Below are 65,471 nucleotides of genomic sequence, written 5' to 3'. Positions count from 1 at the left end.
AAGGGAGGCAATTAAAATAAAAACAATAAAATGATGGTTCTATGGCTAGGAGGGGCAAAGCCAACACATACACTAGCCATGAACCTTGGGGGAAAGGGATAGCAATAATGTAACGACTGAAAATAAAAATCCTAAATTAAGAAAGAAAGGGTAGTCGGAAGAGGGAATGAGAGGGGGGAGAGAAGACTACTGAAGGAGCCTACTTACTTGAATCAATGCTTGAACTTGAAAAAAAAATTGCTCCACGGCTCGTGATCTTGTCACCTAGATCTAAGCCTAGAACTATAACTTAAAAAATTACAACTCAATTGCATAAATCATAAACATAAAAAGAACTGAATAAAAATAAAAGAGTACATGCATTAATTGAAATAAAAAAACTATTACAAAAGTGATTAAAGCAAAAATAGAGAAGAACTAAAACTAAAGAGAGAAAGAGGAAGAGAGAGAGCAACTAAAGAAAACTAGAAGAAGAATGAATTGTGTCTCCTCCTCTTACATGAGTTGTATTTATAGGGAATGGAGAGGTAGGGTAACAATTTTCTCTCTCCTAAAAGAGAGAAACCCACAATTGATTGTGAGATCTTTTGAGTCCAAAAGTGCTAAGATGGAGGAGAGAGAAGAGAGAAATAAATTTTGAGAAATTTCCTAAAATTTTTTGCTTATTTTCTTTCCTTTTTTTTTTCCTAATTTTTTTTCTTCTTTTTCTCTCTCCTAGGGACGATTTTCTTCTTCTTTGTGTGATTTGAACAATATTTGGTGATGATGTGGAGGAGAGAGAAGATTTGGACAATCTTTGGTTCTCCCCTTTTTTGTCTCTTTCCTTTTTTTTTTCTTCTCTTCTTGCTTCCACGATTTTGCTTTCCTTTTTTCTTTTTTCTTTTTCTTCTCTTCTTGCTTCCACGATTTTGCTTGCTTCTAAAGCAGAAAATCTTCAACAAAATCTTCTAAAAAAAACAACCATAAGATTCGAACTTGAGACCTCTTGGTGAGCAAGAGAATTTTGTACACCATAGCTCACCAACTAAGCTAGGTAGTTGTTGTTACCAAAAACAAATCTTTAATCACTTAAAGATGTGGTCCATCGATCCTTGTTGGCATTTGGAATATTCCTTGTACCTCTGGGACAATTACAAACGGGCTGGTTCTGCATCTCGGTTCAGTTCTGATCCATTATTCTTTTTCTGACCCGAAAAAGAATAATCATTTGTACGGGTGACCAAACGAATGTGTACTTTTAATTGAACACGTCCATCTTGCTCAGAATTTCGTCCTCTTCGCAACCATGGAAAGAAATAGGATCTCTTTACGTGTAAAATTGAAGATATAGCTCCCGACAGTCCTTAAGGCCTTGAAAATATAAAACCTGCAAAAAGAGAGTAAAACCCAAGGTAGCTCCATTCTAAATATGTAAAATGCATGTTTTACTACCCTAGATTTCACACATAAATGTGCTCATCAGATTACCTAATTCTAAGGGGAGGACAACTATCTTTGTTATTGTGGACCGGTTATCTAAATATACTCAATTGCTCCCTTTAATTCATCCTTATACTGCTACGGGAGTTTCTCAGTCTTCTTTGACAATGTGTTCAAATTACATAGCCTTCCAAAATCTATTGTTTGTGATAGAGACCCTATCTTCACCAGCAATTTTTGGACAGAATTATTCCATCTCAATGGCACTAATTTTAATATGAGTTATGCTTATCATCCTCAAATGGATGGGCAAAGTGAGGTGGTGAATAGAACCTTAGAGATGTACCTCTCTATTGTTTTTCAGGAAATTATCCAAAGAAGTGGAGTAAATGGATTTCTTGGGCTGAGTATTGCTACAATACTAGCTGACATTTTTCAATTAAGAGCACCCCTTTTGAAATAGTATATGGAAGACCACCAACAACATTACTCACTTATGTACCAGGGATGGCTAAGGTTGAAGCTGTGGAGAATCAATTGATGGAGAGAGACAAAAAACTCAAGGAATTAAGACTTGTCTTATCTGAGTCCCAGAATAGGATGAAACAAGTCTATGATCGCCGGCACAAGGAACGTGAGTTTGAAATTGGGGATTGGGTATATCTTAAACTCCATCCTTATCGGTAGCGATCCGTTGTCCTGAGGAAAAATCGAAAGCTTGCTCCACGGTTCTATGGTCCTTTCCAAGTTATTCAATAGATGGGGAAAGTTGCATATAAATTACAGTTGCCAGAAGGATCCCAAATTCATCCTATTTTTCATGTCTCTTTGCTCAAGAGGACATTGGGCGTTGATTATGCCGCACAGGGAGAATTACCAGATGTGGTGAGAGAAGGAGATGTGTTACACGTTAAACCCCAAGCTGTACTAAGTTCTCGAGTCCACAAGAAGATTCCGCAAGTGCTAATTCATTGGTAGGGAATGTCTCCTGCCGAGGCAACATGGGAGAATTTGAAGGAGTTTAAGCTGCAATTTCCTGGTCTTGAGGACAAGACCAATTTTAGTGGGGAGGATTTGTTACGTACCAGCTAGGGTTATTGAGTGTTTTATTGCGTGTTATGGCATGTGAGTAGGAGTTAGTTATTAATAGGGTTATTGTATGTTATCGCATGTGAGTAGGAGTCTTTGGTTATTATCACATGTGTGAGTTAAGTATGTAAGGGTGTTATATGATGTTATTATTACTTGTATGGGGTGGTTATGTTGAGTCGGTTATGTTGAGTTGTCATTAGGATTGAGTCCTACGTTAGTTATTGTTGAAGTTAGCATGTAATGGGGATAAGTAGTGGGGTAAGTTACAACTACCTATTGTACTTTTATTTACTATGGAATGAAGAGGTAGATGTATGATTTGAAACCCTAAAATTTCTCTTTGAGAATTGAGATTGGCTCGCAATTTCCATTGTTCTTGTTCTTGTTCTAATCGATTCCTACAAGATAGCGAAGAAAGGTGCAACTCTCTAGGTACTAGATACCTGCACTCTAAGAAAATATAAAAAATAAAGACGAAGGAAAATAATAATAAAACCCAAAATTATCAAGTAAAATATTTATCACTTCATGCTTTTATATATAATATTATAATATGATATATGTGATATATATGGGAGGTATAAGGGGATTGATTCGAATAGTAAAGGCGGTGTGCCTGCGAAGATTTCCTGTAAAAGGTTCTTATCCAATGGTTTACAGGTTACAGTTGCAAACCCAGTTCTCTGTTAGGCCTCGTCTGTTTTGGTGAGAAAAAAATCTTCTGCCGCGGGTGCGGCGGAGTGGTGAGGATCCAATGGCCAGCACAGCATCGGGGTGTGTGCTGATGTTGTCTTGACCTTCCTATGCTCACTGCACGACCGCACCTGCGGTAGAGGATCATCGCCCGTTTAGGTGGACTCCAACGTCACCCATTGACCATGGTCAAAGGCCGTCTTCGACCGGTTAAGTCTTAGGACTAGGGGTGTCAATTCGTGGCTCGATCGGAAGAAACTGATCGAAACCGACCGTTTATAGCCCGGCCCGGCCCGTTTATTAAACGTGTCGGGCTTGAGCCCGCACGTTTAATAAACGGTCGGTCTCAGTCCTACTACTTGGACCGTCAGGCACCCGACTGAGACCGGTCTATTTTGCACCGGCTTGGCCCGGCCCAGTTGTAAGATACCTATTTTACCCGACCGAGAGTATGTCATGTTGGCGGTCGACCGGCTAGAAGCCCTGGTCGATCGGAACTGTCAGAGACCATAGCCGGTCGACCGGTAGAAAGTCCCGATCGACCGGTGACTGCCTGGAAGTGCCCCAACGGCTATATTTTGCCTCAACGGCTCTTGGCGGTCGATCGATCGTCCCAGAATACGACCGTTAGAGCCTGATTTCCTGCTTAAAATGCTTCACTAAGTTCACCTATAAATACCCAAACCGCTCTTAATTAAATAGTCGTTAAGAAAGAGCTTTAGGAGCATGTTGGATCAATGCTTTGGATTTTTTATGATGTTTTTAAATATGTGACTTCGAAGAGAGTAGGTTCCTTGGATCAGTCAATACATTTATTGAGATTCATTTGTAGTTATGGGCAATCCCACATGAGGGCATTCTCATTGCATTTTCATCCAATCATCTCTTTCCTTAAAAATTTATTTTGCAAAATTAACCATGTTACTGTACATAACACGGATTATGAAATGTCCAACCAGTTTAAAACAAATAAAAGAACAACCACAATCAGATTTAGACAATGAAAAATAGGAAACCAAACCCCATCGTCCGTCACGGCGTCGTTGCTCAATAATATTAAAGAAGACCCGTTTAAAACCGGTTACGCCCGTTTAACATTAAACATGTTCGTGGCCCGATTAAGATCCGACTAAAACCCGATTAAGTCTTGATTTTAATAGCCCGATTATAGCCCCGAGACCAACCAACCGAATATAAAGTGTACCATGCCCTCACTAACTAAGCCCGATTAGTTAAATGGGCAGACACGGTGCAACCTTTAAAAGTCTTCAAGTCCGATTAAGCCCGATCAAAACCGGACCGGCCCGACCAGTTGACACCCATACGTAGGACCGCAACGGAATTGCGACTAGAGATTGAATCTGACAGTTGAAAAAGTGTTAGAGCACCATTACCACAGTAAGCCAATTATTTGGAATCATTTCCCGCTTCGATAACCGTTCCCAAATGACGCACGTCGGCGAATGGGAGTGATTGGGGAAAAACACACTACACACTACACACTACATACACCACACACTACACTACAGAGAGACGTTAAGCGATGTGTGAGGGGAGGAGTGGAGGACTGGAGAAGGCAGTTCAAAACTTCCAATAACCTCGACAACCAGAATCTTTCCTTCTCTTTTCCTGCTCCTTCATTCCTTCCTTCGACTCTCACTATCCTTCCTGGAGAAACAAAAGTAAAAGAGAATAATGCAAAGACGGCAACAAGAGAGAGAAGTAGTGATCAGTAGGAATGTCATCAGTGATCTTCTCGAGATCCGAAACTCCAGTGGAGATGGATCACCAACAACAAGAAGAAGAAGGCAATCAAAACGGCACGAGGAAATCGGATAGCGAAGGCAAGCACTCCTCGGATTACGCCCCGTACCCGAAACTCGATCCGAAAGATATTTCTCCTCCTCCTCCTCCTCCTCCTCCTCCTCCACCTCCCGCTGCTGCTACTAATCAGGAGAATTGGGATACCCTTGTGATGGGAACTCAATCGCAAGGCGATCCTTCGACAAATAGGTCGCAAAAACCTTCTGCTATTCCCGAAAATCTCTCCACCGCAATGCCTCCTGAATCCAATCCTTACGTCTCTTCTTCCTCCGGGCTGTCGTCTTCCTCGTCCATCAAGGGTGAGCATCTCTCCTTCCTTTTCAAAATGTTTCTATAGGTCTGAATTTCTAAATCGAAGGATGAATTGAATGCGGTCTTTGGAGATTCTTTACTGTTTGTTTTAATAAGTTCGTGTTCTGATCAGAGAAGATGGAAACTGTTCGCAATGTGCTTGGGAGGTGGGGAAAGAAGGTGGGAGAAACCACGAAGAGGGCGGAGGATCTGGCTGGAAACATGTGGCAACATTGTAAGTTTCTCTATTTCAAACGATATTTTTATTGGTGCCTGTCCGTTGTATTTCTGATGCATTCTATTCCAGACTTGCTTTTTTTTTTTTTGAGTTTCAAAATTTAGTATTGAACGGATCTTGGCTTCTGTGTTCATTGATTTGATCATGCGTACATTTGTGAGTGCTTGTGCCATTAGATGGTTCCGTTTGCGGCATCTGTGTAGCTTAAAGAAATGGATTTGAATTTTATGACGTGACTGTACAGAGGAAGGTTTAAATTATTGTAATTACGCCAACTATTATACCTCCAAAAATCTGATCTACTTGTGCTCGAACTACAACAATTTGGCAATGGAACACACTCTAAATGAGTTTTCACCACTTCACTTCATTCAGTGTGAAATTCTCTGAAGAATTTTATTTTATTTTTATTTAGTTATTTATTTATTTATTTTTTATTTTTAATTCATTCTTGCCTTTCCCTCTCAACACTCGACTACACCTTTTCTCAACAAATTGGATGGAATATGTGAGTCATTTTTTGCCTTTTCACTCTTGGAAGTCATGTCAACTGTTACCTATAATGGAAAACCTAGATTTTTGATTCAATGAAGCATAGAGACATGATTCTGTTGAGAATGGATCTCATTTTTTGGATGACACTGAGCCATGTGTTCCGCAATGTCAAGCAGAAGCTCTACTGAGGAAAGATCAGGCACTTGGTAGTTGGTATAGTGAGTATGATGTTAGAAATAGAGTGCTAAAGGAAAAATAAAAATCCAAGAAATAGTTTTCTGTATATGAAATCATTATGATATGGTTACTATGGATGACAAACTTATTTTGTGTAGCATCACAAGTTGAATAGTCTCTTACCATAAATTCTTCAAGAAAAAGCATCACTGCTTCCCGGTATCAAGTCTATGTACGACCTGTTTGTGCCACTTCTTGCCCATGAGCTCCTAATATCTCTCGTACCTCTTTAGTTTTCAATTGCTTAATATGGCTTCCTTAGAACCATCTATGCATCAAATGCATAATTTAAGGTTTAGTGTTTTGAGGAAACTTGATTTAGTCAACTAAGGATTAGGGTTCAGAAATTCCAGTAAATCAGAATCGCAGCGATTAGGACCTAAAACCCAGATTTAGGAAGTCTGAAAATTGCATTTGAATCAGGTCTGGTGGCCAGACAATTCTGGTTGAGTGGCCTAATGGGGAAGGGGAATATTCCCCTAAAGTTTCACAACATAGTGATAGTCAGATTAGAATTCAATGAAGAGTTTCACTTGAAGCATGAAACTGAGATTCTTATAAGGAACCAGAATTCGATAGCGAGTCCTTTAATTATGCAAACAGAAATATAAGAATGATCAGATTTTGTGAAAATATAGAACTGAAGCATTAATACTATTTCCCCATCAGATTTGGGAAATTAATTCAGTAAACAAAGATTAAGATTTGAAGAAAGCATACTTCAGATTTGATTCTTTAAAACGATTAAAATATCTCAGATATAAAAGGCAGTACTGAAAACAGAACTAGAACAGACATTCAGGATAGAAGACTGTAGAAGAATGGTTGAATATATCAACTAACAGATCAGTAATTAATTGATGCAAATGTTAACTAAAGAAAGAGGCAAACAGCACGTGCAAAAATGAAAATAAGATATAACTGGCCTGGTTTTGATAAGATGAGTGGAGAGGAAGATGGGAGAAGGGACTACGGGGAATCCACATGATTAGCAATTTGAAATCCACCAGATCCTTGCAAAATTGACAACAAAGCACTTTTGAATCCACAGAAGTAAACACTCCAGAAATCCACCAGTGATGGCCTTAGATACAGCCTGAGATACACAGAACCAAATTGATGCAAATCAAAGAAAGAAGAACAATTTTCTGATTTGAGTTTGCAGTTTTTGAGACAAATTGAGCCCTTGGTTCAATAAGTTAGGTCCAAATTGAGCCCGTGGTTCAATAAATATGTGTCATGGACTAAGTAATTTTGGGGGCTTTTTCTATTGTAACGGCCCCATTCTATAAGCCCAAATAGGAGGGACGTGAATCCTACACGAAAATAGGGTAGTTTCTATTTTATGAAGTTTCTATTCTCATTTTTAAGTAGATAGTACTTAGATCTTAAGATTTCTTTCCTTTTATTTAAGTTTCATCATTGACGATATTGTTTTATTGGATGAGACAAATATAGGGCTCAATGCTAAACTAGAGCGATAGAGATCTACCTTGGAATCAAGAGGATTTAAGATAAATAGAACAAAGACGGAATATGTGATGTGTACGTTTAATCATACTACGATGGGTAACGATGTGGTGCCTATTGAGGAGAAAGAGATACCCCCAAAGTGACTTTCTTAGATATTTGAGATCAATCATTAATAAAGAAGGCGATACTGATGATGATGTGTCACATAGAATTAAAGTAGGGTGGATGAAGTGCAGAGGTGCGTCAGGAGTCTTGTGTGACCGACATGTCATTGTGAAGCTCAAAGGAAAATTCTATAGGAGTCATACACCCAATTATGATGTAGGGGGTGGAACGTTGGGCAGTCAAGAAGTGGCAAATAGTCAAGCTAAGTGTTGTAGAGATGAGGATGTTAAGATGGATGTGCGAGAAAACAAGGAAGGATAAAATAAGGAATGAACGTATTAGAGCGGATTTGGGAGTTTCCCAATCCGTGGTAAGCTTCGAGAAGGTCGTTTGAGGTGGTATGGTATTGTTCAACGGAGGCCTACTGATACCCCAATAAGGAGAAGTGATCTGATCTAGATAGAGGGATCTAAAAGAGCTGGGAAGAGGGGCTAAAAATGACCATAGGGGAAGTTGTGAGGAAAGATATACTTAGATTAGACCTTGTCTCAAGTGTGGCATTGAATAGAGCAGATTAGAGGGCTAGGATGCATGTGACGGACCCCATCTAGCTGTGTTCTACTTCATTACTGTTTTCGTCTTTTGCTTCCCTTAACTTTTACCTTTTCTCTTCTTTGCCCTTGCTTGGATCCATGTAGCCGACCTCATTAAGTTGGGATAAGGCTTTGTTGTTGTACAAGGCTCCAACTATATGTGTGGCCTCTTTTATTTGCTTTCTATTTTCTGTTAGAGTGCTACAAGCACCTATATATTGTAAGGGTCATTGTGCCTATACCCATGATTGAAGTTGATTGTGAAATTGGTTTATGCCATGGACTGTATGAAACAGTGAGATACGTTGGTTAGTGAGAGGTTGACCAAGGCCATAGGTGAGAGGCCTTGGTCATAACCCCCCCTTCTTCTTCTTCTTCTCTTCCATCTTTCACTTTTAGTTTCTATTTTACTGCACCCTGAAGCAAAAATTATCTGAGGGTATCCTGGCCATCTTCTTCCACCATTATTGTGGCTGTTTGAAAGTGTGAAGAGGTTCCATTAAACCACCAACTAGGACTGGTGTTGGAGAGAGAATATTTTCCTGTGGCACTTGCTATACTGGTCTCTGGACAGCAATCTTCTATGGTGATTTTGTAACTTCCAACCAGTTGATTGAGTCCTACTTTTGGTATGTTATTCCTCTAGTCCTAAGCGACCTTCCACTATAATTCTTGGCCATCTTGAGGTATTAAGTTTCTATTTCTGAACTCTTACGTTCTAATTTTGAACTTCTTTCATATCTCATGATCTAGCCATTAGAATGGGCATTGACTAAAGCATTGAAGTGTTAGTGCTTCCTAAGTCTTCTACCTTTGACTGGAAGAGGTTTTACATCTGAGTTGGTGAAGTTGCTTTTTCGGTTCATTGTTTTTTTTTTTCCTGAGCTTTTAGAGCCCATTCTGTTCTGCTGACGGTAAGGATCTATCCTGCTATTTGTGTCCTGTGGCTGAGTGTTTAGTGACATTACCTCGTATCAGTCCTGTGGTTAACATGTGTAACAGTTGAAATAAAAATTAGAGTTGGCTTGTCTAATATGACAGAGGCCCCCTTTATTTATAATAAGAGATTAGGATCATAGCAAGCATAAAGATGAGTCACAGTCCTAGATACATTTGTACCTATACACCTTAACATTCCCCCTCAAGTTGGTGCATATATCTCACGCATACCTAACTTGCAGAGTAGAGGATGAAGGACCTTACAATATAAACCTTTGTGAACATTGTGAACACATCAGCTAACTGTTCTCTAAGGTGACAAATGGGACCTTTTTCCAGCTTCTCCTTAATAAAATGCCAGTCAATCTAATATGCTTCATCCAGTCAGGCTGAATTGGGTTATGAGTGATACTGATGGTAGCCTTATTGTCACAGTAGAGCACATAGGACCAGCAGTAGCTATCCCAAGATCACTGAGTAGAACCTTGAGCTAGACAAGCTCAAAAAATCCTTGAGCCATAGCACAGTATTCCGGCTCAATACTGGATCTTGAGACCACAAATTGTTTCTTACTTCTCCAGGTAACAAAGTTACCACCTAGGAAAGTTCAATAACTAGAAGTAGAGCGTCAATCATCAACAGAACCTTCCCAATAAGCATCGGTAAAGGCCTTGAGTCTGGTATTGCTGTTGTTCGAAAACGAGAGTCAATAAGCCTTGTCGGCATGCATGAACTAGTTAGGTGTCGACCAGCACCCCTTGCACTCTCTCTTAGGCTTCTCGCTCGGTATAGCTGTTGATTCGACTAGTATATAACTTTATAAGAGAACACATCCTTTCGGCCTAAATAAGAGTGTCTCCAATCGGTACTAGAGGGATCAAATGGGTCCTTTTTAAACTTTTCTTTGAATATCTAATTTTTTAAAGTAAAGAACTTATTAAATTGGCATACGTTGGTAAAATGTTGGAACCTCCTATGCCCCCCTCCTTCGGTGGGTTCCACCACCGGAATACCCTTCCCTCCTTTAACCCCCTCCTTTGAACCAACCTGTCCTCCCTCCTCCCTAGCCTCCCCTCCTCCTGCACCCAAACCCCTCGCCTCCCTTTTCATTCCTTCTCCTTCACCTTCTAAGGAAGGTATTCCTTCAAACTTTGTCCCTTCCTCTCTGGTCAATGACAGGAAAGTAGGCGTTTTCCTAGCGGGGCTGTTAGATTCTTAGATATCGAAATGGAAGCATTGCCTCATTGGCCATTTCTTAGGCAGCAGGCCTCCGTTCAATTTTGTCAAAGCATCACTCTCCAAGCAATGGAAGATCTGAGGCTGTTTGTTCACTTCTTTACTTGAGAATGGCTTATTCATTTTCAACTTCTCCAACTTGCTTGATAAGCTAACTGCCCTTGAAGGGGGCCCCTGGCAAGTAAGGAGAAAGCCAGGGTGTTTTTTTGCTAATGGAACCACCATATTCAACTCAGCAAGGTGGATCTAAGCTCCGTCCCTATTGGGTTTACCTTACCTAATCTCCCTTTGCACTTCTGGTGTGAGAAAGGATTAATGTATCGTCAGTTCTTGTTGTAGGCGACCCCCTTTTATCCAATGCTCACACTAAGAAAATAAACAGACTAGCTTTCGCGAGAATCTGTGTTGAAATCTCGGCGGACACTACTCCATTTTCCACCTCTATTTTAGACGAAGAAGGTCTCTATTTCTTGCAGGGTATCATCATCTATGAATGGCTTCCTCCCCATTGCCTCATTTGTCAGGTCTTCGGTCACCAAAATAAGCTTTGTGCTCTAAAAGCCTTGGGTACCAACAATGATCCTTCTTTAATTGCTCAGAAGATTATTTCTCGTGATGGAAACAAAGCTTTCTCAGCTACTAAGGGGCCTCTATACTCCCCTCCCTAGCCTCAGGCTGGTCCTTCCTATTGAGACTCCAGTCGTGGTAGACAAAGATATCGCTATACGTCATCGGTGACCAATCTCAAACCTGCCAGATTCTGGCCTCCTGCGAGATCCTTCGATGGCTTCCAGAGCCTCCAATGCTGGTTCATTGGATGTTAACTGGTTATTAACCGCTGGATCCAACAGATTCTCGGTCTTTTAAACTCTCTCTGACTCAGAAATGGAAGAGAAGGACCTCGACCTGCCGCCGCCTATTGCAAACACCTCCTGTTGCTTGACCAGTCCACATCACCTTCTTTACTTGCTGGCCTTTTGGCTTCTTCTCCTATTTCCCCTTCCATCTCCTACCTGCCTGATCCTCTTCCCCCATTTTCTTCTGAAATCCCTTCCACCAATGCCGCTGTCCGCATCAACTTTCCCTCTACTTCTCTACCTCCACTTTTACCCTTGCCCCTCTTCGAGAAGGATCTCCTTCCTTCCGGCTCAATCTTCTCTTAACCCTCCGAATCGCCTTGACCTTAACTTAATCCATCCTTAACCCACTCTCCCACCTTCCACTCATCCTTCCACCAACCCGGCCCATTACCTATACAATTATAATCTTTCCAACCCAACCACAACCTATTCTCTTAACCCGCTTCTTGGATGAATTCGTAACTATTCCTTAAACCTGTCCACCCACCCGACCATCTCTAACCACTCCATTAACCCTACATCTATCGAAACTTCATCCCGCTCACCTGACCTTCCTGTCAACCCTGACCCCTATCCTGGCATCACTTCTGCTTCGGTTATTCTTGCTAGATCTTGCTTGGCCCTTCCAGCTAGGCCTCATGCCTTCCCGTTTTCTTCTACAGGTACTGTGATGGTCTCTTCTGGCACTGTGTCTCTTGGCAGTTCCTTGTCAACCTCCAGTTCTAGTACTATGTCCGTCCGCGATGACCCTAGCATCCCTATAGGCTTCTCGCACTCTCCTTCAGTTTCCTCTAGGCCCTCGGCTCCCCTTTTGGATTCTTCTCCAATCGATCCTCCTCTTATGAACAACACTTCTTCAACCGTCTGGCCTCTGTCTACGGCTGCTTCCTCCTCCTTGGCCCTTGAGGTTGCTGTAGTCCTCCTGACTGCCCAGGTTTCTTCGCCTGCTCAACAAGCTTCCTCTGCATCTGCTGCACCTGCCATCAGCTCTTGCAACGCTTCTTGGATTGTCTCCCACAACTCCCCTGCCCCTATCACTTGATATAGAGAAGCTTCCTAGGCTGTCTTCCACAGCTCCCTCAATCACTGTCACCTGATATAGCAAAGCTTCCCAGGCGTTGTAAGAACAAGTCTACCGATACTGCTATTGCTGCTACTTTCTCCCTGGAGCGTCAGTTGCCCCACCTTCATTCATTCCAATAATCTCCTAGATCATTTGGAATGTCCGTGGTTTAAACAACCTGGCTAAGCACGCTGATATCTATTGTCATCTCAAATCTGTGCTTGTGGATCTTTGTTGCCTCCTGGAAACTAAGGTCTTGAATCCAATGCCTCTCGTTTTGTTTCTAGCATTGTTCCCTCTTGGTCCTTTATCTACAACTACTACTCCACCTCCAATGGCCGGATCTGGGTCATTTGGAACCCTACCAAAACCTCTGTTTCGGTGATCTCTTCTTCCCCTTAAGCTATTCATCCCTCCATTTCTGATTCCAATGGTAGCTTTTCCTCCTTGGTGATTTATGCTCTTAATTGTGCTGTCAATAGAGCTTCTCTTTGGGATGACCTCCATTCTTTTATGAACACTGCTGGCAAACATCCTTGGGGAATTTGTGGTGACTTTATGTTGTTAGATTTAGTCATGAGAAGTTGGGGGGCACTTCCATTGACACTCCCTCTATTGACGCCTTCAGTGATTGCCTGGACGACTTAGCGGTCAATGACCTGAGATGGTCTGGTATCAAGCATACCTTACACCGTAGGAGCGGCTTGGATAGGTTCTCTTATAAGCTTGACAGAATTATTTTCAACTAGGCTTGGCTCTCTTCCTTCCCTCTTCTCATACCTCCTTTGACCTCCTTGGTATCTCGAACCGTAGTACCATCCCCTTTCTTATCCAGCCTTATATCTCTTTTGTCCCTAAACCCCTCAACTTCCTTGAGATGTGGATTCCTCACCAAGATTTCCTCCCCCTTGTCAGATCTGCCTGAGATATCCTGGTTTATGTTTTTTCCTCCCATATTCTTTCCTTCTCTAGGAAGCTCAAATTGTCAAAGTTGCTATTAAAGTTTGGAACTCTATCTCCTTTAGCAGTATCTCTTCTCTTGTCTCCTCCTGTAGAGACAAGTTGTCTTCCATCCAGGCCAACCTGTAAACTGATATCCACAATCCTTCCCTTGCTGCTGAGGAAAAGCTCTTTTCTTCTGAGCTTTCCTCCCTCATAGCTAAAAAAAAAAGTTTCCTCTGGCAGAAGTCTAGGATCAAATGGCTTGAGCTTGGTGATTCTAACTCCACTTAGTTTTATCGCTCTATCAAAGATAGATCCAACGCCAATTCTATCAACCCTCTCTCGGCCAGAGATGGATCCCTCCTCTTCTCCCCTAGTAGCATCAAAGCTGAGGCTATTAGTTACTTCTCTGATATCTTTAACCCCACTTGTACTTCTCCTCCTCCTTCTCTTCCTAATCTCCAGCTCAACAAATTCATTCCCCCCATCTTTTGCCTAACCTCTAAGCCATCCCCTCAATCGAGGAAATCTTGGTTGTTGTCCACTCTTTCAATCCCAATAAAGCTCCAGGTCCTGATGGCTTTAGTATGAGATTCTTTAACTCATGTTGGGACATCATTAAGAGGATGTCGTCCTGGCTATTCATAGCTTCTTTCTCACTCCTAGCCAAATTAGTTGTGTGAAACAAACCTTTTTTTGCCTTATCCCCAAAAAAGAAGGTGCTTCCTCCTTGTCAGACTTCGGCCCATCTCTATTTTGCAATCTTCTTTACAAATTCATTGCAAAAATTCTCTCCAACCATCTCTAGCTTGTCATTGATTCCCTTATTAGTCAAAACCAATCTGCCTTTATTGCTGGGAGAAGTATCTCTGACAACATCATTCTTTGCCATGAGATTGTTAAAGGTTTTGATAGGAAATCACACTCTCCTACTGGCTACTCCCCTTGTTAAGATTGATATTCATAAACCTTTTGATTCCATTAGCTGGAACTTCTTCTCGGAAGTCTTGCTTCAGATGCTTGTTCCCCCAATGTTTGTTCACTAGATCATTTCTGCATTTCTCCACCCCTTCTCTGTCTTGATTAGTCGTAGTACTACTAGTTACTTCCCTTCCTCCAGGGGAATTCACCAAGGATGTCCTCTCTCCCCCTTCCTGTTCTCTCTCTCTCTCTCTCTCTCTCTCTAAGTCCTCTCCAGATCCATTCATTCTAAAACGGACATTCGTATCATCTCCCCCTCCCTATATGCAATCTCACTCATCTTGCCTTCACTGATGACATTATGATATTCTCCAGGTCTGATCCCTCCTCCATTATGTCAATTATGTCTGCCTTGCATCTCTTCGAAATCCATCTTTGGTCTCTCCATCAACCTTCTTGAATCTCATCTCTTTATTGCTGGTGTTCTGATGCCTCCAGATATAGCCTCCTCCTCTTAATTGGCTTGCTCCCTTCTGATCAAATACCTTAGTCTTCCCCTCATTTCCTCCAAGTCGTCTACCCGCTATTGTTCCCCCTTACTTGATCTTATGAAAAAATGGCTTCAACTCTGGAAAGGAAACCTTCTTTTTATGTTGGGCTACTTGTGCTCGTCAAATCAGTTCTCTGATCTTGCTTCCTTTATGTGGTCGGGCATCTTTACTATCCTGTAGTCCATCATCAAGGCGGTTGAATCACTTTTTTGTTCCTTCCTCTAGAAAGGAGTTGAATCTGCCAAATTCCTTCATCCCATCAAATGGTCCTTTGTTTGCCTTCCAAAAGTGGAGGGAGGTCTGGGCCTTCGTGGGATTAAGGATGCCAATTTTGTGGGCATTCTCAAGCATATTTGGAAGCTGACCTCTAAGCATAAGAGTGGGTCTCCTGGGTTTACTCCTCCCTCTTGCGTAAGATTTTGATTGTCTCTTCCTCCCTGATGCCTCTTGGGTGTGGCGCAACATCCTTTTAGCGAGACCTTTAGTTCTTTGCACCATCTCGATAGGAGATGGCCACTCTACCTCCCTTTGACTTGATCCCTGGCATTCTGCAGGCATTCTTCTTTCCCTGGTCTCAGCCAGATATATTTATTCTTTTAGCCTCCCTGGAGATTCCCCAATTGCTTCCATCCTTTCCAATGGCACCTGTGTCCACCCCCTCCTCTCTCTCATTTCTGATCTGCTCTTCCCCCCGTCCCCCCTGGCCATCGTGGAAGAGGTGATCGATTCCTTTGGTCCCTCTCCTCGACCGGCCGCTTTAGCTCCCCTTCTGCTTGGGATCTTGTTAGATCTAGAGGCCCTTCAGTTCAGTGGGGTAACACTATTTGGTTCAAAGGTCACATCCCCCGCCACTCCTTCACTACTTGGTGTGCTCTCTCCAACTGTCTTCCTACCCAGTCTTTCTTAATCTATAGGCATGTTCAGGTTCCTTCTGCTTGCTGCCTTTGTTGGAATAGTTCTGAAGATGTTAATCACCTTTTCTTCTTATGCCCATTTGCCTCTTCCATATGAAAACGTGTCCTTCGGTTTTGTTGGCCTTCCAAGAGGCCTGTCCATTCCCTTAGGCATGAATGGATCTGGGTTGACATAACTTTTGTTGGTAGCACTATTTGTGACTCTGAAAGCAAACTTGCTTTCTTGTGCCACCATCAATCACATTTGGATGGAGCGGAACCTCCGAAGATGGACTACCAACTCTGAATCTATATGATTTGGAATTCCATCTTCTTCGATGTTGGTTCCAAGCTTTCTGTGCTTTCCTAGTGTGCCCTGTAAGGGATTCCCCGAGGAACAGGCTCATTGTTGTTTCCTGGGGTTTGCCCTCTTTCCTTTTGATCCCCCTCCGACAGCTGTTTGGCTTTTGCCTTTTGCCCCCCGCTTTGTTGTAGCTTTGGCTGTGTAGCAATGTTCTCCACCCCCCCTTTCTTCTCCTCCCCGCTTTTGTTTCCCTTGTTCTTTTGTTAATATATTATTTATTCACCCCACCCCCCAAAAAAAAAAAAGAAAACCCCCCCCCCAAAAAAAAAAAGAAAAGAAAATTGGCATGTGCCCTTTTTTCTTCATTTTCTTCACTTGCCATGTCTCAGCAGGTTCCTCATTGAATGCTATTTGTATTGATGAGCTTTCTTTCTCAATCAGTAAAAACAGCACCTAGTGTAGCCGATGCTGCCATGGGAAGGATTGCTCAGGGAACCAAAGTTATAGCAGAAGGTGGTTATGAGAAAATCTTCAGACAGACCTTTGAGACTGTTCCTGAGGAGCAACTGAAAAACTCTTATGCATGCTACTTATCCACATCGGCTGGTCCAGTTATGGGAATTTTATATCTCTCCACGTCGAAGCTTGCATTTTGCAGTGACAGTCCTCTTTCGTACAAAATTGGAGATCAAACTGCGTGGAGCTATTATAAGGTATTTTAGTTTTGTGTGTGGGGAAGAATTCTTTTTTCATTCTAAGCTTGATTAACTCGTAGGAGATTAGTGGTAACAATACTTTTTACATACTAAGCTTTTATCACTTGCAGGAATGGTTCTGACCTATACTTAATGTGGTTCTAATCTTCTAGGGCATTAGGGTTTAGAAACTAATAGAAACTTCCAGAATTGCAAGAAAGTAGGAACCGGATTAAAAGAAAATAACACAGAATCAAAGAATTTGATATGATTGAAAATCCGGTCAAATACTATTCTAATATAGACATACCAAAGTTTCACCAAGATCAGATGGCCTGATTCTAAGATCTGACAGAATTCCATCCAAATAAGGAATCTCGTAACAGAATTATAGAACCAGAATAAGAGAATTTAAATAACTGAACAACCAAAAATCAGAATTAAACCCAAAGCTGGTAAAAGGCTTAGAATATTTAGGTAAATATTGTATCAGAATATCAAGTACATCCAATGGTTGGATCATCAGTTAATGAAGAATCCTAGTGGAGATAGGATAAGTCTGGCGTACCCAGTGCACAAGGCTCCGGCCACGTTTGGGGAGGGTCATAATGTATGCAGTCTTACCCTTGCTTTGCGGAGAGGCAGTTTCACAATTGAGGATTGACAGCAGAAACAGAAATTGTATTTCAGCATGTTAGAAAGATAATGAAGATGAAAGGAAAGCAGATATGACATGGGGTTCACCATCCTAGGCCTAGGCTGGAATCACAGCCAGCCCACCTGCTGAATCACCACGGTGCTTGAGGAAGCAAAGCTTTCTTCCATTATAAAAATCATATTGGCTTTCTAAAGCCTTTCATCTTTAAATGGAAACTGAAAAACAGAACTACAGTAGGAAAGAAGTGAAAACAAAAATATAGGAAACATCCTGTAATTGGAGTTCTTCCTATATAAAACTCTATCTTAACTAAATAGGTATAATAGGTGTCTCACAAGGTTAAAACTTAAAACTCTTTCCAAAGTAAGGAAAAGAGTTTTATTCATGCAAGATTCTATCTTATCCATAGTTGTCAAGGCATCGCCTAGGTGACGACTAGGCGTCCAGGCGATTTGCCTGGTGCCTAGACGACAGTCGCCTTATTGCACTACATGCCGCCTTGTGTTTTGGCACTTATTTATGCCAAAATACTTAAGATATTATTCATAAATAAGCAAATACCCCCTATTTGAATCCAATAAAAATAGTTTAAAAATAAAATTCTAAAAGGATAAAAAGTCAACCCCCCAGTCCAAGAAGAAAAACTAGATTTTGGTTATAGGGGCGATTTTCAACTTTTAAATGCTGGAGTTTTTCTTAATTATGAAAATTTTATAAATTCTATCATGTTAAAACATTGCTAAAAACCAAAAGTCCTGTAAAATAAATTTTTTTTTTTGATATCCATAAAATTATTTTCATTCATGCGATTTTAATAGCATTCGCGCACTTAAAAATAAGTTTGACCAGAGCATAACTTTGTCATTACAACTCAAATTTAAGTAATCTTAGACTTGTTGGAAAGCTGGTCTTATATTATTATTGATACAAAAAGTCTCATGTAAAAATAATATCATTTGATCAGTCAAACTTATTATAGAACCAAAGCATTTCTCAAAATTTTGATTTTTTATAACTTAATATGACTTAATGTTAATTTTTTATGATTTAATATGGCTAAATGTTGATTTTTAATAACTTGATGTTGCTTAATCTTGATTTTTTATGATACAAGGTATATATAGCTTACTAAATAATGCTAGAAAATAGGAAAAATAAAAAATAACAATTGGTCGCCTTCTCGCCTAAGCGCTTAGACAACCCTCCACCGCCTTGGTTCGCCTTGGCGCCGTGACAACTATGATCTTATCCATCACAACCAAGTAAAATAAAAATGAAAAAATTACCAGATTATCCAATATTGGGTTTCAGTTTACAAAATAACCCACGTAATAAGTGAACAAAACTAACCAAATTGACTTTGGGTATTACAAGACTACCCAAAACAGTGCACCTCCCACACTACCTACCTTTTTTTGAAATTTTTATCCCCTTCTTCATCTCGATCCCTCTTCTTTACCACATGATATCTTTGACAAGGAAAAGCAAAACGCTGCAACCCTCATCGATCCGTTGATTTTATGATGTGATAATTTTCCCTCACCATTGGGTTTCTAGCCTCTATTTTTCCCATCTCTTCCTCCTCCGGGACTGCAACCCTCATTGGCAGTTTCGCATGATTGCGAGTTATCATCTCGATGGTGTCACAACAGGTATCCTTCTCTCTGCCTGCAATGGTTCGATTTCAGGATGCCTCTCCAACAATGAGTTTGAAAAAACAATGAATGTTCAAAGCCAAAATTTAATTGCAGATTACATGACAGTGGCATTGTGAATTAAATCCAAGTCATAAACTGAGGATCAGGTGTTGCAATAGGCTCACAATCAAGTTCACGTTGTAGGTTTTCCAGAACTATAACCAAAGGATTTTATAATAAAAAAAAAAGGTCAGATCTGCAGGGGACGATTGATTATTTCGTTACGGGAGGAGGTAGGACCTCTCCAGCTAGATGGGCAGATTTGGATGAGGTGTGGAAAGAGTTGCAGAGAAATTTCATAATCTGCAAAGTTGATCTTGTTGCATTGAGAAACCTCACAACAGCGTCACAAAATCGTCTATTAAAATACAAAACGGAAGATCTGGTTGAGATCGAAGTTGGGTTCAGGAGGTTTCTGGGCACAGCGAAGGAACTAATTAAGAGTAAGAAATGACTACGACAGGGCAAACAGCTTCTACAGTTTACTTTGCCTTGATGATGATGTGAATAGCCAGCATTTTGTGAGGAGACATGAGAGAGGACAACGAATCAAATGAACATCGAAATTACAAAATGATCAAGCCAAATATTTGCGATCTTTCGCTTGTGTTTGAACTTGGAAGTAGGAAGAACTGCTGCATTTTTTGACCTCTCTACCAGAGAGAGAGAGACCGACCGCCATTGCTGCCATGGAGGCGCGGCAGGAGCGTTGTTGTGAGAAAGAAAATGAGAGGCAAGTGGGGTAAAAATGTAAAATGAATCGTATAAGATGAGGGACGGCACTTTTATAGCAATGTTTGTTTTGAGTAAATCTGTTGAAGGAAAGATTGAGTGGGTAGTTTGGTTAACTAAAACTTAATTTTGGGTAATCTTGTAATTTTCCCAATAAAAATCACTTCATAAAATAAAATAACTCAAACTAACCTAAGAAAGTAAATCACGTACTAATACAAAGTTATTACTGTAGAAAGCTTAAATATATTTATAATTCTTTAAATAATTTTATTGAAAAATATTTTAATCCTGTACTGTGTTCTGTTCAATGGAAAAATTCAAAATTCTGAAAATGATCTAAGTGTTGTACTTTTTTTTTTATTATAAATAATATAGCAATTTCGCTTTCCATTTCAAACATTGTGATAAAGGGAAAAAAGAGACTCATATTTCCCAACAAGCAACAGATGAGCCCCTATTTGAGTAAGGCTGATCTACGACCATAGAAGCAAGGGTGCTAGTAGATCAGCTCACAAACTGCACATTAGCACCTGCTCATATAAGGGGGGTTAGTGCTTTTCTTGCTGCGTTAGCGTAATGGTGCTCATAGATTAGCTCAACTGTAGGGTGGTAGAAGACCGGGTTGATTTAGAATCAGCTCATATATATATGCATATGTCGATTGCATGTATTGCATCTTTCATGCCAAGTCATTGGGTGTATAAAAGGGAGTGCATCACGATTCATATTTAGGGGGCCCATAGTCGGAAGAAAGAAGGATTAGGGTTAGAGATGAGGGAAGAAGAGAGAAGAGAGGAAAGAAGAAGTGAGAAGATGAGAAAAGAAAGAGAGAAAAAAAAAAAGAGCAACCTAGTACACGAGGCTCTAGCTACTGCGGGGTCTAGGGGGCAAGTTGCACGCAGCCTTACCCCTGCTTCGCAAAAGATGCTATTTCTAGGTTTTTAACCTGTGACCAACATGTTACAATAGTGCAACTTAACCGTTGTGCCACAGGCTCGCCCACTATAAACAATAAGCTCTTCCCACCTACATTAGTTCAAGCCATATTAGGGAAATTACATATGCCTCCCTAGGGAAGCAAAAGAGAAAGAGAGAAAAAGAGAAAATACAACTTAGGACAACATAATAGTAAAGCAGTTCCTAAAGTACCCCTATTACATAACTCTAACACTCCCCATCAAGCTAGAGAATAAATGCCGTACATTCCTAACTTACATAAGAGGGTACTGAACTGGTAAGGAATGAGTCATATGGCGAAGATGTCGATCAATAAAGGGTGTGCAGATGTTTCTGGAATCAATCTTCGCTTTGATGAAATGTTGATCTAGTTCGATGTGCTTTGTCTAATCATATTGTGTTGGGTTATGGGCAATGCTTATAGTTGTTTTTTTATCACAGTAGAGCTACATAGGTCCTTCAATGTCATACCCCAACTCAAGACCCAACCGTCTCAACCATATGAGTTCGTAAATTCCATGAGCCATTGCCTTGCATTCTACCTCTGCACTAGATCTAGCCACTACAGGCTCTTTCTTGCTGCTCCATGTAACCAAATTACCACCCACAAAAGTGCAATAGCCTGATATAGACAGCTTGTTGGAGATAGATCCAGACCAATTGGAATCGGGGAAGCCTTCTATCCTCCAGTGGTTGTTCTTGGTATACAATAGTCATTTTCCTGGAGAAGATATCAAGTATATGAGGATACAGTACACAACATCCAAGTTCCAACTCTTGGGGGCATGCATAAACTGGCTCACTACTTCTACTGCATTAGTAATGTCTGGGTGAGTCAAAGACAAATTGATAAGCTTCACCATTAGCCTTTGGTATTTCCTTGCATCAAGGGAAGGACCACAATCTTCTCCTAGCTTGTGACTCTGCTCAATAGGAGAACTTGCCGACTTACAACCCAAAATCTTTTTTTCTTTCAATAGGTCTAACAAAAACTTCCTTTGGCATATATTGATTCCCTTCTTAGACCTTGACACCTCAGTTCCCAAGAAATACTTCAATTGTCTTAGATGTTTGATTTCAAACTGTTTGGCCAAGTAGGTTTTCAGCCTAGCTATCTCATCCTTGTCATCTTCAATCACCACAATATCATCAACATAGACAATTAATGCTGTAATGGTGCCATTACTTCACTAGATAAATGATATGTGATCTACTTAACTCTAGGAATACCCATTCTTCAAAATAGCTTGCCTGAACCTCTCAAACCAAGCCTTTGGTGACTGTTTGAGACCATATAATGCCTTTTTTAGGAACACACCTTTCCTCTAGCGGCCAAAAGTGAAGCCAGGAGGGGGCTGCATATATACGTCCTTCTCTAAGTCACTATGGAGAAAGGCATTCTTCACATCCAACTGATATAATGGGCCAATCAATATTTGCAGCCATAGACAAAAGAAATCTTATCAAGTTATGTTTAGCCACTAATCTTGCCCTTGTACCTTTCAATAGAACCATCTGATCAGTACTTGATTGTGTAGACCCATGGCTGCATCCAACTAGAATTCTCCCTCTGGGAAGATCAACCACTTTCCAAGTACAATTTCTCTCAAGTGCCATCATTTCCTCAGATATGACTTGCTTCCACTTTAGGTCGTATATAGACTCAACAGAGGAAAGAGCAACTGTAAAGGAAACACCTCTAGAAGAAAGAGCATTATAGGAAACAAACTGGGCTATAGGATTAGTGCAACCTCTCCTTGCTTTTCTAACAGCAATAGAGAAGTCTAGTACATAAGGAGGAGAAGGGAGGTTACCTGACTGAGGAAGGTGGAGCTCATGATGTGGATCCAAAGTGGACTCTTGGCAGGTCTTCTTTTCCCTTTTTTTGTACACAGTAGGTTCCTTCTCATTAACAGAACCACACCTAAATGATCACCATATCAACGACATCTACCTCTTTATGTTTCCCAATATCAAGGGTAAAGGAAATAGTAGACAAGGGAGGAAGAAACGAAATGGCATCAATAACCATTTCAATTCCATTGTTCTTCCTTTGAAGAGGATGCTGATGAGAAACAAAGAAAGGCACTGATTCAAGGAAGGTGACATCTTTGGAGAGAAATATCTTGTGAGAAGAGGGTTGGTAACACTTTACATTTGGTAGTGGAAGAATACCCAAGAAAAAGGTATTTGAGAGCCTTAGGATCGATTTTAGTGTGAGAATTTATTAACATCTGCATAACAAACGCAACCAAACACTCTGGGATGGAGAGAAAAACAAAAGTCTGGGAAGACAAGAGTTGAAAGGATTTTTGGACCAAAAATATTTAGTAGGCATGCGGTTGATGAGAAACGCAGTAGCACAAAGAACCTCAGACCAAAATGTTTTAGGGACTTGCATGCCAAAGAGAGGGCTTTTACCGATAAATTACGATTTTTCCTCTTAGCTACCCCATTCTGTTGGGGTGTATCAACACATAAAAGTTGATGGATGATACCATTATCAGTAAAAGAAGTCCTAGAGACCACCATACAGTTGGAAGTTAGGATATTAGGGTTAGAGAGGAAGAGAGTGATAGAAAGGAGCAAAACGTGAGTGAGTTCTTCCCTAATCTCACCTATATTAGATTCAAATAATATTTTAGGAAATTATATATTCCTCCCTAAGGGTGGTGAAGTAGAAATAAAAGAGAATACATATAAGGACAACTTACATTAGGCAATTCTTAAAGTACCCCTATTACATACATTCTAACACTCTGCCTCAAGCTGGAGAATAAATGTCATACATTCACATTTTGCATAAGAGGGTACTGAACTGGTGAGGAATGAGTCCTTTGGTGAAGATGCCTGCCAATTGATCACCTGTCCACACAAAGGGTGTACAAATATTGCCGGAATCAATCTTCTCTTTGATGAAATGCTGGTCTACTTCAATGTGCTTTGTTCTATCATATTGCACTGGGTTGTGAGCAATGCTTATAACTGATTTGTTGTCACAGTAGAGTCTCATAGGTCCTTTAGTGTCATACCCCAACTCGAGAACCAACCGACGCAGCCAAGTGAGTTCACAAACTACATGAGCCATTGATCTATACTCAGCCTTTGCACTTGATCTAGCTACAACCATCTGTTTCTTGCTTTTCCATGTGACCAAGTTACCACCCATGAATGTGTAATAACTAGATATAGATCTCTTATTAGAAATGGATCTAGCCCAATCAGCATCGGAATAGCCTTCTATCCTCAAGTGATTGTTCCTGGCATACAAAAGTCTTTTTCTTGGAGAGGACTTCAAGTATTTGAGGATATGGTACATAGCATCCAAGTGCCCATTCTTGGGTGCATACATAAACTTGCTCACTACTGCCACTGTATAAGAAATGTATGGGCGAGTCAGAGATAGATAAATCAGCTTCCCCACTAGCCTCTAGTATTTCCCTGAATCAGCAAAGTAATGGCTGCAATCTTCTCTTAGCTTATGATTCTGCTCAATAGGAGAACTTACCGGTTTACAACCCAGCATTCTTGTTTCTTTCAACAGATCTAGAACAAATTTCCTTTGGCATACATTGATTCCCTTCTTAGACCTTGACACTTCAATACCCAAGAAATATTTCAAGTATCCTAGATATTTGATCTCAAACTATTTGGCCAGATAAGCTTTCAGTCTAAATATCTCCTCATTGTTATCTTTAGTTACCACGATATCATTAAGATACATAATCAATGCTGTGATGGTGCCATTACCGCTTCGGGTAAATAATGTGTGGCCTGCTTGACTCTGGGAATATCCAGGTTTCAAAATGGCCTGTCCGAACCTCTCAAACCAAGCCTTTGGTGACTGCTTCAGACCAAAAAATGCCTTCTTTAGGAGATACCTTACCATCGGCTGCTGGAAACTTGAAGCTAGGAAGGGGCTGCATATACACTTCCTCCTCCAAATCTCAATGGAGGAAGGCATTCTTTCCATCCAACTGATATAAGGGCCAATCTCTATTTACTACCACAGATAAAAGAACTCTTATAGAGTTTTGTTTGGCCACAGGAGCAAAGGTCTCCTCATAATCAATTCCATACACCTGACTATACCCTTTGGCCACCAGTCTTACCTTGTACCTCTTAATAACACCATTTGATCGGTACTTGATCGTAACAAACCCATCTGCATCCAGCTAGGATTCTCTCCCTGGGAAAGTCAACTGGTTTGTAGGTACAGTTCATCTCAAGAGCCATCATTTCCTCTGACATGGCTTGTTTCCACTTAGGGTTTGACATGACCTCAGTAATAGTTTTGGGAATAGAAGTAGAAGAAAGAGCAGTTGTAAGAGCAATACCTATAGGAGAGAGAGAGCATCATAGGAAACAAACTGGGCTATAGGATTAGTACAAGCTCTCTTACCCTTTCGAACAACAATAGGGAGGTATAACTCAGATGGAAAAGAAATCTTACCTGAATGAGGAGGATGAAACTTAGGATGTGGATCCAAAGAGGACTCTTGGCAAGTCTTCATATTCCTTTGTGTACACAATATTAGGTGCCTTCTCTGTACAAGGCCCACCAGTATCAATAATATCCAGATCGTCAACATCATCCACCTCTTTATGTTTCCCAATATCGAAAGAGAAAGGAGTAAGAGGCAAAGGAGTAAGAAATGGAAGAGCATCAACATCCTTTTCACTTGCACTTTTATTCTCCTCCTAAAGAGGATGCTGATGAGAAGCAAAGAAAGGCACAAACTCAAGGAAGGTGACATCTTTGGAAAGAAATCGCCTACGAGATGAAGGGTGATAATACTTGTAGACTTTGGTGATGGAAGAATACCTAAGGAAGAGGCATTTGAGAGCCTTGGGATCGAGTTTGGTGCGGGAGGATTTGTTAACATACACATAACAAACACAACCACCCTGGGAGGTAGAGTGGAAGAAGAAGACTGAGGAGACAAGAGTGCAACTAGGTTTTGAGACCCAATAATTTTTGTAGGCATGTGATTGATGAGGAAAACCGCAGCAAGAACGACTTCAGACCAAAAGGTTTTAGGAACATGCATACCAAATAAAAGACTTTTACAGACTTCTAACAAATGACGATTTTTCCTCTCAACTACCTCATTTTGTTGGGGGGTATCAACACAAGCAAGCTAATGGATAATGCCATTGTCAGTAAAAAAGTCTTGTAAACCACCATACATGTACTCCCCCATTTATCAGACCAGACTATTTTGATCCTGGTTTCAAACTGGGTATGGACCATTTTATAGAAGTTTTTGAAGGTATCATAAACATCACTCTTGTGCTTCATAACAATGGTCCAAGTATAATGAGAAGATCATCAACAAAAGAAACAAAACAACGACGGCCAAACAGGGAGGTCGTGGGACAAGGTCCCCAAACATCAGTATGCATAATGTGAAAAGAAACAACAGATCTATTACTATGATAAGGATAAAATGAACAACAATGTTTAGCAAAAGTACATAGTTCATAATGAAATACATGAGAAGAAGAAAAAGATGTAAACAAGTGAGGTGACTGTTTCCTCATAACAACAAAAGAGGGATGTTCCAAAGGTTAATGCCAAAGCATCACAGAGTCTATAGAACTAGCATCACTACAACCACATGTATAGGTTTGTGGTGTAGTAAAAAAAGGTAACTACAGCTCAAGACGATATAGGCCGCCATCTTCACATCCACTGTCAATAATCCTCTTCGTCACCAAATCCTGAAAGAGGCAATAAGAAGGAAAAAATGTGATACAACAATTTAAGGTTTTGGTTAAAGTGCTCACAGACAATAGATTTAAGGTAAGGTTAGGAACATAAAGGATAGAGGCAAATGAAAAGGAAGAGGTGACAAGGATTACTGCCTTTACTAGAGATAGAGAAGGTACCATCAGTTGAATGGGACGTACCAGTCATGTGGTCAGTAGCACTAGAGTGAATGACCCACGACGAAGCTGTGGAAGGTGCAGAGGTGGTGACATGCATACCGGAAGTTGAGGTATCCTATGAGGTAGATGGGCTATCAAGCTGAGACATAAATTGGCGAAGCACTACAATATCATCCCTAGAGAAGGAGCTGGTATTTGCTTGTGGGAGGCCTCTAGTATCGGTCTCTGCCATAGTAGCATGGGCTGTAGCCCCTCCTCTGTGGCCACCACGTGTATTAGGATGGCCATAAAGGACCCAACACCTCTCTCGAGTGTGGCCAGGTTTCCTACAATGATTACACTGTCGTCTATCTCTGTCATCTCCACGAGATGGGTTTCCTACAATGATTACACTGTCGTCTATCTCTGTCATCTCCACGAGATGGCCCTTGGCCTTGGCCACCTCCACGCCATTCTCTGTGGGTAGTGGAAGACAGGGCAGAGCACTCAAGTGAAGGTGTAGAATCTATGGCACCCCTCCTGGTCTCCTCGTTCAGGAGGTAGCTACACACCTCATCAAGGGATGAAAGAGGTGACCGACCCAAAATCTATATCTTGATTTGCTCATAGTCTGAATTCAGCCCACCTAGAAGAATCAGAACACACTCTTTTTTAAGAGATTTATAGACCTTGGCTTCATCATTGGGATTGGTCAAATGAAGATCTCGATAATGATTATACTCCTCCCAGAGTCCTATAACAGTGTTATAGTAGTCAGAAATGGACTTGGTCCCCTACTTTATGGAGAGAGCCTACTGAAGGAGTTGGTAGACCTTCATCGAGTCACCTACCCTGTCATAGGTCTTAGAGACACTATCTCAAATATCTTTAGCAGTTTCCTTCCTTACAAATCTCCTACCTATCTCAGGTTTATAGAGAAAAGTAGCCAAGTCGTAACCGTAGAGTTTGCAGTTTCCCATTTCTGATACCCTGGGACTGCAGCAGCAGGAGCCTTGATAGCCCCAATAATATACCCTAACTTCCCTCTACTCTGCAAGGATAGCTTCATAGAATGTGACCAATCCAAGTAGTTGGTATTATCCAACTTCACAAGAGAAATCTGAGTGTTAGGATTGTCAAAATCAATCGAACTGGGGTTGATACTACTCGACCCACCCGATGTAGCTTCCGTGAGGATGTAAGGATGCCCCCTAAAAAAATTCCAAATGGAGATCCAAACCAAAGGGGAACAGAAGCCAAAAAAAAAAAAAAACTGCTTCTCGGGACCCCCAAAAAAAAAAATCCAGTAAGCTAATGGAGCATGAAATCTTGATAGAACATCAATAAGACTCACTTCTATCCATGAAGCTTTATCCCAACAGTATAAACAAACATTATAGTGCCAAGTACATCCATCACAAGTAACCAAATCATATAGTTCTTACTATTATAAACTAAAAAAGGGTTCACAACGACTGAAAACTGATACTTGGGCACTTGGAGGAGAATGATTCTCCAAGGTAGACACCAAGGTTTTGAGGGGTCAAAGGATAGCCTTAGGCGACTCTATCCAGCCCGGTCACCAGCCCAACCGAAATTTAAGGAGAGAGAAAAAGGAGGTTGATTCCCAGGCTGGCGGTAAAGCTGGGAATGACTTCAACTTGCTATGTGGGCTTCAAACAGCCCTTGTAGACCTTCAATCACTCTCCAAGAACCTTCAACTTGCTTCTAGAACACCATCAAGTCTTCTTTTTGAATCTTTTTACATAGTATGGCCTCTATTGAACCCTAGAAAGAAAAAAAAGAGTGTAATAGAAACTCAAAGAATGAGTAGGAGAAACCTTGGTTGAATCTCAAACCCCTTTAGCTCTGATACCAAGTTAGTATTTATGATATTAAGGTTAGAGAGGAAGAAGATGAAGAGAAGAGAGGTAGGGAGAAGAAGGAGAGAAGTTGACAGAAGAGACTGATAGAATGGAGCAAAACGTGGGTGAGTTCTTCACTCATCTCACCTATATTAGATTCAAATAATACTTTAGGAAATTACATATTCCTTCCTAAGGGAGGTGAAAGAGAAATAAAAGAAAATACATATAAGGATAACTCAACATAAGACACTTCCTAAAGTACCCCTATTACATACATTCTAACATATACATGTACTCCCCCCTTTATCAGACTGGACAATTTTGATCTTGGTTTCAAACTGGGTATGGACCATTTGATAAAAGTTTTTAAAGGTATCATAAACATCACTTTTATGTTTGACAAGAATGGTCCAAGTTCTACAAGAAAAATGATTAATAAATAAAGCAAAACAACGATGGCCAAACAAGGAGGTAGTACGACAGGTCCCCAAAAATTAGTATGCACAATATGAAGGGGAATTGCAGGTCTATTACCATGATAGGGATGTAACGAATGACAATGTTTAGCAAAAGTATATAGCTCACAATGAAATATATGAGAAGAAGGAAATATGTAAATAAATGTGGTAATTTTTTCCTTATAATAGTATAAGAGGGATGTCCCAAATGTTGATGCTAAAGCATCACAGAGTCCACAAAACTAAATCACGACGTCCCCATAGGATTTTGTGGTGTAGTAAAAAAAAATGATTGAGGCTCAAGGCGGTAAAGTCCACTGGCGAGGCACCGCCATGTGGCTTTTATCTTCCATAGGGTTTCCAACGATGTTTTCTCCTACAAACATAGGTCTCCAGGGGTAAGATAGGGCCAGAGGACTCCAAGGCGTCAATGGGAGCATCTTTGGCTTCAGTTGTAGCTGTCTTAAGGGCGCAGAGGAAGACTTGTGACCAAATGTTTTGTAGAAGATGCAAAATAGGGGAAACCATTCATAATGAATCATTTGGGAGAAGGAGAACCCCTCTTAATCGTGGATGGCAACAGAGGATGGCAGAGCAACATCAACTTTGATTTCCACAAATTTTGGCAAAGGCCAGACGGTCTTGAAGTCTTGTTATGTGGTCTAAATATAGAAGCTTGCCAATCATTGAGCCGATAATGCTGAGACCTTGAGCACACCAATAGTGGAGAGGGAGGTTTGGTAGGGAGATCCATACCATTATAGATTTGAAATCTACTTTGCGAAGGGATAGATGTTGATTCCATTGTCTAAGAAAATTTGCTTTCTTGCCAACCAACTAGGGGTCACCTTCCAGGGTGTAATTTTTTTCCTCTTCATTTGAGAAGTTGAAGATGAAGATGCCATTGTCTAAAAGAAACAGTGATAGCATGCCTAAAACTTTCGATTGCCGAGAGAGAAGCGTTCACAATAGGGAAAGGGGGGGGGACTTCCCAGGAAATGCCCTATGAGGCAATTCTTCCAATTGGCTATTTTTGATTCCAGCATGCCCACTGGACAGAAGACCAGAGAATCCTTGAAGGGAGTGGGGCTGGGGGAATGAAGGAAAGGGGCAGGCCAACTCGAGAAGGATGGGTGTTGGAAGATGCCACAGAAATCCAGGATTTAGGCGGGAGGGGAGCTGGATGGGGGGGGGGTCAAGGGAGGCTGGTTTCAGGTTAAGAGTGGTGTGGGTAAAGGAGGATGGGGAAGAGGGTTACTGGTGGTGGAAGCCACCAGAGAGGAAAGGGACATCAGTGTTTAAGGTGGGGGGGGCAGGGTAGGAGAGAGAACCTTCCCATATAGTTTAATCATCTACCGCTTGGTAATTATTCTGACATTCGGTAGCATGTATCTCGAGGATAATGATCGAACTATAACTCCATGAGTGCGGAGAATGGCCTAGCTTATTGTTGTTGTCAGAGGAATCTGTCTGTGTTGAGGCTTATCCCTTAATGGGTAAGACAATATCAGAAATGAACCCTCTTGTTTCACCTTGATGGTGATCTATGCACCATCATGTAAGAGACCAGCCTTAACGCCGCCATGGTCACCCTAAAAGCACATCACAATGTGCTAGGGGCTGACTAGGTTAGCCACCTGGTAGTGAAGTGGACCAGACTGTAGGTTAACTCATACGACTGCATCGACCCCTCTTTTCTAGCACTAATCCCAAAACCTTGCACATAAATTGTCTTGATAAGTTGCTTTTGTGGGAGATTAAGTGCCCAAACCAGGTTTGTGAAGATGACGTTGACTTTGCTCCCTTGTCGAAAATTGTATGCGTTGCAATAGAGTCGTCATCCTGTAGTTGGGTTGGCTTCAATCTCGTCATATCAGTGTTGTCTTCTGGACCAGGAGGACAATGTTTATAAACCTCTATGTCATCCTTGTTATTGATACTGTCAATAGTGTCTTAACCATGGTCACATAATGGGTTTGTCGGGACACTAGTTGCCGAAGTGATCTTTATCACCACAATTGCGACATAATATTTTTTAGCCACTCACTACCCTTGGGACCTCTACCTTTTCTTTTTCTTCTACTTGACAGGACTCAACTTTCCTTTTTTCTAATCTTAGGTGTAGGCCTGTAAGTTGAAGAAGTCTTCAGCATGTCCTTCAAGTAGTTGTAGTTTTCTTCGGTTGTCTTAGCATATGTAGCTGCGACATCTACTGTCTAAAAATCCCTATTAGAAAACTTTAATGAGATTTATGTATTTAGTCCACTGATGTACCTTAACACTTGTTTGCTGAGCTCTTAAAGTCTAGCATCTGAAGGACAATTTGTGGAACTCCATGGTGCAGGTATCTAATATCTAGATCTTTACTGTCTTAGTGAAAATTGACTATCTTGTGGAAGAGCATCTTCTCAAAATTAGGAGGAACAAATTTTTTGTTCCATAGCTGTTTCATAGCTTCCCACTTTGTGACAGGTTCCAGTCTCCTGATAAGTTTTGATTGTAGGACCTCATCCCCCCACAAACATCCATATCCAATGAATTTAGTGAGGATTAGCTCACACTTCTTGTCATCTGAAAAGTGCTTGTAGACGAAAATTCTCTCTGCTTTAGTCAACTAGTCAAGAAAATCCTTGGGTCTTTTCTCGCAGTCTATAGCTGAAACCTCAACCTTGATGCCATAATTTCCTTGTTTGAGAACTACAGAGTGATGTTGTGGGGAATTACTGGCTTAATGGCGGTCTTGGAGGCGTATCTCTTCTATAGAGTGATACCAAACTGGGGAAATGTTATAGATGTCCTTGCTTAGTCTCTTTTGTTGATATTTAGGCTCTCCAAAATTAAATCCATTTTGGAATTGAGAGTTGCTATGGCTGCGGAATTCTCTTGACATCTTTTTTTATTTTTTATTTTTCTCTTAACGAGTAATCATGAATTCTGATGTTATTAATTTAATAGTTTGAGGAAATGCATACCTTGATTGCGTCACACCTCTACTGGTCTCTGTAGCCTTTTGTAGTCCAGACTCTGAAGGTCTCTTAATATGTTGATAAATGTTTGTCTAGTGTTTTAAGCACTTACTCAACACAGGGTGAAGCGAGCTTAAAAACCATTTACTTCATCTTCAAGTGGTTTCGTTTTACTCTCTTTGATGGATCGTCCTCCTCATAATAAAGATATAGAAGCAAGGCCTGACCCCTAAGCCCTCTATATAAATTAGAATTAACACTCAAAAAACAAGCATCAGATTCTCAAATAGAAGTGAGTCCTTAGAAACTACAAGAAAATTTGGCTTTGATGCCAATTTATGCAATCGTGGGTCAGAAAACCCTACTTTAGGATCATTGTGGGCCACAAGAATGAAAAATATTGCAATTTAAAAATATAGTGGTAGTTTCATAAATAAGTTAAATTTCAAGACCTTTCAATAAATGGGAAACAAGGACTTACTAATAATTAAAGTTGAAGGAGAGACGGATTGTACGTAGACATGGAAGAAAGAGTGGAGAAGAGGAAAGAGAGAATCAACGGTCGACCAAACCTGGTCATTGACCCACGACCGTGAAGGTAATTCAAATCCAACATTTTCATTTGATTCTAATCAGAAATTTTGAAGGAGTACATGCATATTTAAGACTTATAACATAACCAAACCTATTCAAACTCAATGACTGAAGTAGAGTTTGAATCGAAACTCCGCAATTGTATCCTATGACTCAATTAATATAAATAAAATAATAAAATAAAATTACAAAAATAACCCCTGATTAACCTTAGTGAACCAAGCAACTGCAAACTACCCATATTCTAATTGGCAAAGATGATATAGCGAGTTGATGATTAGCTTTTTTATTTTGGGTTTCATACTATGAATACTCTATATATATAACCTGAAAAGATTGGCATCTACCGTGCCACCACATTTATTTTCTTCTCTCACAATTCGTATATATGGGGGTTCCACATTGTTAGGGAGGAGAGCGAATGTGCGAGGGCATGTACTACCAGCAGTGTGTACATCATTTCCCAGTTATATGTTCTTTCACAAAATTATGTTCGTCTGTCAAAGCTATTTTAACGAAGTGTTAGGTGCTTAGTTATGATACTTTAGGCTGCTGTGTCAATCGTTGGGTTGGGTTGGATTTGGCTTTGGTGTCATTTCTTAATGTGCAACCTAAGAGGGATTGATTTTAGTAACAGACACAGGGCATAAAGCCAATTTTATTCATTGACCTTCATTGTAGTTTACCTGTGATATGATTTTAAGCAATGAGACTAGAAGAGAGGGAGGGGGGGGGGAGCGGAGGGTAAATGCCAAGTTTGAACCATGGAGTAATGTTTGGGATCAAATGAAGACATTTGTGGTCATCTGGATGGATATAAATGCTGTAAAGTAAAAACATTTTAAGAAATACCAATAGCGCATAACAAAAACTAGTAATGTTTCAGATGGTTGTTAAAAAGGTATTTACTCAACCATATTTTTCTACAAAAACTAGGGGATCTGGTTGACACTTTTTAGTTACTTTTTTTATTTTGTATTTTGAGTTTCTTACAAAATTTTAGTTACTAGATTTATCAAGTATATTGAGTTTGTTACACAATAACTCTTTGCATTATATTAATGACGAAGATCTGTAATCGCTCCTTTTTGTTAGCTTGATTTAATCATCTACAGGTTTGAGATTGAAGATGATGTTGCAACAAAAATTCGTGGGTTGAATGAAGCAGAGAAGAGCTTTTGGAATGCTAAGTGATAGCATATACCATTAAAATTGAACAAAAACTTTGAAAGAAGTTCATAAGATCGATCGCCCTCGCTTTCTGGAGCAGAATGAATGACAAAACAAAAAATGCAATAGAAAAAATAAGTGCAGCTTAGATGTGAAGGAAAGTGCCCAGATTATTGTTTATAATTGGTGCATTTGCTTGAAAGTTGACTAAGATGGCTCAGTCATCTACAAGGATAACCATGGGCTGCACTGGTGAGCAGTAATAGGGTTTCAAGTTTAAGGAAGGACAAAAAGAAGGCCAGAAATAACTTGTCTGAAGCAGTGAGAGAGCATACTGTGCTTACAACTTAATGAAATATTGATGTTTGGGGGGGGGGGGAGTTCCCATCAGGCAACAATGGTTCCGCCTGACCCTACTCAAGCATGCATATTATGTCAGTGAAGACTTGGTGTGAAGCCTTGGAGACGAAGTACCCGGGGCTAGGGTGAGCTGAGGGGGGACAGCATAAGTGAGCGAATGTGTGTAAGCCCAGTCAAACATGACTGTTCTAGGCGGGGCGGGCCACCCACCTTTGTTTTGCTGCATATGTCTTGGAGAGACCTGATTGTAGTCAGTTCTACCTCTATCAATAGCCAACAATATCACAGTAAGAGGAATGAGTCCACAATAGCTACGCTTACTAGGGGCAATACAATTGCTTTGGAGATCTCATGCATTCTATAATGGTTGGGCTGGCAATGGGCTGGGTTAAGTCCAGGTCTGCACAATCTTAACCTGACCCAATTGCTAATGAGGTTCAACCTCCCTAAGGAACTGAAAAAAGGAGTTTTGCCATGGAAAAGCCTGATAATTTAGTCACTAATGCAGTCTTTTTTGAGAATGTGCCACTTAATAATAATACAAACCATTCAAAGGGGATTTTTAAGCTCTTGATTATACATGGAAAGTCTATTTAGAAAGCCATGTATCTATGAATTCGTTTGTTGACATACTGCACTAACATGACAAGGCTATAGTTTCCATTCCACTTATCCTCTGATCTGAAAGAAGGGGGGGGGGACTTGGGAGGAATATGAGATGATACAGCAATAATGGGCTGTATCTTGATTTCGTTTCATTTTATGCAAGTTACTTTTCTTCACTTCTTCCTTGCAGATTATGATTTTATATCTGAAAGTGTAGATTTCCCACAATAATCACACTAACAAGTTCTTCCATGCTTCTTTTCATTCATAGATACTTATCCCTTTGCATCAGCTTAAAGCAATTAATCCTTCAGCAAGCAAAGCCAAACCGGCTGAGAAATACATCCAAATTACCTCTGTTGACAACCATGAGTTTTGGTTCATGGGTTTTGTAAACTATGATGGTGCTGTTATCAACTTGCAAGACACTTTGCAGGGCTGCAACTTACAATCTGTGTGACAGCTATATACTCTGGGGGTATGTGCCACATGCTGTTGAGATTTTATTGGATGTTGATATTTTTTGTGCTGAAAACTGAACATATATTGAGAAAAGAAAAACTGCTGTATGGTGCTCTGTTTTGATTAATCCGTCTGGTTTCTCTTGTCATGAGCTTAGCATCTGTACTTTCTTTTTGTGATACAGTTTGCATATAGATAGAATCCTTCGTGTATATTTTCTTTCCGCTTACATGTGATTGCTCATACCACTGGTTCACAAGGGAATAACTGATGAAATTCTTTGATATATTCTATCTGAGTTGAAACAATTTTGAGAGAACATGAATAATATAAGGGCCAACATTTGGTGTTCCTTCTCTCAATGTCCTCTTCCCATTCATCTGCTGAAGTATTAGAAAACCTGGGTGGCCATTTGAGATGTCTATGGTGGCCTCCATGGAATTACATCTAACATAATCTCTGTTAAATTACGATCATGATAGGGTGGAGATAACCTGCAAACCAAAGTCAAGGACTTTCCTGCTTTACTGGAGTCTATTGTACCTGCTGGTTTTGAAAAGACCCATCATATGTGCCCTTCATTGTGACAAAACCCCTCCTATTCAAGCTGGCCTTGGCTATTTCCTTTGATCTAAGTTGCCTTCTCCATCACAGCATTCAATCCATATATCTCACAACAGGACACACGATTGACGTGAGAAAGAAAGTTCATGTTGGTTCCACAAACCATCACCCTTGTTGGTTACAAGTTTCTCAGACATTCGGGAAATGGCATTTCAATTAAGTTGTCTAAGCTTCATTGCGTGTTCATTCATTCGTTCATTATAGTAAATACATCAGGACAGACAATGCAATTTTTTAGTGTAGAAGATTCAGAGTTCTATCCAGAGAGGGTGGAAACCAAGTTGAAAGGGTACCAAGGTTTCTATTCCCCGATGGTTTCACAAAGATGCTGATACTTAATACACCCCTAGAGGCTTCTTAACAATTTTTGAAATGGCTTAACAATTTTCATTCACCTTTACTCATTTGGGGCTAAAAGTTTTCCAATCACATAGACTTAGGTCCTCTATCAACCTACTATTTTCTGATATTGACCCATGAAACAATGAGCCACTACTGATCATTTAAAAACTGACTGCCACGGTTCCTGAAGTTGAACACATGATTGGGTCTTTCTTTTGATCATTACACTACTGAAAGCATGAGTTCTTATGACTTTAGTCATTTAATGGATCATTTAGTCCAAGATAGAGTGGGATTACTTTATGATTGGATTATGATTTGTGTAGCTGACCTTTATTAAGTGGGCTCAGGCTTTCGGTTCAGTTGACTAAACATCCAAGCCCTTTTTTTTGGATGAATAAAAAATTCATTACTAAGCAGAGGAAATAATATACAGGGGCAAAGAGAAAGAGAGAGGGGGGGTAGCCCTTTCTTAAGCTAGAGTGTGAAGCTTAATTTTAAAATAGGGCGGAGTAGTCAGTTGTGTGCATTAGATTTTCAGTAACTAGTATCTTGCATTTGAACTTGGGCTGAGAACTGCTGCTTAATATGGGCTGGGTTCGCTCAGATTCCTTGACATGGTCCACTATATCTGGTCCGTATTTACCTACCCAAAAGTCAATTACAATGATTGGAGCCCCAAGTTGATGCCTATTTACCTAAGAGGTGATTGACTTTTCTCTCCTATATTCTAACAAGGTCAAAGTTTTTTTTCTGGTGTAGAACGAAGAACGTGAAGTGATTTCATGATTGGATTCTTGGATTGTTCTATTATTATTACATTCTCACTCTTATTAATAAAGTTCAAATGATCCTCCCATGTGATCATCCGACAGTTCTTATGTCTATGATGAAGGGATTCCTCCTTATTCATGGGTGACGGAAACTCGATCTTTTTAATAGTACAAATTACTTCAATTAGTTTTTCATATGAAAAATCTTTTCAAACTGCTCTTTGACTTGTGGTAGTCTGACTGGGCCAAAAAAATTGACAGATGGGTAGGGCCGTAGGGGTAACAGGCACAATATAGGTTTAGGAATTGTTTGCTGCTCATGGGCTATGCCTTTTTTAGTTTTTTCAATGCCGCGATACAGTTTATGGGGGAAAAAAACAGTTTATGGGGGGAAAAAAACAAAAGAGCTTTTAGATTAGTCAAACCCATTTAGTTGAAACAAGACTGAGTTGAGTTGGGCTGAGTTGAGAAGAGCTTGTAAATAAATGCATGCCATAAAATGGTTGGAAAATTACATGGAAGGTTTAGAGAGTGGTAGAACACACATTTTACTTGGGCACGCCACATACTACCACTTTCTTTTTTTATTTTATTTTATTATAGTTTTTTTGGTGGTAACTACTTACTACCACTTAGCAGCATATAATAATGAGCCCCATTTAAATTTAGTTATATATATACTTTTGATGAAACAAAATCTAAAAATAAAATGTTGGCGAGTATTTATTCACCTATGGTGAATCTTTCCATTCATGGAATTTGACCTTCTAGTTTAACAGAGCAAGGATATTAAAGACCTTCGTCAATAGGAGCGAGAATTAAGGATTAGATTCACTATTTTAGGAGTTCAATCATAGAGTCAAATCATCATGGATAAGAGATTCTCTTCACCTTGTATGATGAAATCTTTGACCTAAAATGTTTACATTTTGTTTTGTTTTTTTTTTTTCTTTTCTTATCATTTACGTACAAACAAATAGATCCATGAATTAAATTTTACATTCTAGTGACTATTGAACATAGTGTGTATATATACACTAAGAGAAAACCTTATAACTCAAATGCAATGGAAAAGAAAAATGAAATGTTCTCATTTTACATGATTCAAACATAGCTTAAGACAAATTATTAGTTGTAACTCAAAAATATAATAGCAAAACCATGTTTGTGAATTTATTCCTACCTTCTCATTTGAGTTTTCCTAGATTGTCAAATGAAACATTTTCTGCATATTATATGGTAAACACTATGTCATTAATTTTACAATTGTAATTGATTTCAGAAATACCATACTCCTGTTTTGCCAGGCATAAAATATCAAAATATCAAAAGCAACACCAATAGTTTCTATTTTCTAAAGATGATACCAATTCTACGAAAAAATCCGAATGGTTAAATTCAGCATAGATAATGGATAAAGATTATTGGAGAACTTATGCCCTTAAAAAGAAATTGAGAGAGAGAGAGAGAGAGAGAGAGAGAGAGAGAGTTCAGTTGTAAATTTCATTTTAGTGGTCATTTCATTTACGGCACATGATCTAAATTTTCATTGAATATATGTACGTATGTGTATACAAGCCAGTTTGCATACACTAACTTGTATGTAAAACAATCAACACATATACCATTAGATAGGAATACTTGATCAACACAAGACTCAAGTATTCCTATCTTAATTATGAAATGGTGCCCATTTTCATAGTGACCATGTATGGAAAGTTTTATCATATACTTTTGAGCTTGATACCTTCTTTTAATTCTTTAATATTTATATTTATAGGAATGCATAAATGGCACTTCTATACGTGTCATAAGAATTCAACACTCTTTTGATTATCCCTTATTTTATTACCAAAAATTCTTTAAGTCAGGATAAAAGAAGGTTTTTTTTTTTTTAAATATTAAAAGTAGCTTTTCATTATATCATTGTTAAAAGTTGTATTGTCGTACACGTTTTTTGAATATACATATGAAATGACATGATTTATTCTCATTGAAAAAAATATGTTATAGTAAAAAAACAAAAAAATAAGATTACAAATTATTTGATATTATAAGAGAATCCTTTTATATTTGAGTTCGGTATGTCGTATACCACATTGAAAGGATTGAAGTGTTTTGCCTATTTAGAATAACGACAACAACATCAAAGCTTAGCCTTATCGCAACTAAAAAGGTCAGCTACATGGATCTACAAGTACTTGAAAAAAAAAAAAAATGCACTTTGGGACATCTCGCTCACTAACAATTGGCAACTCCGGATCAGCCCTCCAGGCAACTCTGTTAGATGTCATACTTGGGTGATTTTCCCTATTTAGAATCTCACCTGGAATTGTGGAATATGAATACCCATCAACCATGGGAATTCCTTCTTGAGGTGGGAGTCCAATCCTATACTCATCTTAAATTATTATTGCATCTTAAATAAAAATTTGTTAAATCCAAAACTGATAGAACTGATGGGCCAAGGTATTATGGGATATAATTTGAGAGACATCAACGTAATAAACAGTGGTTGTCTATTGTTATTTTATTTGTGACCAACACAATCACCGTCAAGTGTTAGGGCAATTGTAACATCACTAACCTTCCTCGAGGTTCATTTCAAACACTTTTTAAGAGCACAAGCAAATTAATTTTTTTATTTGTCTCTTTATCCCTAGATGGCCCTTTAATACCATGCCTCATCCTATATTCCTCATCTCGTATGTTAATAAACTGATGTGAGCAAAAGTGTCACCAAATAATCAGTATTCATTTAGAGGCATCCTACCATTGGTAGCACGTAAGAGTTATTAACTACAACTTAGAATGGAAAAAGTGATTTGTATTTTATTTTATGTAATTTTGTTGTTGTCAACCTGTGATTGATTCTCATCCAACCATGGCTGAAGTGATTCGGGCGTGGTGCATTTCCTATGACAATATTTTTTTTCTTCTTCTCCTACAGATAGAAGGTCATTTGTGTCAGTTTATATTGCTTTATTAGATGTAATATTGCATGTATGTTTTGTTCCCTCATTTAGAGTCCTTCATTTAGATACTGTCATGTTTAAGTGGCATTCCCTTATTTATATATATATATATATATATATATATATACACATTTACCATCATTATTATGTATCAAGCGAGATTTTTTTTATCTGATTGGAAAATTGGGTGATTACCATATGAGAAAAATTCTGATATAGATAGACAAAAGCTGAGACGGAAAATGAAAGAGGTAAATCCAGGTAAAACGAAAATAACCATAAGTAATTATAACAAAATAACAAGAACTATGGTTGTACTAGGAGTAGATCCCCAAACATCTGATGAATGAGATCAATTGGAGAAAATGAAATAGAAGTACTTTGATTATAAGGTAAAGCAAGTTGTTTGGAAAGAATGCAATCTAGTTAGTCAAAATTGTTGATCAAAACATAGCCTAACTTGCCACTAGAAGCCAAAGCATGAACACAAGAGACTGTCACATAACTTAATCAGGAAAGTAATAAGGAGAGAGCGGATTGAATAAAAGTAGCAATGAAGGTGTTGAGAAAGTGTAGTAGTAAAATTCAATCAAGCTCCCTGCATAATTCCTTGGGGCCACCCACCTGAGGTTCACTAGGGCCTAGAAGCTCCCTGTTTGTAGTTGGCCTAAAGTCGGATACCTCTCCTGTCTCCAAAAAAAAAAAAAAAAATCAATCAAGCTATCAACTTACAACCTATCCCAACAATTTCTCTTATACGTGGATTCTGTATAAAAAAGACAGAATGAGAAAATAAAAAATGATGTTATAACCAAGAACACACAATTGACCAACATAAAGTAGGTTGAGCGTTAAATGAGGTATAAGATAGACATCTCAAACTAATAAATGAGGTCTGAAAACCTAACCAGTATGGCCAATGTGAAAGAAGATCCATTGGTAGTTTGAATGAGAGGTAAAGAAGGGGAATCAGTTTTTAAGTAAAGAGAGAGGGTTATGAGATATAATTGGAAGCACTAGAGACAATGAACCAGGAGAAGTTACCTGATCTTGCAAAGAGAGGAGGATGTACCATAATGAGAGAGAACTCGTGGCACCCCAAAAACCAGGATAAAGGAATGGTGACCAAGACCAAACTCAATAAACAAAGACCAATTTTGGTTTAGAGTGATAGCTAGACTGGAACCTAGCGTTAGTGCAAGCTCAAGTAAGCAAATATGCTAGCTCGGGCCGGCATGGGATGAGCTTTGGCCGGCACAGAGGCCAACATTGGCCAGAGCTTATCTGGCACAAACTGGCCTTTGGCCGACGTTGGTTTAAAGCCTAATTTATGTAGATCAGAATGCATTTCATGTGGTTTTTACGAATTTGTAGGAATCTCGTAAGATTCATTTTGGATTCGACCATATCACTTTCTTGCCGCCTAAGGCTTGTACATAGGCTTAATGTAAGACCCTAGGAGGCCTTAGAATATTCTATAACCCTTGGAGATAAAGAAAATCTTTGTCATGGCTTTGGGAGAATATCTTCTTCCATACAAAGCCATATTAACCTGTTCCTTAATTAAGGAAGGATGTCCCACATCAATAGAAACAAAATGGATCTTGTCTTAGATGAAATTAGGGTCTCAAGGCTATAAATACATGACGGGGATTCCACACAATTGAAAAAATTATTATATATTGGGAGATTGATTATGGAAGCATTCGCTGCTACGCTAATTCTGACTTTGAGCTCTCTAAAACCTGAGCCTACGCCACTCCAACCACCAAGATCTCTTCACAAAAGTTGAAATTGTCCCTCTTTTGACCTTCTATTTCAGATATGATATCAAACTCTATATTAACTGTTAGCCTTTAGACTAGCACCAATCCTTGTTTCGCAATAAGGCTAAAGTATAAATGATTAACAAAAGACATGACAAGAAAACACCCCACCAAATTCGTTCCTATCCCTTTTGGATTTGCAAACTAGCCTTTGGACCAATATCATGGAAAGAATTTATCTGTCGATTCGCACTGTTAGTTTTCAAATGAAGGATGCTTGGTGTAGCTTTAGCTAGTTCAAGTAAATTGAGACAAGTGACTCGCCAAGCGGAGGCCCCCAAGGAAGGGGGCCACAAAGCGTCAGGTTGTTTACCGTAATGTCTTACATGATAGGGTGTTTGCGCTGTCCATTTTTGAGCTGGTTGGCCAAACCATTAGGACAAAGTCTTATTCGGAGAGTGGGGGGAATGGGAATGAAGAAACTGCCACATGTTCAGGAGGGGAAGGAATAGGCGTATTGAATGATCCAACCTCTGGGAGACCAGATGAGGGTCCCAGAATAGGGCGATACGGATGCAACAACGCATAAAAGCCAAGACTTTACTTTAAAGAATATATTTTTAAGAAAATGTGGAAACTTTTTGAAGTAATGGAAAGGCTAAGTGTGCATGCTTGTATTTCCAACTGGTAGCATACAATCTCTTTCTTGGGCAAGCTTTCTGCCTACTTCAAATCCTATAGGGGAGCGAGACAAGGCTGCTGCTTCAGTCCCCCTCTCTAAAATTCCTAAAATTTGTCTTATGCAGTTCAATATCAACTCAAACAGTTGTTATACGTGGCCAAAACTAGTTTCATTAGTAACCATCATATGATCTCATTGTTATTAATTATATAATTTAATCACATTTTGTGATGTTGGAATTTACACTAGTCATGAGTTCACAAGCCAGCGGCTCAACCAATGGAAGGACTGAGATGGGAGGGGCATAGGGGACTTTTCCAAGGGTAAGAAGAGTGAGATAGACACAGATCTGGGTATACGGCGGCATACCTAGACTTTCCCTTGTTAAATAATTCTTACAACCAAGCTATTTTGCAAGTTGTAAGCAACTAACCTATAAAATGGTGAGAGTTTTGTAACATAGATAATTTTTTTCTGTGGAGTGAAATAAGAAAATTCTACTAGCAACCATTTTTTTGGGGTGAGAGATGGCAACATTTTCGTGCTCTATACCATTTTAATGAATTGAAGAATGACAACAAAAATCAATGTGAGAATATTTTGAGAATAATCGACAAAAGTATAAAATGATATAAAATAAGTGTATAAGTAGCATGATTCATTGTAATTAACTCATGTATAAGAAACTATGATAAGGAAATATTTGATTATAATAACAAAAAAATAGTAAGCAATGATGTGGCTAGGGTTAAAATCAATTCCCTTAAAGAGAAAAAATAATAAGAAGCTTAAAATACTTTTCAGAGCTGACCACAAACTATAGAATAATTTTGTAGTTCAAGACCAAAAAATCCACATTCAGCAAAAAAAAAAAAAAAAAAAAAAAACCCCTTTTAGTATTAATACAATGAAGTAAAATGGAGTAGTTCTAGGAAACAGATATATTGAAAGTGGCAAAGAGGTTTTAATAAATTCTATTCCCTTTACCATTCTCTAGCTTCTACATACAATTCACATCCTTAAATCAAATGCCAATCACGAAGACTGATAGACAGTAAATCGTGTCTACCTTCAAGAGAATCTGGGTTGTTTATCTTCTCAACCTTTGCAATCTTTTCGATACTATGGATATTCTGTTTGCCATGTCGCTTTGTCTTCTTGATTGTCCTGTATATAAGAGCAAATCAAGTGAATAGAAGGAAATTCATTTTACATTTTAACATGAGTTGATGATGGGATGAACAATGGCAGTACCCTATGAGCAAAAAAGAACCATCAGAAAGATTTCGTTTAGAATATTGCTCAGGTACACCATAAGATTGTGATGAAGACTTAAATTAATAAGCTCCTGTAAAAACACGAAAAATAATAATTGTAGTAGCACAAGGGTTGGGGAGGGAGAATAATACTTTACATCCTAGGAAAAAAAAAAAAAAAAAAACTGGTGATGAAGTGGTATCACGGAATCCATTCATTAGGTTCTGCTGTAATATTCCCATGTTATAAATAGTAGAGAAATTTTTATGGCCCTTGTGAAAGTTGAAGCCGAGTTGCTGAAGAGGCTCTTACCAAAAACCTTAATTGTCTTATTTCCACAAACAAATTCAGTTCTTATAGAGCTTCTCATATCAACAACATGATATGTCATCTCTTATTTGCTGATGATATGCTAGTTTTTTGTCAAAAGGCTTCTAGTTCTACCTTTATAAAGTTGCTACACAATTATGAGAGATATCCAGATTTGCTTTCCAGCCTACATAAAAGTTGTTTTATTATAGTTAAACTGCGTTCTTTAGTTAGGAAAAAAAAAACTTGATTGCCTTTTTGGACTTATTAAGTGAGTTTACTTTTTCGAGTTTTAGTTTCATTTAATTATCATTTTTCTGAAATGAGATACACTCGTTTTACTGAGCATAGGTCATTGTTGCCCTCAGTAGGGCAGTGGTGTTGTGCATGATTATGTAATGATTTTTGAATGGATTCCTTCAAAGTTTTAGGGTTTTATTTCATTTTTCTAACATAATTTTTCCATTTTTTTTTATCGTTTATTGTCTATTTTTCCCTTTACATTCTTTCTTCTCTGATTTGTTTTTTAGTCTAGTTTTCATCATTGCTTTTCACCGTGTTGGTCACGTTTTAAGGTTTACCGTATGTAATTTGTAAACCTTTTTTATCATAAGTTTTAAGTTGAAGTCTTAACTTCTTTCTATGACTTTTTATATTTTTTTTTATCATTGGTTTATTATTTTTCATGAATCTTCTCTCATATCTGGTATGATTTCAGTCTTCTTTTGCATAGTCTTGAATCAATGTTTTAATCCTAAAAGATTACTTTCAAAATATTTTGTTTCTGATTTCCTAGATGTTTTAGGTTTGTTATCATATCTAATGGTCTTAATATCTGTTTTTAGGTATAAGATCATCCCCATCCATGCTTTCCAGGTTTCTTTTTTCTCAATGGTTATTTAAACCTAGGGGTATTTTGATAATATATTTATGCACAAATTTTTTTTGTATTTTATTTTGATTATTATTATTATCGTACCACTATTTATCATGTAAGTGAGTCTCTCATATATTTTTATTATTAAAATTATGGTTTTTCCATTTCCATCTTCATATTCCGTCTTTTTAGGGTCATGCCTAGGCATGAGGGTATTTTCATAATTATTTTTGTAAAGCTTCATATATTTTTCCTCATGATATTTCCATTAGTTTTTATCATGTTTTCATCTATTTTTCATGGTTTTAGCCACTGATTTTATCATATATGTTTTCATTTTTTTTATTTTCATGTTCTCTATTTTCCTAAACCAGGTTTAAGATTGGGGGTGTTTCGATCATTTCTTTTTTACATGAGTCTTGAGTATTTTATCTTCATATTTCTTGATGTAATATTTGTGTATATCATGTTTAATCATTATCGTGTGTTCTCATGATTCCAATCCCCATAATTTGTCTGTTCTTTTATGGTTGTACGTTATCATATGTATATTTGGGCTACTTTGGTAATTTTCTTATACCATGGTTCCTATCAGTGTTATTTGATCTCAGTTGACACGATTTTTTTGTACATTATGATGGTTAGATCTCCTATGCTGGTATGATTCTAATCCCCATGTCTATATTTTGAATTTTTCTCCATGCTTGTTTATCACACACACACACACACACACACACAAATATATATATATATATATATATGTAATTCTTTTAGCGGATTTATATTACTTTGCCATAATTCCTTATGATGCTATGTCTTGAATGTTATGATCGTATAAGTTCCAACGCATGTATATCTTGGTTTTCATCTTTTTAATGGCTTGGGTGTTTATATCTCATGATGCATGCTTGTTATGAATAGCAGTTATGTAATTTCTATCACCTTGATCATTTATATAATATAAATATGCATGTTTTACATTCTATATAGTAACAATGAAGTAAAGTGGATAAAGATATGTCAATTTCGTCCTATTATTTCTTTCATTTTTTCCCTCTATATTGTTTTCAACATGTGTATGCTAGATTAGGTTTTTTCCATGCATTTTTTCAAATTATATCAGAAAGTTTACTTCACTTTTTTCAGTATACCAACTATATATATAGAGCTAGCTATACATGAGTATATGGAGTTGATCCATCTCCTTGTTTATACTTTGGTCATGTTTTCTTAATTTTGAGTGTGAATATTAGATGTTTATGTATGACATAAAACTTAGCTGGCTCATTCATAATGCGTGTTTGCCTAGGGTTGAATTCGGGTTTTTACAGGGTGGACCGAGGTTCCTAGCCCCTTCCTCGAATTGCAACCTAACATGAATTTTAAACCATGTTTAGACAGCTTGGATGGAGTTATTTCTTTAATTTTAGTCATCTAGACCCAAATCTAAGTGGCGACTCCGAATCAATAGATATTGTCGAGCCCATACCACTCTTTTCACAAGGAGAGGCTTGTAAGACCCTGTTAGTCCTCACACAACCCTTAATATTATATTTTCATCCTCTGTGTACTCACAGATCCTAAATTGTTGGAGTAGAAGACCTTGATCCCAGCGAACCTCTCTCATCTCCAACTGGCAGCATATAAGAGCATAAGAAACCCTAATCAAATTCCTCTCTCTCTCTCTCAACAAACTCATTGTGAAGAAGAATAAAGAAATGCTTCCCAAAAGCTCTCTTTGATATAGTATAAATCCCCAATTTGCTCTTTCTTTTTTCCTAAAATTGACTAATCTAATTACCGCTACAATTTGATGTATTTACTCACTTCTTTATTAACGCTGCTAAATTCCAAAACAGCCCGCTTATATGACATTTACAATTTTATCTGTACCTCCTATGCAGTGCATATACAAATATAAGCCCAACTGGGGTTTTCTTATATTTTATATATCCTTCACTCTTGTATAATTATAAAATTACAACCTACCTTATTTGTACAGAAATTTCCAAAATTCCCTTAACTAATTAGATAGTCTACTAAAATTTTACAATAGCCATACACAAGATATAAACTCCGACACCTATGCCTTATAAGTACTTGGTGTATCATAAAATTTAATTAATCATTTCATGAATGTAAGCCAGAGAATAGTCAATGGGTGGTGAAGAAGAAGATTTGACTTCAAGACTAATGATAATGGCATTATGGATATCTTCTCTAGTTTTGATGATGAGACATTGGGGTGGTTACGAGCTCAGATAGTTATAGGTAGTTTCCATTTTAGGGGATGATAATGAAGATGGATCAGTAATAGATCTCAAAGGATATGAGCGATCTCAAGTGCAGAACAGGGTGCACAAGCACGTTATTGTCAGGGCATGTCGTGACGTATAAAATGCTCAAGAAGGGTTCATGTTGCACCCTTGCCAATCCGCTCGAGCTTGAACTTCTGATAATAGGTGATGCACCAGAGAGTGTTAGCATCAGTGATCTGTATATAGTTATGTTATTCTATTTCAAAGGATAGATGACCCCCTGTGCCAGAACAGACAGTGTCGAGACAATTGGAAGGGATTCAAGCCTCCTAGGCCTTAGTGGTAAGTGACTAAATACCCATTCATTTGACCTTGCTTGTATGGTGGACGCTCCCCCATATGACCATGCAAAAACATCCAAGGACCCCACCTAGGCATGAGCAAAAGGGTAGGAAACCAACTAAGTATAGCAGTAGAACCTGTCCACCGGTTAAAACCTACCGATTGGACAGTGACCATCAATTTACGCAATTTTCCTATCAATCCTGTTGTATGCATAATGACCTACTACCCTTATCCCCACACTATATGGGGGCTACCCACTTCACTCATACACCCTGCGATCGAAAGTGGTGAGTCCTCGTGGCCCGACATTCGGATTAAGTTAATTAAGCAAGGCTCACGAGGAGGAAATAAGGCCCTACTGAGCCCTTGACTATGAATAGAAAAAGATGAGCCTTGTAGCTCATTTCATAACCTAAAATTGTGGGAGACGGAAAAAAGGAGGAGGAAGAGAAGGAAGGTCCCTGACCACTCACCCTTGTTGATGGTGCTTCCAAAGGTAGGGCAACACCTCCCCAACCCCTTTTCCTCTTTCCATTTTGTGTTTAGGTAGGTTGAAAATCGAGGTTCTGCCAAATCAGAGGGGTATACCTTGACCCCAATGACATTGGTTTGCCGAGGTGGTTTAGATCGTACTCCTCCATGCTTTTCCTGAGCTTAAAATGAGTTTTTCAAGCTCCAATAACAATTTTCTCAAAAATAGGTTTAGGGTTTCGGTCGAAGAATTACAAAGCTCCCCATTGGCCCAATGAAAGCACGATCAATCGGACTTAAATAAACTGTGGGAAGACCCTCGACAAACTCCATAGAACAAAGCACGACAATCGGACCCAAGGTGTACATCACTTTTTGGATTGCCACTAATAGATAGCCACTGATAGATCCACTGCCAACTGATGCCCATTTATTGGTGGATTGACGGATGGAGTTCAGCCTCTATCCATATCACTGGTTGATACCCAACGACTGGACAGACATCCACTAGTGACCATCAACCATTGGAGTCAGAGATCTTAATCAACCTCTGTTTATTTCACCGGTAGGACCCTGGTAAGACAGACATCTACCTGTGAGACCAATTGGTGTACCTTTCTGTACAATCTTTTGAGCAGTTTTTGGGGATTATAAGGTACCTTCTAGGGACCTTCTAAGACATGTTCTGACACAGGATACCTTTGTAACTATGACATAGACAATCACCTTCAGTGATCTTCAACGGGGTACTTTGCGGACGTACTTTTTTGGGAATCTTCTCACCCGATCAATAGACAAGGTGAGTGGTGATCTGACTATCTTTTTGGAGTGTTTTAAATTCTAAAAGTAAATGTATGGCATTGCACACATGTGTTTTAAAATTTATAACATCGTGTATGATTTACTTTCAATTATATATATATATTGATGTTAAGAATATGATTATGTTGTGAATGGGTGGGATCCGATGGCCGAGGGGGAATTCTGGTACCATGATTGCCACATTGATTGCATTATACATTACGTGTCCATTGGAGCTAGACTTGGATATAGTTAACTGGTGTGGCCGATTGTAATTTTGATACCGTGTATACTATACTAATTGCATGTATTCTAAATCTAGGCTTGGACATGAGATGCAATGTGGTCGATGGGAATTGTGGTACCATATTTTGCATACTATATGTATCATTATAAAAAGGAATGTATATTATTATAGTTAGGTATAACTTCCCTATGCTACTACCCCTTGCCAACAAGGTTGAAGTGTTTGATAATCCACTATGGTAGGTTCGATGAGACCTCTTGGGATGCCACTTTCGCGGTACGATATGATTATTTTCAGAGGTAGAAACTAGCCTAACATGTCCGATAGTGATTCTAGTGTCATGGCTACCAGGATGGGGTTATCATGGATTTTTTGGGTGACCGATGGCACATTCTAGGACCATCAAGCTTTTAATTGCAACAAAGAATTATATCGCTGAGTGATCGATATACGATTTCCTAGACCTAGGACACTGCTTAATGTATTAAAGTAGCACTAACCCAACTTAGTTATTTATATTAGGTGGATAGTAATAAAATGAATTGCAACATACTCACATCATGGTTTATTTGTGTCTGCTTGTATGAACTTCATCCCTCATTGGGCTTCACGAAGCTCACACCACATCCTTTTTTCTTTTTAGATGATGATGCATGTACTATTATGCCGATGAATAGCAATACTTCCTCGTTTGAATACGGTAGGGACTAGTGGATGTTAGAGCTTGAGGAGCACGATATAGACTGTTTATGCGACAATTGTGCATATGGTACGTTGTGAATGGGCAGTGTACTGACTATCATCATTTTTGTTGTTTTTGGATGTCATACTTTGTTACAACATTTCATATGTCTTGTAATCTTTTGAGGATAAACTTGTTATTTATTAAGATATCACTTTTTAGTCCTCCCTAGTACAAAAGATGTGTTTATTTATATCCTTACTTCCGCTGCATCTAATTTTAGATTGATTTTGGTTATGGATTGTGGTACATCCATGCCTTAGTCCAGTTAATTTTATTTTTCCACAAATGATTCACTGGAACTAAACACAAGGGTAAGTATCCTAAAATTAAGGATTTTAATCATTTAAGTATGATAGGCCCACACAAGAACCCCATAACCAGAAGGGCAGAGGCACTAGAGAAATCCCAGTCAGATGTGCACAGCAGGGGTTCAACGGTTGATCACCACTAATGGTTTTGTACCGCTAGAAATAGGTTACATTCCTATAGGGCTCTGGTCTTTGCACCTGTGTACTCCGAAACACCTCTAAAGGTTAATGCATCATACCTAATGATGAATTAATATATATATATATATATAAACCTTAGGGAGGTGGGCTCACTTAGGTAAACTTGTAAATTAACCTCTTTAATGGAAAACACATTGTGCTACCAAACAAGCTTTAGTCACATGAGCTAATGTATATAATGTGTATCCTTTTTTCATTTGTTGATTCACAATTGAAGAATGGAGAGGAGGAAGAAGGAGGAGAAGAAGGGAAGAAGAGAATAAAGAAGAGGAAGCTAAGGGAATTGGAGAATTTCTTCATTCTACCAACACTCACAAATCTAAGGTAGGTGGTTTATATTTCTCTTTCCTAATCTTCCATTTTATTTTTAGATTTGGTAGAGTCTATGCTGGGGTTGGATTTCCTCTCAATTGAAACCTACATTGATGAGCTTTCATGAGGAAGATTCTTGCATGTAAGCTTCTAAGTTATACTACGTAGCATGAAATCATGCAATCTTAGCTAGAATACTAAGAATTTCGAGGGTCAATAAACCGATTAAAACTCTAATGGGAACTCTAAATGAAATCCCTAAAATGTATTGGCCTCGTACAACCATGTTGAAACCTTTCTATGTGTACTGTGTCTAATTCATACTAATCATCATGTAGATATGCTGCAAAGAGAGGATTTTAGGTGTTAATGGTAAAAATCCATCAAATAGGTTTAAAATCAAATAAAGGGTTAAGGTGTTAAAAAGCCCACGTGGTAGGACCGATCTGGAATACCACTTCTTCAATATGATGTGATTGTTACTAGAAGTGGACATAACCCGACATACGCGATAGTATTTTTGGTGTTGCGGAATGTCAGGAGGGCTTAATAGGGCTTTGTTGGGAGATTGAATATCTCTTTCCATGATCGACAAGCTTTTAATCGCAAATAGGGTTTATATTATTGACTAGGGATATTAGCTAATGTGTTGTAGTAGCACTTATACCCTTCAGACTTAGTTTCATTGTTTAGTTTATCTAATACAATGAACTCATGCTCTGCATTATCATAATTATGATTGTACATGCATTGCATAATTACTGATTATATATGCTTGCATGCTCTCACTCCTCACTGGGATTAGTGAAGCTCAACCACGATTGTGTTTCCTTTTAGATGGTGACACAAGTAATCAGATGACAGCAAGTGGTGAAGCACCGATTTATGTGGCTAATGAATGGTGGGTGTCGGAGATGAGGAGCATGATCCTGACTGTGCTTGTGAAGATTGTGCCTATGGAGCACCATGAAGATAATGAAGATCATTTTCTTTCTTTTTAATTCTTTTGTGTAATTAGTGATGTAAAACTTATAGTATCTTGTAATTTTTGTGGATGCGTACCTAGACCAACACTTGTATATGTTTGTGATATCATGTAGATGATCAACGGTTTATATATGTGAATATGACCTTATATCCTTTCCATTGATTTCATTAGATATATTGTATGTTTGTGATGTTAAAGTATTGTATCTACGATCTTGGAGGATTGGATGGACATAAGGGGATGTCCAGGTCACATATAATTACCTTTATGAAGGTGGGGTATGACATGTGTGGCATCAAAGGGTGATGCTCTATTTTGACTCACAATTATATGAGATTTTAGGAAAGATGGTGATTCGGATTGAAATAAAAATAAAAATTTTAAGAAAAATACATAAACTTTTAGTGCACAAAATAGGAGACTAATTAGGTGCAAAGCTAATCATTGATAATTCATAATTGCATAAGCTTTTACATTAGAAAGTAAAGACATAAAACAAGATAGAATAACAATAAAAGTTCATAACTGACTACGAGATTTACAACTGAAAAGTTAATAAAAAAAATCTGAAATTATAAATGCTAGATAATTATTTCTCCTTTAGGGGGGGGGGTTGGTCTAACACCCTAAAATTTGAGGTAACTGAGTCCAAGGGTATGGCCTAGCTCATAATATGAAGTAGACTATTTTGCTGTGAATTGAATGTAAAATAGTAATAATAATTTTCTATGTGGGGCCCACCTCTTTGTAGGCTACCTCATCATGTCCGCCCCATGCATAGGGGTCTATTTTTCGAGTGTAACCCATGTTTAAGGTTAGTATTTGGTGGGGTCCGTTAAAGTGAATTAAAGTTTAAATAGTTTGAAAATTCAAAAGTAGTTTTCAAAATTAACTTTAGAAATTAAGTAATTCAGCCAAATAGACCCTAAGACTTGTTTTAGCTTTGAATATAAGGGATAGGGCGGTTGTATTCTCCTCATTTTCTTGCTGCCCAATTCGGTGGAACAGCAACAAGGGAAGAAGAAGAATAAGAGGAAGAAGAAGAAGAAGGAGAAGAGAAGAGGAGAAGAAGAGGAAGGAGGAAGGAGTTGCTGTCCGAATGCTCCTGCTGCCCTATGGTTCTCTGCTGCTATAGAACAGAGAGAGATGCATGCAAGTGGGGCTGGATACAGTTGTTGTCCATTTGATGCTGAGCAACAAACTACAGTCTGGGATGATTTCTGCTGAACCATAGAAGCTATTGTTCCTAGTTTATTTATAGTTGTTGTACACACATCTGAAAGTCAGAATTCATCCTTGAATTTATTTTATAGTGCCTAAACTTGAATTAGGAGGGGTATTCAGCTTGGTTTTCAAGCATACAACCACCCAGAATTGGGAAATTTGGACTGCAAGCAAGGAAACTTAGCTGATTTCTGTTATAGAGAATAAATTGATATATAATTCCTACCGTACCTATAAATTTACGGTAAGAAACTATTCTCTAATGGCTGTAGTATGTTAGGGTTATGGTTACATGTGTAATTGTGAGATGGAATTGAGTTCTTACATTGGGTTTTAATTCCCTGTAACTGCATCCTTGGTTTCAGAGTGGGTTTAGGGACCCAATTTAACTCTGACCAATCTCTGGGAACCCTAAATGTTAGGGCTCTTGACATGAAAGTAAAATTTTATGAAATTGGAGTTGAAATGGTGGTATGCATGCAACTGATTTTAATGTTTGAAGCTTAGACATATTGCTACTGTATTTTACTTGGTGAATTGGGAAGAAATTGCCCAATTGTCCTCTGCGACTGATGAATTGTCCCACCTGAGCTTAATTGGAACTGAAGAATGGTACTGCAATGCATCTTGTAATTTCTCAGCCCCATATGAGTGATAAAATGGATGGGAAGGTCCCAATTGGATGATGTGGATATGAAGGTAGTCAAATTGGGGCTAAATTAATATAATTTTCATTATTCGATTATGAATGACTAAACGATTTTATTGTAGGAGTTTAATTGGAGCTAAGACCAGACTTATGCTACTGTATTCAAGTAAATTCAGCTCCAATTAAATTAGATTTAAAAGTGGAAAAAATTCTGATTTCTAAATTAAATTTAGAAGAAATTAGGTAGTGTATCGGAATGGAATTTTGATTTCGGTAATTGATGGTTTTAAGGGTTGTAAAATGACATTATAGACCCTATAACACCTTCCCCATGTTGTCATGGTCAATATCCATCGGCTATGAGCAAGCCAAGCCAGGTAAACTAGTAGAACAACCTCTGGGAGTGCAGAAATTTCTGTAAATTGTCTTCCACCTGTTGGGCAAGTGGCCAGCCTGTTGTCTCCCACCAATTGGGGTGTTTTAAGCCCAATTAGCCCCTGATTTGGCTGATTAGTATCCTACCCCTTGTGGGTTATGTCACTTACCTTCCTACCCAAATCAATCCTAAGTGCAGGGGTAGTTCGAGGGGCTTTTTCGAGACTTTAATTTAGGTTAGTATGTGGGTTGTTGGGGGTTGTTAGGCTCAGCATAGAACCTACACTAAGTTGTGTTAAGACTCATAAATATTTAATATGATGGTACACAATTCACATAGGAACCAAATTTACACGGTGAGGATACGCATGGACTGGAATTCAATGAAATGGCATCAAATTCGGGTGTCAGGTGAGTGGGTGTTTGATTTCTTTTACGGACTGTTTTGATATTTTCATTCATACATGCTCATGTGAAATGTGATGAATTTTGTGTTATGGATTTATTTTATATAAAAATATATAAATTTCACATGTTGCATGATTTTACCGACTATGATGTGATGTGATATGAGGTTTTGTGGATGTGTAGCATCATAGTTGTGTGATGATAGTTGTAATATTGTCGATTTGAGGTACGATATTGCTGAGGTTCTTTTTAGTACCGTGGGCTCAGAGATCAGTATTACAGTTGTGATTATGGATGTGTGATTGGATGTTATGGATGTTATGGATGCATGTAGATGCATATGGTTAAGATCACATCCCAGTGCTATAACTACTTGATAATAGGGGGTAAGATATTAGCTAATCCCACTCAGTGGTGGATAGCAGAGGATTACTATGCCCACGTATGATGTACTGTATCTTTAGAGGGCACAACATGGTATGACGTACTTTACACATGACTGTCGGACAGCATGGGGGGGCCGATGATGGTGTGGGATTTTGGGACCATGGCTATCAGAGATGACTATTTAGGGGTTGGCTGGGGGACCAATGTTCTTTCTAGGACTGGCTGACTCCTACTTGCAGCTAGCTTGCATCTGAGGTTCTTTCTAGAACTGGCTGACTCCTATTTGCAGCTAGCTTGTATCTCTGAGCCCTGATGTACTGGGAAGGGGATGCCACCTATGCTACTTATAGCACTTATTCTCATACATACTAAGACTTAGTAATTAGAATGGATATTTATAATTAAAATGGATCATGTAGTTGTGCATCTGTGATTTGATTGAGAGAGTGTGTTGGTATCATGTTGTTTTGTTTGCTTGAATGCTCACCCCTCATTGGGCTTGTGAAGCTCACCTCTCATTGATTACTATTTTTAGATGGTGAAAGCGGTGTTGAGGCAAGATTGGATTTCAGCGGCGGTTGTGAGGCTTGTGTCTACGAGACACCAGGTTGTTAATTGATTTCACTATTCAGTAATTTCATTTTTACGTATACATTGATGTTATACGTTAGAGGTAAATATTAAACTTATGGGTTGTTAACAAATGAATTTTGTATGTTGTAATTTATCACTTTAGTAAATCACCAATGATATTTGTATGATTTATTAGCATACTTTGATTTTAGAGTGTGATCTTGGTTGCATTTTTGAAATTAAGGTACTGCTTCTATGATCCTAGAGGATTAGGTTGATTGGATGTAGGTGTCTAGTGCCGCATACCTTGGCCAGTTAGTGGCAGGGTGTGATAGGTGGTAGAGTAGAAACATCCATAGTTAATTCAAAATAGTTAGACCAAGTCTTTATGTCCTTTTCAATGGATGACGCATGCCCATCAAGTGTGTTGAATCTTGTGTTCAAATGAGAGAACCCTTGTTCCATCACACTCATCACTCTAGCCCAATCCAGGTCCTCATAAGTACCTACTGAAGTAGATGTAACTCCACCATAGTAAGATGGTGAGAACGGGAGATCTGATGGTATAAATGTAGGTCGAGGTGGAACTCTGTGAGGTGGAAATGGAACCTCTGGAATAGGTAAATCTTCTTCATCCTTCATGTTTTTTCTGGTTTTCATTCTCTAGGTCGCCATCTACATTCATGAGCTATGATTCTAACTCATCTCCACTATCATCTGGAGGTTTCATTTTCATTTTCTTCAGTGATGCACTGCTAAAGGGTTTTGATCTCTGACCATAAGATACCTCATTAGTAAGATCCACTCAAAGTAAATAAAAACTTGAGTGAGCAATTTCCATAAAATAGGTTCCCCTCTTCTAGATTCTCTTCTTGATAAGACCATATTTCTCATTTACATAGGATAAACAACTTTGATATCCTATGTACAAACTAAAAGAAATATAGGGTTGCATGATCAAAGTTTTGTCAAAATGATCCCCGATGGGTAGGATATTGTGTTGCACAATACAACAAAGAACTTAACACCACTATTCTCCCACTTCAGGCAGAGATAAAGTTCGAGTAGCAGATGGCTCTCTATCATTTGTCTTTGGAAAGACTTCTTTCCCTTCCCATTGTCTTTTTAGGATCTGGTAACGGGAAAGACGATTCGATGTGGTAAGTTGCAAGGTGGTCTCTACTTGCTTAATGATGATTATCGTTAGACAGCTGTAGTCACTCTGCCAATTCATTAGCTTCACCCTGTTTCATTTGATCTACACCAATGGCATTGTCATTTAGGACACCCTCCACTTGGGACTTTATCTTTTTTATTTCTGCAGTTAGTTAGGCGATGTACTAGGGATGATTTATTTTTTGAAGCTTGTACTCTGGCGAAACAGACTCGTTCAAGTTATTTTCTTTTAAAAAAAAATAAGTACTATTTTTCATTTGGTTCACTTTGATGCGTGGGGTTCGGCTTTGCCAGACATCTGTGTTTGGTCAAAGATGGTTTGTGACTTTCATTGATTGCTACTCTAGAACTAACTGGGTGTATATGATGCAACACAAAAGTGACATATTCATTTGTTTTCAACATTTCTATAAAATGATTCAGAGACAGATCAATGCCACTCTGAATATTCTTTGTAGTGACAACACCAAAGAGTATATGGAGGGTCAATTCCTACAATATTTTTCTGACCACGAGATAATTTATCAGGCAAGCCGTGTTGGTAACCCAGCTCATAATGCGGTAGCCAAGAGCAAAAACCAGCATTTACTTGAAATTGCTAGAGCCATAATGTTTGCCGGACATGTTCCATCTCAGTATTGGAGTGATGCTGATCCTTCTTGCTGCTTATCTAGTCAATCACATACTCACTTGTGTTCTAGATTTTTGGACTCCTGTTGCTGTTCTTCAAAGGACTTCCTCATTTCTATTTCCTCCATGGATATTTGGGTTTAGATTGTATGCTTGAGACATCACTCTCCAGGGAAATTGGAACCCCCGAGCCTTAAATGTATCTTTCTGGGTTAATCTCCAACACATAAGGGATACAAATATTATCATCCTCCTATTAGGCATACTATAGTAACATTAATGTTGTGTTTTCATAAGTCTGTTGGCTACTACTCCTAGCCACCTGTTCAACGGGGTGTTTGGTTTTGATAGTGAAGATGTGACTTTGACCCTACGTGCTCCACCAGTGTATCAACCTTCCTCTGTTAGTGCTCCACCAGTGTATCTGTCATCCTTTAATAGTCCTCCTGTTCAGGAGGAGAGTGTGACAAAGACTATTGTTCCACCTCAGGGGGATATGACTCCAATTTAGAAGACTGTTGGTGAATTTCAGAGGCAGATTGATGATTCAAACCTTCAAATCTATCATAGGGGCGTTCAAATAACTTGCCTTATGCAGTCCTCCCTCTAGACCAGTGATGGTACAACACAATTCTATAACTTCTTAAGTGTTGAGGAAATGTTATAAAGTAGTATTTGGAGCATAATAAACTTTGTCTCCATCATTGGAGATACCCAAAAATCTTGTGAACTCAGTAATGGCGAAGGAATATGTCTACCCCATTCACTCGACTTGAGATATGAAAGTCATCATCTCTTATATGCTCCCCCCCTTATGTTATCAAAGAAGTGATTCACTAAGTTTGGAAAACAGTTAAACTCCAACGTCAGCATCAAAGTCCAACCTAGGGTATCAAATCTTACATGAACATTGAATATGGAAAAATTTGCCCATAATACATGTTTTTTGTGATCAATCTTCTTTCGTGAAAATAAAGGCCATTTCTGTTAAGCTTCAACATAGATAAATTCCTCATGATCAAATCCTTCCGCCATCGAATGAAAGTGAGTTCTTGATGGGGTGGACTTGTAACAAGATTGACATTCCGAAGACATGATGCACAACCTGCATAATGTAAGGAATTTAGCATACAAAATCTAAATCATAGAATCCTAGAAATTCAAAACTAGGGTTTGAGAAAAATCCTAAATCTAGGGTTTCAGTTGAGAAAAATTAGAAATTTCACCGTAGAAAACTTACCTTCAACGTTGGACCGGAGAAATAATTGAAGAAAATCACCTATTGATGTTTTCATACACTTATGGGAAGCTCTCCGATTGATCTCCAAGGCTAAAGTATGAAAGGAAATGAAATAAGTCATTATCGGCTTCTTGTTTTAACAGCAAGATTGGACCCACCAGTTGATTTGTCCCGATGCCCCATCGATCGACGGACAACAACCAGTGGGAATTTTTGGTCTTATAAAGCTACTGGTTTACAAACTGGTGGTCATCCATTGGTGATACATGATCAACCGGTGAGGGTAATTAGTAAGGCAAAAATGTGATTTCTATTTTGGTGGAATACTACTGGCAATGAATGTATAGTCATGATTATATACTGCTATGTCAACTAATGAATTGTATTGGTAATAGCGATTACCAATGCCACCACAGCAAGCTCGTGCATTAGTGGGACAGCCGCCCAAAAGGCAACTCCTTGTCACCAGGGCCATTGCAAACTTTTTTGTCTCTATCACAGACCCTACAATTTGTGATTCAGTAGTTCTGAAGATCAAAACCCAAAATTTAGAAATGAGATTCAATAGTCATAATCTTGCAGTCTTATGGAAATGTCTTCATGAACTTACTAACATGACTTATACAAAACTACAACCAGCTGATAAAAGAATAGTTAAGATCTTTGAACCTCGTGCGTATGAAACAGAATTAAAACCTAGGCTCATAAATTGACATGACTTAAAGATCCCAGAAAATTGGATTTTGACAGACATCCCGCCAAAACCTCAAGCACTGCCAAGAATTCCCTAAACCTTTGATATCTTGGCTTCTTGAGATACTCTATATCTCAAAAGAAGATTTTCCTTTTCTACCCCCGGTGAAGGATCTTCTTCGTCATCTCCTGTTCAAGAAAGGAATTCAATTTCTGAATATTCTCCTTATAATTCTCAACTTTTTAGAAGCTATGATCTCACACAGTCTTCTAAACAATCAGATACCCAATCTGAAGCCGAATCAAATATGTTTTCTTATCATAAATATGAGTTGGAAGATAACAAGGGAGAAAAAGAAGAACTCATACTGTCATTAAATCAAGGAAATAAACATATTTATGTAAAAGGTAACTTTAAATTCCCACAATTTGAAGAATATAGCCTTGACATCCTCATTGACACAGGAGCAACACATAATGTTTAACAATGGAATGCAATCCCTGAACACTATTGGGAAAAGATGGAAAAACCAATCTATGTCCATGGTGTCATAGGACCTCTGGTTACTTTAGAGTACAAAGCTCATAAAGTTCCAATTTATTTGAATAATATAAAATTTAGTATTCCCAATATTCTTTGTTTTCCCTTCATGCATGGTGATTTTATTCTTGGAAATACCTTTTTACAAAATCATCTTCCTTTAACAATTTTACATAATTCTGTAAAAATAACTTTAAACTCTACTGAGGTTATGATATTAATTCTCCCTGAACACAGTTTCTTCATTGAGAAAGGTTTTAAACCAAAACCAACTATTCGAATTCTAGAACCCACTCATTGGCTCTACCAGGAATTATCTAATAACTTTAGTGACAATCCATTAAAGTTATAGGATAAAAGTCCAAGATTTTTCCATATTCAACTCGATGTCCACTAAAAATCATTAGAGTAAAACCAATTTTATATTTTGAAAATGATATTAAGGAATTTGATATTCAATTAAAAGAGTTACAAGAACTCAAATTAATTGAATCATTAACAAGTCCTCACACTAGTCCAGTATTTATGGTACGCAACCATGCTAAATAAGTCAGAGAAAAAGCCAGTATGGTAATCAATTATAAGAGGCTTAATCAAAACATTATTTTCGATAGAGATTTCATCCTAAGAAAAGATGTTCTTATTCATAAGATCAAAACTGCTAAATATTTTAGCAAATTTGATTGCAAATCAAGGTTTTGGCAAATCAAATTGAATAACAAGTGGTTTTAGTGTCTCATTTAATAAACATTATCAATGGACAATTATACCTTTTGGTCTTAATACAACCTCTCAAATTTTTCAAGATGGATGGAGTCTATATTTGGAGATCAACCTTTTGTGGTTGTATATATTGATGATATTCTTATTTTCTCCTCTACTAAGGAAGAACATCAAGAACATCTCAAGCAAACCTCTTAATTGTTCCGAAAATATGGAATAGTTTTAAATCCAAAAAATATCGAACTAGAGAAAACCTCTATCAATTTTCTTTGACTCATTCTAACACAGAATGGGTTACAATTACAAGATCATATTTTAGGAAAAATAAAAGAGTTTTCTGATAATCTGTATGATGAAAAACACTTACAATAGTTTCTCGGAATTCTCAATTATGGTCAAAATTTTATTAAGGACCTCTCTAAAAAAGAACCATTACTGAAAAAGTTATACAAAGATAGTGAATAGACATGGAATGATTCTGACACACAGGTCATCCAACAAATAAAGAAGGAGCTAACACATCTTCCTCCAATATATTTTCCTGCTCCAGGTGATTTCCTTATCTTAGAAACGGATGCTTCTAATGAACATTGGGGAGCAGTATTAAAAGCCAGACCCCTGAAAAATCTAACAGACTAACAAGTTTATAGATACAATTCAGGAAAATTAACGTATACAAAAATACTTTATATTATATTTGAAAAAGAACTTTTAGCTCTTCTTTTTGGATTACAAAAATTCAAACTTTTTTTTATACTAGGAAAACAATTTTTAATACGGACCGGGCCGATAATCAGGCAGTTCGTGATTTTTTGAAATCCAAAAAATAAGAAGAAAATGCCAGAAGAATTAATTGGAATAATAAAATTAGTCAATATAGATTTGAAGTAGAATATATTAACAGTTCAAGAAATTTTCTTGGAGATTGTCTCAGTAGACAATGGATAAATAACAAAGTAATGATGGATGGAAAACCATCAAAGGAAAAGGCAAGGCAATAGAGTCCTCAAGTAGACCTACTGCAAAGGAATCTTCTAGCAAACCAATGGCACAAAAGCCTTTTGAAAAAAAATCTTCAGTGTCATATACACGATCTGCTAATAAGATTGATTTATCACAAGTTTCACTTACCCCAAGCGGACCATTTCAATATTCTTCTACACCAGAAATATCTCAATGGACTCCACTATCTCAGATTCAATGGACATAAACTTCATTATCTCAAACCCCATATTCTCAAATTCAGTGGGCATAAAACTCACATGAGACCCCTCTCACTTACCTACAAGTGACTTAGATGCAAAATGATATCTGACTTCGAACTCTCTTACAGAAAGAGCCTACATAAGTCTTTGAATTCAAAATCACTGAATTTCATAGACATCAAGGACTCCCCAACGACGTCTATTACATGATTAATCAAGTATGGAAATCACACTATGGCAATAAGAAAAAAGGATTTGCATACTCTTTCCAGAACCCTTGCTCAACATTTTCCAAACTACAAGCGTTTTCAAGAATTGATCTTCAGAATCATTACCCAAACAAATTTTGACGATGATATTGAATATGAGAAAATAAAAAAATTTCTCAAGCTCTCCGAATTTCTTACTGATTTTTATGATAAATCCATTTTTTCATAAAATCAGACGAATTTATCTTTATGAAAAGGCGAAGCATGTACTACCTAAGGAATGCTTCAAATTTATTAGAAGAAAAATTATCGAAGATAATATTTTTCATTTTAAACAGATATTACAAAAATATCTAAAAGACTTGTTTTTTCAAGAAAATTATCTTAGAGTTCTTTTTTATCCTTCCACAGACTCATGGGAAATGCACACCATCAAATGGGGGCTCTGTGGATAAATTGTTTTTCAAATCGATAACACGGAATTTACCCATCATCTACCTATGATGATGTGAACCATGATTTATCATACTTTCAAAAATTGAAAGTTTTATCCCGATTTGGTTTTTAATATCTACTCATCTTTGGGCTGGCGGAAAAGAGAACATTTTTATCAACCCTACCAAATTTGGATTCTTACTACTGCCAACCAAGATTCATATATTAAACCCCCCAAGATTGAAGAAGATATAATAAGTCTTGAAATAATCCAAAACAGTGATCATCAACAAGTTTGGAAATGTGCCTTAATAACATTAAGGAGAAAAGCCTTTGAAGCAATAGGAGACTAGTTTCAAAGTAACCGACGATCGAAGATTATTTTGCACAGACATTCATATCGACTACATGTTCAATCCTCAGTAAGAAACTAAAGCAAATCAATTTTTTGACAATATTATGGACTTGGTACCATTGGACACCCCATTGGATTTACTCTTGGATGTCCAATTTACTATTGCCTTACAAGAAGCAATGGATGAAGACTTACTCAGTTATAGAGGACACTCTTTGGCAATAAGTTTAGATTTTATAACTTAGTACAACATTGATAATATGATGGAAGTATAAAATAGACTAACCATATAGAACCATTATGACATCTCACATGACTCTCATGATGATGTCACCATATTTTACTGAAACTATGCACTTATTATTGGTAGTGTAGCAAGTTATTGTTTATGGATTTAAGTTACATTGAAATCCATGGACTTCAGAGGTCTTTAAATCCGGAGTCTAAAGTTCTTCTGTAAAGCTCTCTTATTATAAGGTTTTCTTATTGTAAGAATTTTTTGTTTATATTCTATTTGTATTTTTGCCCAAGCAATCTCCGACTAGAATTGGTATCAGTACAGCAGCAACGATCACTGTGGCTCTTCAGCTTCACCCTTGGTTAGATAGCTAAGAGGATCACCTGATTCTCATATCAGGGCTATTGATCAGAGCGGATTACCATCGATCTTTAGCAGATCGTCTAATTTCTCTCATCCGGGAATAGCTTCTGTTAGCCTCCAATCTGTGGACGGCAACAAAGTAAGTAAATATGTTTTCTACTGTACTTTCTGTTATTCTAATAGCAAAATGTGTTTGTTTAGTAGTTCTCTGTGTAAGTCTCTTTAAAACTCTCTATTAATTTTGTTTTGATATTTTCCTTATTCACATAAAAAAAAAAAAGAGTATAGAAGGGTACATTTTCTAGTTACATCTACTAATTCAAAAACCCATACATCTCTTTCGTATCTACCTTTTGGCTCTAATTTTGGCCAGTTGCCATTTGAAAAAGAGCTTGGTTGTTGACGGATCAGTAAGAAAGAGATGGTCTTAGGTACCAGAATTACAGATTTAATCAGAAGTTATGAATCCTTTTACTTTCCCTTGTGCTTCAAGCATACAAGAAAAAATATAATCATAGGTTTCATTCTGACCCTACCTTAGTATCTATTAGTAGTACTTTAAATAGTTTAATGGACTTTTCTTATTTTTCTTTTAATAGAATAGATGAAAAAATAGACAGGTTCGGACCTAGAGTAGAAACGGATTCACCATTTACTGCTCGTTCTAAATTTATCTTTATATCAACGATTAACAATCCAACGGTCCAACCAAACAATCAAGACTATGATTATCCTTACTATAAGGAATTCTTAGATCATTAAAAATATAGATATAAAAAGTCTTCAGGCCAAATTGTACAAAAGAAACTTTTAAATATGATGCAAGTTTTCTATACTGAACATGAATCACTTTTTAGAGAACTTACATTTATGTTATTTAGTGATGATAAATCTGAGACTGACATCCAAGCCATCACAGATCATCAATCAGGCAAGTCCAAAACAACGGATGAGTCTTCAGATGAAAATGAAGAGCTAGTTGCAGATCAACCTGAGTCTAGCTCTAAATCAAAACGAAAAATTTCTTCCGATGATCATCTTGAAAAAGATCATGAGTTCACCCCTCAATGTGGAGCCCAAATTCTTTTTGAAGACAACAACATCTTTACTAGCAAAGAAGAAGATGATCTAACTCCCACATCTTTCTATCAAAGAAAATATGACTTAAACAGACCAATATTGCATCCGAAGGAACCTATCTTGACTTAACCCATATACTCTTTAAAGACTATGAATCAACAATTGATGATTGAGCACAAAATTTTGGTATAATGATAACCAATCATAAGAATTTATGGTCTAAAGAAAAATTCATTGAATACATTGCAGGAAGCTTATAAGGAGATGTTTTGCAATTTATTCGAAAATACCAAAACATAGAAGCAGGAAAAGCTAAGAAGACTGACCTTCTAGCTAACTTTACTAGCTGGGAAGACATCCTTCAAGAATTTACTAAAATTATAAAACCAGAATTTTGTGGTACCAGACCCACTTGATACCTACATAGATGATATACGTTTTAATTTAACAACTTAAAACTTCATGACATGAATGCTTTTGAAGACTTTGCAAAAGCATACATGCATTATTATCATCTATTAGATGGCACACATTCTAACCATTAGTTATAACAATTCTTTCCAAAACTACCACCACCTTGGGATGAATTATGAGTAAAAAATTATTCTGAATATCTTACAAGTTCAGGAAGTTCAGATACTTTAGGAAGCTGAATCAATTTTGTTTTCTGCATTATTAATGACAACTGCCTCAAAGTTAAAGCAGCTAAAGTAATTAATCAAAAAGTTAACCCAGTTTTATGTCGAAGATATTATTCAGCCAATTATGAGTTTGGTAAACCACCTTCTCATTATAAACCTTAAAGAATGTATAAGATAATTAAAAAATTTAAATGGAGAAAATGGAAGCTTTAGAAAAATAGGTTCCAACCAAAAAATTAATTTTCAAACGTGCGTTTTGTATGTAAACAACCTACAAAACCCAAATTCACGGGACAATGTAAATCTAAAAAAGATTGTCTTTGCTTCCTTTGCAATGAACTGGCCATTTTGCAAATGAATGTCCCTACCAGAAAAATAATTATAAAAAAATGATAAAATTTTTAGAACAAAATAAATTTGATATCATTTTTGAAACAGAGATTTCTGAATCTGAAGACATCCTTTATGAATTAGAAACTGTTTCGACTTCTGCTTGTTCCGACTCAGATGTCGAATTTATTTTTATGATGCACTCTACCACTGTCTCTCAACCCTTTGAAGAAGCATAATTGCAACAAGTTCCACAACAGGAACAAAACTCTGTTGCTTTCTCTGACCTTGTTAGAGAAGATGTTACCCTCAATGATTCTTGTTTACTAACTTATTTTAACAAACATAAAAAAATTTCTCATTCTGAGGTTTAAAATCCTCAAAATTAAATCTCTGGACCACCAGATTTTTTGATCTAGCCAGTGGAAACACCACTACTTGGGGAACTG

The 65,471-nt window shown here is 38.1% G+C and overlaps 1 protein-coding gene across 1 annotated transcript; it reads left to right on the top strand.

Annotated features, from left to right (window-relative positions):
* Positions 1-4,726: 4,726 nt before the first annotated feature.
* Positions 4,727-35,478, top strand: LOC122066548 (GEM-like protein 1). Its single transcript, XM_042630366.1, has 4 exons — positions 4,727-5,327; positions 5,453-5,554; positions 16,611-16,882; positions 35,076-35,478. Exons 1-4 carry the CDS (start codon positions 4,943-4,945, stop codon positions 35,262-35,264), a joined length of 948 nt encoding a protein of 315 aa, XP_042486300.1. The 5' UTR covers positions 4,727-4,942; the 3' UTR covers positions 35,265-35,478.
* Positions 35,479-65,471: the final 29,993 nt, after the last annotated feature.

The sequence above is a fragment of the Macadamia integrifolia genome, unplaced genomic scaffold (genome assembly GCF_013358625.1).
Source record: "Macadamia integrifolia cultivar HAES 741 unplaced genomic scaffold, SCU_Mint_v3 scaffold2457, whole genome shotgun sequence".
NCBI lineage: Eukaryota > Viridiplantae > Streptophyta > Magnoliopsida > Proteales > Proteaceae > Macadamia > Macadamia integrifolia.
This window is presented reverse-complemented; position numbering and strand designations above follow the sequence as displayed.

Bases quoted from the DNA above. Each gene is read 5' to 3' on its own strand.
- LOC122066548 (XM_042630366.1), top strand. From the start codon at position 4,943: ATGTCATCAGTGATCTTCTCGAGATCCGAAACTCCAGTGGAGATGGAT. The intron at 5,555-16,610 runs GTAAGTTTCTCT...TTTCTCAATCAG, and splicing joins TGGAAACATGTGGCAACATT to TAAAAACAGCACCTAGTGTA. The intron at 16,883-35,075 runs GTATTTTAGTTT...TTTCATTCATAG, and splicing joins CTGCGTGGAGCTATTATAAG to ATACTTATCCCTTTGCATCA.